The sequence below is a fragment of the Dromaius novaehollandiae genome, unplaced genomic scaffold (assembly GCF_036370855.1).
Source record: "Dromaius novaehollandiae isolate bDroNov1 unplaced genomic scaffold, bDroNov1.hap1 HAP1_SCAFFOLD_103, whole genome shotgun sequence".
In the NCBI taxonomy this organism is placed as follows: domain Eukaryota; kingdom Metazoa; phylum Chordata; class Aves; order Casuariiformes; family Dromaiidae; genus Dromaius; species Dromaius novaehollandiae.
This window is the reverse complement of record NW_026991455.1, coordinates 144,726-215,944: the sequence shown is the minus strand read 5'-3', so window position 1 is coordinate 215,944 and position 71,219 is coordinate 144,726. Positions and strand designations below refer to the sequence as shown.

At 51.9% G+C, this 71,219-nt stretch overlaps 2 long non-coding RNA genes across 2 annotated transcripts; one reads left to right on the top strand and one right to left on the bottom strand.

The window, feature by feature from the left end:
• Positions 1 to 18,643: 18,643 nt before the first annotated feature.
• LOC135326622 (uncharacterized) lies at positions 18,644 to 22,596 on the bottom strand. The gene is made up of 4 exons (XR_010386923.1): positions 22,385 to 22,596; positions 21,639 to 21,779; positions 21,320 to 21,464; positions 18,644 to 20,061 (listed from the first exon to the last, which is right to left on the bottom strand). It is a non-coding gene; the product is annotated as an uncharacterized LOC135326622 (long non-coding RNA).
• A 17,960-nt stretch (positions 22,597 to 40,556) lies between these two features.
• Positions 40,557 to 46,835, top strand: LOC135326621 (uncharacterized). Its single transcript, XR_010386922.1, has 2 exons — positions 40,557 to 40,763; positions 45,835 to 46,835. It is a non-coding gene; the product is annotated as an uncharacterized LOC135326621 (long non-coding RNA).
• The last annotated feature ends 24,384 nt before the right edge of the window (positions 46,836 to 71,219 follow it).

The window sequence follows — 71,219 nt, the reverse complement described above, 5'->3', positions numbered from 1 at the left end:
ACAGAAAGAGTCACTGACTCTTCTCTGTCAGGTCCTGCCACACGCCAAGGACAGCAAACACATTCCCATGCCTGCCCCACCAGGGTCTCTTCTACTGGCATCCCGTTTGCTCTTACTGACCGCCTACAAGAATGGATACACAACACGTTTTCCAGCCTCATCTTGCAAGGTTAAGCATTGGGCTTAACCTGAGAAATTTTATGAGCCCTAGGCTATTCCCTAGCTCTCCCCATAAGCTCATTTTTAGTGCATATCAGCAAGATTCAATAGGGAAGCAGAAAAGCATGGTACTGCCTCTTACTTATCGCAATGCCACTAGCTATTTGTTGCGGATTATGAGATTTTCATGTATTCCCCATCTCCCTCTCAGTGCAATGGGATGCTCAGAGACATCTGTTGTCAGAATTGCTTTTCATCTGGGAATCTCCACTGTAGCGTTGGCAATGGAGAGAGGTCACCAAGCTGCTCTCACCACATGTTCAGTTATGACCTGTGTCCTCAGGTGGGCCTTCCCCTTCTGTGACTACCCTCTTGCTTTTGCTGCATTGAAATAACTTCTGTACTAGTAGCCGGAGACCCTTCTGCAAAGCTCATCCCAAGCTCTCTTTAAGGCCTCTTCTTTTCCTTATCCTGTCTGATCTTGCAGACTTCCCTGCTCTCCTGACCTCTGACAAACTATCTAGGACTCCAAGGACAACTTTCCCCTTCTCTACACAGTACTCCTTGCTTTCATAGTAAACCATACAGGGGGGTTTACTGGGACCCTTAGTCTTTCACTCTTGATTGTAAGAAACAGGCTGCTCATGCTCTTCATGCAGAATTTTAGCAGCCTGCAGGCTCCTGCGGCTTTTTCCTGGGCAGTCTTCTGTAGTATTTTACTAATTGCCTCTTCCTTATGTCGCTCCCTTTCTTGAAATGATCTGTGTACATCCTGGCTCTGGTTGGCTTGCACTCTGCTATTCTCATGTTAAGCCCAGCTGCACTTCACCACCCCAGAGTGACTCTCTCCAGTACCTCCCAGACTAAATCCTGCACAAACTAAATCCAGACCAAGTCCACCACAGTGTCTTTTCTCACTGCTTCACAGACCACCTGGTGTAGGAAGCAGCCCTTTACAAGCAGGAGACACTTCAGGTCTGAAGGCATCGTCTCCTGACAGGGCCTCTGGCCTTCTAGCCAAGCATCACAAGACGTCAGTGCTGCCTCTGTGCCTCTTCCCATCTTCCCCTTTGTGTGAGGCAGCCCAGCTGGAACCTCAGCCAGCCCTTCCAGGCCTTTGGCAGGCTCTCCCCCTCCTCCTCAGCGCAGGAGGAAGGCCAGGGCACAAAAGCCTGGAGCCTGCCCTGTCTGATGGAAAAGGGCAGAGAGGCATGCCTGCCTCTGCTTCGCCCAGCACCTACCGCTGTGTCACTGTTGAGCCATGCACAAATACTCCCCTGTGTCTCTCCCCATGTAGGTGTCACTTCCCCCTTGGGGGCTTTGGACCAAGGGCAGGGCTGTTCTCTTCACTCTTTCAAAGCACTTTGTGTTCATGTCAGCCATGGTTGTCAGCCCAGAGGCTTTGTGTCCCTTGGCCAGGGCAGTTGCAAGGAGTTCAGGATCTAATGACAAGGCTGCTTTTCCTGTAACTCCAAGAGCCCCTGCCCTAAGGACCCTCTGCCAAATGCCTGCAGACCAGGTGATCATCTGAGGCTGCAGCCTCCCTCCAAACCCCCTCTCCCAGAACATCAGGTGATGTTTCATCCTCAGGAATTTAAATGCCCACAGGCATTTCCAACAACTCCAGGGCCTCACCCAGGGACATCCCCCCCGCCAGGGCTGGAGGCTCCCAGGGGCCAAGACCAGCTCCCCAGCATCAGCAGCCCCTGACTGCTCCCATCCCCTGGGGTCCAGTCGAGACTGCCCATGCCAGGCCAAGTCCTCCCTCACCTCCGCCACACACTCCCTGGGTGCGGCTCCCCAAGGCCAAGGGGAAAGTGGAACGGTTCATGGATAAATGAGCGGCCCAACCTCATCTCTTCCCCATTACCTCCATCACACCCTGCCCCGCCAGCCCCATCTCGTGGGCCTGCCTCCCCTCTCACCCACCCCGCAGGCCTCCCCCACGCCAGCACCAGACATACCTGCCCAAGCTGGCAGGCCCTGCTGCGCACCCGGCCTCTTCTCCCCAGGCCGACACGGCGAAGGCCACAGGCGACCTCCTTCCCTCCTGTGCACATGGGCATCATGAGCAGCAACACACCAACAGCCACCGACCACGGGGAGAACCGCTCTGGCACAGAAACCCCACGGCCGGAGCCCTGAGTGCATCCGTGTTCCCATGGCGATAACGGCCACTCAGAATGGAAGCAGAAGGGGGCCAGGAGGGGGCTGGGGGAGACGGCCCTGTAGCACTCGCCTCAGCACTGCCCACCACGGCTGCAGAGACCAAACCTGGGAGCAGCCAGCACTTGCTGCTTTGGACTGCGTCCCCCACTTGATGCCCAGCTGCTTTCCCAATCATGGTTTCTTCTGGGTGCAGAGGTTTGGGCCCGCCACTTGCAGCAGGACAAGAGCGCCCCAGCACTGTGCTGATGCTCAGAGAGGAGGATGTTATGCTACGATGCGACCCATCGTTCTCTGTCCCCACCAAAGCCCTCAGGCTGAGACCCCATCTGGGCATGTGCTGACACTCCCAAACCAGCCTGGATAACCGGTACTGCACACTGAACCCCAGAGGTTTAGGGGCACTGTGCAAGGGAGCTGGGCGTGTGGTGCTGCACATGCAGCACAGCCCCTCTGCGCTGCTCCCACTTTGCCTGCTGGGGAGCAGCGCTGAGTCCAAGCACAGATGTCACAAAACAAGACAGAGCCCCCAGCGCGGAGCCTGGGCCGAGCTGGCACCTCCTCTCAACCCTGGTCCTCAGGGTGTGCAGCAGCTCAGGGCTGAGCCCCAGGGTCCTGCAGGGGCTGGGGATCCCCCTGCCGTGGGCCAGGCCCAGGGTGGTGGAGCCAGCACGTGACCAGAGCTGGTCGGTGCCTCCTGGCTGGCAGACAGGGTCCCAGGGCCAGCGCAGCCATAGCCAAGGCCGAGCGAGCTCAGGAGCCCCACGCTGACTCTGGCTGGGCTGCGCAGGGAGGGACTGGGGTATGGCATGGCCCTGCACCACTGCTCCCAGCACCGGCGGCCCAGAGCTGGGCTCCCCTTGCTGCCCCGCACGGCCCCCAGGGCAGCCAGGAGCCCCGCAGCGCTCCTGCAGCAGAGCCCAGCCCCTGCGGGGCAGCGGCCGGGCCCCGGGGCCCTGCACTGCCCAGGCACATGATGCCAGGCTGCCCCGAGGCCCCACCATGCCCCGCCCTGCCGCCCACAAGATGGTGCCTGGGCCGGGGAGGGCCGCCCACCGGGTCACGTGGCACTAAGGTTGCTATGGCATCGTCCCCCCCATGCGGCCCTCCTGTTGGCTGGCAAGAGGATGAGGGTGGGGATCCCTTGGACTGACAGTTCTGCCAGCCAATCGGAGTCTAGCATTCAGAGTCTGCAGGAGGGGAGGAAGTTGTGGGGCCTCATCTGGAGGAGAGAAGAGAGAGGAGAGAAAGAGAGAGTGAGGGGGGGAGAGAGAGAGAAAAAGAGAGAGGGAAGTGAAAGAGAAGAGGGAGAAAAGAAGGGGAGACGAGCATGGAGGAGCGAGAGAGCAGCGGGAAAGCAAGAGAGCAGGGCAGAGCTGTGCTGGCAGTGACCGCTGCTCCCTCGCCTCTCCCTGTCACACTGAGGTTACCTCTGCCTTCCCCACAGCCTCCTGCCCTCCCTGCAGAAATGCTTTCTCCCCAGCTTTGGCCAGCCAAAAGCCCTCCCGGCCTCACTGAGAAGCACGGGGCCCTGACAGCAAAACTGCCCCAACCCTGTGGGGGCTGCAGGGCCAGCGCAGACACCTGCTCTCAGCAGGACCTTTAGCAAAGGGGGCCATTTGTCAAGCAATCTGGGTGGGGGGAAATGGCCAAGACTAGGCATTTCCCCCAGGGCTGGCCTACCCTGGAGCTCAGATTTAACTCTGCTCCTGCTTCTCTGAGCCTGGTGTCCTTTCCCATGGCAAGAGCACGCTCCAGCTGCTGCCTCTGCAGTGCAGCGCCTGTGTCCATTGCACAGCCCCAGAAGAAGTCCCCCACCAACCACCTTGGCCATGGGGGCCTTGCAGATGCTCCTGAGATCACTGTGCCTCCAGCAGGTTGCAAGGTATCCCCTCTGGGCCCTCCCACCCAGACACACCGGGGAAAACCCACCCTTTGGGAACAGGGGTCACAAAGCCACCTCAGGGACTAGCTTTGGTCACTCGCTGCTTTGGGGCACTTACCCAACATCTCCTGCCGTGCACGCATCCTCCCTCCCTCCCTGTATACTGGCAGGACAGTGCTCCCTGCCAGGGGCTTCTGACGCTTCATTGCAAACAGCATCACCTGTGCTGAGAAAAAAAGCCCCTCGTGGGTAAATGAGAGCAGAACTGGGACAAGACCAACATGTGTCCCTCTGGCACCCCAGGTCCCAGGTCAGGCTCCTGCCCAGAAAACTCCAGCCTAACAAACGCTGGCTGAGGACTGGCTGCCTGCTGTGAAGAAGCCAGAGATCCTAGCTGCTCCCCAAAATGACCTGCCTGGCAGCACCCAGGAGGCAACAGCTGCAGATGCAACCAATATTTAGCACTACCCCAAGAGCACTAACAAGCAGAGCCACTGTTGTGCCCCACACACAGTGTTGCCCCCCTCCCCCCCAAAAAATCCCAGGGTAGCAGCGGGTTGTCAGGGAGCCCCAGCGATGGGCACAGCAGGCCCCAGGCCCAGACATTTCTGCATATCCATGGACAAGCGCTAAAAGCTCCTTCACAGCTCCCCCCACCACAGGAGGAGAAGGCAGAAGAGCAGTCAGCACCACAACCTGGTGTAGCAGAAGCCAAAATATCCCCCCTCGTCATGGCAGGGCAGGGCCGGACCCCAGCTGGACACCACTCCCTGAGCCCTTCATGGCAGAGACCTCGCTGTAGCCGTGCTACCAACAGCGGCTCTGACCCATTGCAAACAAAGAGCTGCCATCACTGGGGATTTATGGGCCACACGGAGCATCAGGGGGATGCTTGAGCCTCTTCCCAGGGAGAGGGCAGCGAGGGGCATATATAAAAATATGTGCACACAAAAATACACACAAATCACCGCACACCCTACAAATCACCAAGAGACCTCTACTTTTCAGATGAGCCTTTGTTACCTGATTATTTCCCTATTTCAGTTATCTTTTCACTTCAAGTATCAAGTATCTTCAAGTATTTATCCATTCCTGCAAGTATCATTGTTGCAATTGGCATTTCTCCCACAGGAAAACCCACAGGCCAGGACTGGGGAGGGCTGAGATTAGCCCCAGTCCCCTTAGCAGCTGCTTCAAGGAGAGATTTCAACTCTGGCCCAGGAAGAGGTCTGGACCCATCCTTCCAGACGCTTCATCCCCAATAACCCCTCCAGGGACTTGGGGACTCCTGTTCCAAACCTCAATACATCCGCTGCTCGCCTCGGACCCCCAGCAAGGGCACAAAGCACCCAAGGGACAGGGGGGGGCTTTCTCCAAACACTGCCAGCGACTCCTGCCCCACGACAGGCTGTAACACAAGAGCCCCAAAACCTCTGCTTCCCTTAGTGCTTACTCAGCCCAGAGTTGAAAACACAATTTGAGCAGGTTTGCTTTTAGACTGCCTGGAAACCTCAACACACTTTCCTTCCCCTGCGCTCCTCCTGAGCGGGCTGCTCGCACCTCCTTTCCTCTCTGTCTGCCCTGGCTGGGGAAAAGTGCCCAGGAAGTCTGCCTGCAGTGCTTCTAGTTGGGCTCTTCTCATTGCTTGTCCAAATGTGCCACAGAGCCTAGGAAGGGGATTTTCCTGCTCCAAAGATGCACAACGTGCCTGTCCTGCATGGCAGGAGCAGGGTACAAATCCAAGTGAGGAATCAGAAGGGAGCTCCATGGGCCCTCCCAGCCCTTGCTGGCTCCCTCAGGAGACTCCTTTCCTCTGAGATACCAAGGCCTTGCCTCCAGGGATCAAGACACTGAGCTTGCTAAAAGGAGCTGAGTGCCTTCATGGCAAAATTCCTGTTATCCAAGAAGAGTTGGGGTCATTTCCATGCAGGAGGTGCTGCCTCCATCATGTCAAAAACCAGATGCTCAAACACGGAAGGAGGCACAACAGGCTCCATGGCACCCAGTCTGTCTGCTGGACCCTGCTGCTTCATTTCAGGCACCACTTTGCAAAAGGAAGGAAAATCCATGCCCCCTCCTCACCTCTTTCTCTGCCTGGCCCTGTTGCCTGCCTGGAGCCCCCAGCTATCTCCTGCCAGGTGCAACCAAGCGGCTGCTGCCACCCACCCCAGCTGCATCCTGCCCTCTCCCTCAGCAGTGCCACTGCTTCCTCCCTCTGACCACTCCCAGCCTTTGGGCACTTTCTGCTTCTGGGGTTTGGGAAAATGCAGCAGGCTCAGAGCAAAGCAGAACCACTGCAATTCAAACCCCAGGGAGGGGAGGTAGAGCAAGGCCATTCTTGCACAGCCCCAGGGCAGCCAGGGACCCCTGGGCAGAAGGATGGGATGGGGCAGCCCCAGGATGGACCAGAGCATGACCAGGAGCAATAAAAAATCTCCGCTCACCCTCTGGTCCTTTCCAGTCCTCAGCCTTGGTATCCTGTTCCCCTCCAGCTCCCTCATGCCTGCGCTCTCCCCAGGCTCGTTGAGGGCAGGCAGGGGGACTACAGACCCCACACCCATCCCAGGGAGCCCAGCTGCCTCACTGACCCCAGCCCAGCTCTGGCCACAAGGCCCCACTGCCTTCCCACCACCAGAAGAGCTCAGCTCTCCAGCTCTGCCCACGCTCTGTCCCCGGACCCTACTGCCCTCCCACTGCTCGAGAACCCCCCGTACCTGGGGGCCAGGGGGAGGCTCCCACAACCATCAATGCCCTGAGCATTGCCAGGTCCCTGCTGCATGCTGGAACCTTGGGCCGGGCCAGGCCAGGAGGGGGCTGATGTGCTGGAGCCCCCCTGGCCGGCCCTGCTCTGGCAGCACTGCTGGGACCATGCTGGAAGTACTGGGAGCAGTTCTGGACTCCCAGGACAAGACAGACATGGCCGTGCTGGAGCAAGTCCAGCAATGGGCCACACGGATCATTGGGGGACTGGAGTATCTGCCACCCAAAGCGTGGCTGAGGGAGCTGGGACAGTTTAGCATAGAGGAGGGGAGACTCAGGGGGACCTTTTCAATGGGTACAGAAAGAAATACATGATGTGGGAGGGGGAGGTTAAAGAAGATGGAGCCAGACTCTTCTCAGTGGTCCACAGGGACAGGACAAGAGGCAATGGGCACACAAGGAAAGACAGAAATTCCATTTAACCATAAGAAAAGCCCATTTAACCGTGAGGGTGACTGAGTCCTTTCCTTTCCAGGGGCTCACTGTGCTGCCCTTTGGCATGGTGTGCTAGCAATGCCTACACTCAGAATGGCTGTGGGACCTCCACCAGGATCGGCCCCTTGCTCTGCACCTTTCCCTTGAGTCATCCCGGCTCTCCTGGAGTCCTGCATGGTGACAGCGCTCAGTCCTCCCCGAGAAGACCTGCACTTCACCTTGGGAGCCAGGAACTCACCTGTCAGTGTGAGCCCTGCTCCTGCGCCTCCTCCACCAAGCTGAGGACGCATAGTGCGCTGTGCCCAGGACTCCCCAGCGGAGCTGGTCGCCTCGGGGGGACCTGCTGCCGGGCCTCTCTTGGTCAGGGGAAGGCTCCCTGTGCCTGCTGGGCCACCTCAGGGGCTCCTGCCATTCTTTGCCACACGCCGATGGCAGGGCGTGCGCTGTGGGGGCAGAGTTGGATGGGGCCCTGTCAGAGCTCTCTGAGGTTTCCCCAGGAGAAGCTTTGGCTGCAGGAGCCCACACAGAGCTGGTGCAGGAGGGCCCCGCACCTTCCTCCTCCCCAGGGGCCTGGCCGGGCTCAGACACCTCCTCCTAGCTGGGGAGTCTCTGGCCCCGCATGTGCTGCAGCCACCTGCGGCCATCATGGTTCTGCCTCGGGCACCTGCTTCGGGCCCTCTCTGGGGCCCCAGCATGGCCACTGTCGCTGCCACGGGAGCTCCTGTGCTAGAGGGCTGCAGAATGATGCCGCCTGCTCGTCGTGGAGTGGGAACAAAATCTCCCTCCTCGATGGCTGGCCGAAGAGGAGCTCTCGGAGTGCCCAGTGTGGTACTGCTGGAAGTCGTCATCCACTCGCACCGTGTGGAGGACAGAGTGAAAAGGGTGCTGGCAGAGTGGTCACTCACCTCTGGTTTCTGACCACTGCCGGATACAGGTAAAGCAGCTGTGCAAGCAGAAGGCAGTGTAGTCAGTGTTGTCAAGTGTGTCCAGGCAGAAGGGGCACAGCCCATCTGGAGAGGCGTCCGGCAGCATTGCCTACTGCAGCTGGCTCATGCTGGCACCAGGGGAAGTGCCACCATCCTCTGAGAAGTTCTCCTGATGATGCCACGTCCTATGAACAAAAGAGATGTAGAGTTCATGAGCTGTCCTCGAGACTAAAAGAGGAGAAAGCAGAAAAGCTGTGGCAGTCAGGATCAAGAGAGACAACCACCAGGAGACCATCTCAGGGGACACAAGGGGCACCTTCGTCAGCTCCTCCTCAGCAGGGAAGCGTGGGCACTGACTTCCCAACACATGTGCACAGGTGTTGCAAAGGCCAGAAGGCGGTTCCCAAATTCTGGGCAATGGCAGCCCCAGCCTGGGAGTGGGGCAGGGTGGAAGCAGAGCATCCCAAGCCCTGCCAGCCTCCCCATCTGGCAGAGCCCACCCACACTCTCGCCAGACAGCCAGCAGCATTGGCGGGGGCGGGGGGAGGGAGCATTCTCCTCCCTGACCCCCCACAGAGTGTTTGATGGAGGCACTGGCGGGGGTGGGGGAGAGCTGGCAGTCCCCAACAAGCTCCCAATGCCACACTGCCGGCCACAGTGCCTGCCTGCCTTGGATCAGCACAGCTCACCTGCACACGTCTGTCCCTGCACAGCAGGGAACACCCCATATGCCTGAAGAGCTTCCCAGCGCCCTGGCACCTCTGGGCACCCCCGGCCACGGGACACCAGCCCTGCGGGGTCCACAGCCCCCACGTCTGCCAGGCAGAGCTGCTGCTGGCCGTGGAGCAAAGCCCAAATGTGAAGCGACCCTGCTGGGCACCGGGCACCTCGCGTGCTGCCCAGCGGGGAGCCTGGGGCAAAGTGAGCAGGGCCCGACTCTGCAGCTGTCTGAAAGCAGTGATGTCATGGGAGTCCCAGGAACTCTGCAGTGACATCATCGGTGTCTCGGGGCTGCACCCAGGAGACCCCCCAGCTTCAGACACATCCTCAGTGCTTGCAAAGTCCATTGGACAGCCCTCTTCACCCCTGTGTGTTTGCCTGGGTTTTTCCTAAGTGGGCCTGTGGTGGCTTCAGACTATGTCAGAGTTTGCATTGGCTTGAATGACAGTCTAGGGCGGGATTTTGGCAGAAATCTCAGACTCGCTGAGCTTTTTTCCCTTTTCTCCTCTGTCAGCAGACTTCAAGCTGAGTGCTGCCAACCAGCAGAGTGGCCAAATTCAGCCAGAGCCATGCTTGTGAACTGGGCAATGTCTTCTGCCAAGCAGAAAAGCAACCTCTTCCCTCTGCTCCCCACCTTTCCTGGGCCATGACAACGCATGCCCTGCATGGAGGGGTTGGGTCCTTTCTGAAAAAAGCCCAACTGGACAAGAGCTTGGGGATGTATTTGACACAAGAGGCAACAAGCAAAAGCCTCCCCAGGCAATGTCAGAAGCGCCCAGGCAGAGAGGGCAGATTAGAGCGCGGATGGTGCCAGCGGCATTGCCAGGTGCAGCTGGCTTGTGCTGGTTCCAGGGAAAAAGGCGCCATCATCCGAAATTCCTCCCTCCTCTGCTGACATCACAGACTAGAAAAGAAAGAGACACTCAGCCAGTGACAGCAGCGTGGAGTGAGCCAACAGCTGGGCTGCATTGCAGGCGATCCACACCAACCTCCCATCTGCCCTGCAGGCAGCCCCGCTCCAGCCCTGGGCTCAGCGCAGATCTTGTGGGAGGGCACCGTCCCACAGCCCTGCTCCGACAAGGCGAGCGGGCAGGCCTTCGCCTGGCCCAGGCTGCCTCTCTCAGCCTCTCTTCCTATGACAGATGCTGCGGTCCCTTCATCATCTTTGTGGCCCTTCACTGCACTTGCTCTGGTAGCTCCATGTCCCTTTTGTCCTGGGGAGCCCAGGACCACACGCAGCACTCCAAGTGTAGGGGGGAGTCCGTGAAGGCTGTGTACAGAAGATGCCTGGCCTCATCTGGGGATAAACAACACTAACCAAGCATTGGACTGACAGCAGGGCAGGGCCCATCCCCGTGGGCAGTGTGGGCAAAGAGCCCGCGTGGGCAGGGGTGAGTTGCGCCATGGGCACAGGAGCGGAGCTGGGCTGCCCCAGGGGCTCCCTGTGTGTGCCGAGCCCATGAGATGCCCTTGGCTGGGGCCAGGGCAGAGCCCAGGTGCCCTCGGCCCTTGGGAGCAGAGCGCAAAGGCAAGGCCAGAGGCCAGCTGGCCGTCCTGCGGGACGTGGTCCAGGGCCCGTGTCCCCTGCCCCTGCCCTCCGTGTGCTCCTTGGCTGCCTCAGCCCCATCTGTCCTCTGCTCCCACCTGCCCCGCACAGCTTTGGGTGCTCTGGGTCTGCCCTTCCTCACAGCCCCTGCTGTGGCCGAGTGCCCCCCAGCCCCCCAGCCATCCCCGCTGCCAGGCGCTTCTGATGCGCTCGATGGCCTCACAGCTCTGTGGCGGCAGCAACCTCACTGTCCCAGCCCTGTCCCATCCCACGGGGGCAGCAGCCACAGAGGGCTGTGTGGGGAGGCCAGGGCAGCTCCAAAGGCTGCATCCGCTCCCAAGCCCTCGGCCCCAGCCCCGCCATGCTGGACGCCATGGGGCTGGCTCAGCACAGCTGGCTCTCCCTGCTCTGGGGCAGTGGCAGCCTCCTCTGCCTCTGCCCGGCTTCCTTCTGCTCCTGGCTGCCTGGGCCGCCCTGCGCAGCCAGCGCAGCATCTCTGGCCAACACCGCCAGGTAGGAAGGAGGCTCCGGGCAGCCCTTCCTGGGGAGCCTGGCCAGCCTGGCCCCATGGCGAGTGACTCCTGCCCTGCAGGAGGCCCCAGCTGGTGGGACCCACACGCACCATGGGTCGGGGCCTGGGTCCTGCGGGTTCAGCCGAGGCCACGGTCACAGTGCGGGTGATCCTGTGCCTGCAGGTCTCTCCCTGGAACTGGTGCGGGGGGAGGCACTCAGAAGCCCAGGACCCAGGCGAGGCTGCGCCACCCCAGTGCCGGCTCCTGCTGGGGATGGCGTGCCCACCTGGCTGGGCTCATGGCCCCAGCATGGAGCTGGGCTCCAGGAGCTGAGTTCACACCGCACACGTTGGGAGGGAGGCTGTTCCCAGGGGGCTTGCCATGGGACAAGCCCTGCTCTGGGATCCTGGGACGTGGGGGTGTCTTGTCCATCTCTGCCCTGCTGATTTGTGTGTCCCTGCTGGGGGCTCCCAGCCCTCCCCTACCTCCCGCCATCCTGGGGTCCCAGCAGCTGCCCCAGGCTGGAGTGCATCCATGCTGGGAGGAACCAGGTCCCAGGACACAGGGCTGTTTGGGGCAGACCCACTCGGCCCTGCTCAAGGTGCTGTGTCCTCCTGCTGTGTTGCAGGTGATGTGCAGCGGATGTCCAGCTGCAGGGGCCGGCTCCTCGCTGCCCACGGCGGGTCCTTGGGCCAGTTCCTCTGCTACGACCTCACCTGCGGGCCCTGCAGCGAGGCTGCCCGGGAGAGGCAGCGGGGGCTGTGCGCAGCGCGACAAAGCCCCTGGGCCTCTAGCAGGCCAGGGTTGCCTTCCTCAGGGGGCTCCAGCCTTGGGTGGGGTGCAGTGTGTGGAGGAGACTCCTTCCCCAGCACGGGGCCTGCTCAGTCCTGCCCCAGCCCCCCACCCCCCGACCTCAGGCCTCACAGCTGGGCCAAGGAGCTGGAAGACGCAACTCGATCACTGCCCAAGAGAGACGTCAGCTGCGAGGCTGGCTTGCCTGCCACCCCAGGGTCGCGCTCGGTGGATGGTGGTAGCAGCCAGCCTGCTGGTGCTGACCCTCACCCCATGTTGAGGCTGGAGCTGGAACAGGGTTGTGGGAGGAGGTTGCGGATGCACACCATAAGGAAGTGCGTAGAGACCCATCTGGGAAGCTTCCCCGCTGTGGTGCAGAGATCCCATGAGGTGTCCATCCACAGGCTGGTGCCCCCCCACGTCCCTTGCCCTGCTGCACTCCGGCACAGTGCCTGTCTGCTTCCACATGACGGAGGCCCTGTTCCTGCTGGAGGAGGCCCGGGAGGCCCTGGAGCTTCATGTCCGGGCAAAGAGGCTGCACCACCAATGGGACTTGTCCAGGAAGTCCCTGGGAGCGCATGCGCCCCAGGCACTGGTGTCAGCCCCCTGACAGCACTGCGCAGACACCCACATCCAGCACCTCCCTCGACATCCACCGTGCCATTCCCAGGCCACCCAGCACCACATGGAGCCACAGCCTGACCACTTCCCTCTGGAGAAGGACCAGATCAGCAGCTGCAAAAGAAAGACATACCACGAGGTCTGGCTTGGCATGCCTCCTGGCCTGGTGCAAGAGTCCCAGAGAGCAGAGCCCAGCATGTGATCACCCACATCCCGTCCACATTCTTACTAAATCCTATTTCTAGCTCTTTTTTGCATGGCCGCATTCCCTCTTCTGCACAGCATGTGTGAGCTGCTGGCAACCCTCAAGCTGATCGAGGTAGCGAGGAGGCTGGGGTGGCTGCAGGAGGGTTTTGCTCCAGTATCACCCCACAGAGCTGGGATGAGGCTCCTGTGCTGTGGCTGTTTCTCTGGGGCACACATGGCTCTGGGGGTAAAGAAAGGCCAACAGCATCTCTGGGTTGAGTGGAAATGCCTACTGAGGCTCTGGGCTCACCATGGACTGGCGGAGCGATGCTGAGCAACTCAAGAGGCTCACAGAGGGCCTGGGGTCCTGGGGAGCCAATGCAGGACCCTGGGGGCACCAGGACCCACCCATGGCATGTGTTGTGGCATGCGGAGAATAAAGGGTCTCTCTGCGGTGGGGCACAGCCATGAACCTCCTCTTCCAGCAACTTTCCCAGTGCTAGTTACGGCCCGAATTTGTGTCCTGATTGTGCCAAGCCTCAGCTTGGATTCACAGCTGATCTGTTCACATATACCGTGGCTTCTCCACAGCTCAATTTCACCTCACTGAGTCTTGGGATGGAGCATCCTCATGACCGAGTGGCTTCCCATTGCCTCACCCCACAGATGTGACATGGAGGGATACAGGGGAGGGGGACAGAGGCAGTGGGGTGGTACCCAAGGGACCACAAGGGGCCTGAGACAGGGAGCAGGAAGCTCTCACCCCATGGGGTCCTTCCTCCCCACCCGTGCTGAGCCTGACCTGTACTGGAGCCAGGAAGGACAAAATAAACATCAGCATCACCTAAACTGCCCTCCTGAGAGTGTAAAATCGGGAGTAAGGCAGAGGGGCCTTAATAATGTCATCCCAATCATGTGGTGGGCAAACCCACCACCATCCTCCTCCTACTGATGAAGAAACTGGCACCTTCAGCCAACTCTTACCTGCCCCACCCCAGCCTGGGCAGACTGGGGCTGAGAAGAGGTAGCCCCTGCACAAGACATGTAGGTATATTAATGAGACTTTGCCTTTAATAAGACTCTTTATTTGAGTTTTTCCACACTAATTTGAGATGGACTAATTATAATGCTCTAATTGGATGGTTACTCATGTGATGACAGCAACAGCAAGTCCTTGGCTTGGCCCCTAAAGGGTGCTCCCTTGGGGTACAAGCATGTTTCCTCCTGCCCATCACAAGCCTTTGAGCATGATCAGTCAGTGCAGGATGTGGGCAGCCCCTGTTTGGGATCCTGGGGTGTTTCAGGGTCCTGTCAGCATCTGCCTTAGCAACCCCAGGTGAGATCTCCCCCCTTTCCTGAGGGCTGAGAATTCCCCTCCATCCCTTCTGCCCCTCTGCATCCCCCACACCTCTCCATCCCTGCCTGCCTGCCGGTCCTTGCCTCCAGCTCTCAGTCAAGCTCTTCTTCATCTCTCTCTCTCCCCATGTGTTCATCCCTTCCCTCTCCATCACCCACCTCCATGCCTCTTCACCTTCCTCCATCCTGCTGTCTGTGCATCCTTCCTGTCTGCCCTCCATCCCTCTTTTCCTCTCTTCCACTCTCCATCGTCTGGCCCTCTATCCATCTCTTGGGCGTTCCATACTTCTGTATCTCTTTCACACCCTCTGTCCAGCTCCGCCTCCTCTATTCCTCTCTCTGTTTTTCTGTCCACACTTACATCCCTCTTTTCTACCCTTCTGCTCCCCATTTCTCTGCCCAGCCCTCTGGCCCTCTCTTTCTGACCCTCTGTCCTCCTCTCAGTCTTTCACCTTTTGCAGCCATCTCTCTGCTTCTCCATGCCTCTCTTTCCTCTTTTCTCTCTCTGTCCAACTCCCCCTCCCTCTTGTCCTCTCTCTGTTCCTCTGTCCACCTCTACATCCCTCTTTTCCTCTCTTCTGCTCCCCATTCTCTGCCCAGTCCTCCATCCCTCCTTCTGTCCCTCTGCTCAGCTCCCCATCTTTTTGTCTGGGTCTCCATCCTTCCCTTTCTTTCTCCAGCTCTCCTTCCAGCTCTCTATCCCTATCTCTCTCTCCCCATCCCTCTGTCTGGCTCTGGCAGTCCCTGGCAGCACAGAGCAGAGATCCTGGGGAGGGGCTGGGGGTGCTGGCTTACAGCTGGGCTGCTGATGTGTTGGAGCTGATCCTGGGGCACTCGCCCACCTGGGCTGGGTTGGAGGAAGAGTCTGGGCAGGATGATTGGGGCCAGATTGTTCTTCATCACCCACAAAGATATACCACGGCTCTTTCTTTCTCTTCCTCTTGTAAAGCAAAGAGCCAGATGTCTAATTTGGAGTAACATTACATGAATAACACACAATCAACCTGCGCCTGTAACCAAGCAGTACCTGAGATGTCCTACTCTAGGGCATTATTTTCAATGACATATTTACATGGTAATTTAAAACATTCAGCAGAACTACAAGTACATTTTAGAAAAGAAAGTCTCAAGTAAAAAAAAAATTTTTTTAACTTTGTTTCACAGGAAAATCTTGAACAAAAATCTGAAGAACCACTTATGACTGGTTTTGATGGTAATTTTAATGCTTGGATAATATATTTTGAATTTTAATGGTTAGAATTGTTTTGATGATGTTTATCTGTTGGTTTTGATGCTAAGTTGTGGGGTTTGATGGTAAGTTTAGTCTGAGCATTGCAGGCTTCTGTCGGTAAGCTCTGCATCTGAAAGACAGAGAGGAAGCGATGTCATTCCCTGTCATGATACTCAGCATAAAACTATCTGGCTGAGGGTTTGATTTCTAAACAGCAAAGGCTTGAACCTCCAAACAGCTTGATCTGCTCTGAGGCTACAGGAACAAACTCGCTCGAGAGGGAGGCTTCCAAAACCCTTACATGAAAACTGACTGTATTCCAGTTTTCTGCTAAGAGTGGTGTACTGTACAGAGGATTAGGATAAAACTACCTGCTTTAATAGCACATGGTAGACCTTAGCTAAGTGAAATCTGGTGGAAGTCTCACCTAGAGGTTTAGCATGATGGTACCCTTGTTTTACCAATGATTTTCCAGTCAAGCTGAAGAAAAGGAAAGACATGAGAAACACCCAATAATCATGGAAAAACTGCTGATTATGCTGTAATCCTTGCTTATTTGTAATTCTTCTCTCAATGTTTATCTTTGGACTTCTTTTCCTTCTTGACTTTATTTTTTTTCATTTTTGATCACCTGAAAGCTCTTTCTCTATCTCTCTGTGCTTTTTTTTTTCCTATTTTGGCTTCACTCCCCTCTGCACAGGTATGCTTTCTTTTTCTGTTTCTTTGTCAGTCATTTTTCTGGGAACAGCCCTCAGAGTTTGAATGAACCCACACAGGTGGAAGTACCTGGCTTTCATGAGAAGATTTTTCAGATTGCTGCTGAGGCACTGAACAACAATGTGAGGCTGCTCTGCGGCTGCTGGAGTGGTGCACATCCTCTCTAGAGAGTGGATGGTGAAGCCCTCTGCTTTTGTAAGAATCCTTACATTTGTAAGAATCCTTACAAGACCCGTTGCTGTAAGTGTGACTTGATTTGTCAAAGTCCTTATCACAATCAGACAACTCTCTGCCACCTGTCATTGCAGAAGAGGAATGGTAATCACTGTAGCATCTGCACTGTTCCCATCTCCATGGTTCACCTTGACAGGATCTTTCTCTGCTCCAAGCTCGCTCTCTTTTGGAATGAGTACAGCAATTCCTGTCTTGTTCTGTTCTTCTTCTCTTTCAGGATCTGAAAACAGGACATTTTCCAAAGCTTCTGCCATTATCAGGGATGTTTCTTTCGTTATCAGAAGAGCTATACATGCTTTCATTTCAATAAACCTGCTCATGGCAATTTTGCTGCTTTGTTTCCACCACGCAAGAGCACCCCTCCTGTGAGAACGACCATCTGTTCTGCTTCCATTTTGCTTGTCCTGCTCTCCAGAGACAGTGTTCTCTCTTCCTTCTGTAGTGCTCTTTGTGAGTTTTTCTACAGTGTTTTTTCTTATCTGTATAGTTATTTTGTAATTATCTACTTCTCAGATAACTAGATAGATAACTAGATAATTGAGGACTATTATGTACTTCTTATCTACGTAGCTATTAGAAATGTCCTTTGTATCTTGGCATGTATCATCTGTGGTATCCAGAGACACAAGATTTTTAGAAGTATGTTCAATGTCACAGAGGAAGTTTGCCCTAATATCTCTTCAGTCTCTGATGTACAAAAGGTTTTCTTTCAAAATAAGTCCAGTTTCTTCTGATCTTCTAGGTTTGCCTTTGTCCCCACTGCCTTCAAACTCACACTGCCCAAGCAATTCATCCTCAGTGTCCAAGGATCATTTCCTGACCTTGTGCTGACCTTTGGTATCGGGATGCACATTACCAGCTTTTATTATAAGACTTTCAGCAACTTCTTTGTTGGTGGAAATTGTTTCAGAATCTGACTGGATAAAAAGACTCTCAAGATCACAGCTCAAGGTGGTAGGAACTCTTCTGGATTCTTCACAGACAAGCGGTGCTTCCATCACTACAGTTTCCATAAGAGCATCAGTCTCAGAATATTTTTGCGGTCCAGAGAAAATGCACAAAACAAAAATGCCTTCACATTCAGTGAAGTGAAAAAGAGGAAAGAAGAATGCAGAAAGTATAGACAGGATGACAAAATGAAGAGAAAAAAATCTATGTAGAAGCCCAAGTTTTCAGTGAGGCATCAGCCACATGTTTTTAATATCCAATTAATACGTTGCAGTGCTGATCGCTAGTTCTGTTCATAACACTACGTGCAGTGTGGAATTCTCTCAACTGATTTAAATCTTCCCATTAAATAGTGTCAGTAGAGAGATAAACCTGTGCTAACCTCATATAAAATCTTACTTTAATCAAAGCATACTTATTTTACCTTATTTCCTTGGACAAGCTGTTAAATAGGCTGCCTGTGAGGGATTATAAAATTCTCTCTTGAGTGACTGGAGGCAAAGCTATAGGCATCTGTAATTAAATTATACAAGGTAACAGGTAGGAAGGTATTGTTGGGAGTAGAAAACCACTGTTTGCAAAATTTCTACATTAGGTGTTAAATATGGAAATTTACACTCCCCCTTCCCAAAACAGAGTTCATGAAGATCTCATGTATTATTATCTCAGCTAAGCTTTTCTAAAGTTGACAAGTTCTAATATATCACCTGTGTTCTGTAAATTCTAATTGGTTAATGACACAAAGAGCTACAGTGAAATGTGTGCTGTGTATTTTCTCAGTACTTCGCCTGGATTAGGAACATGATAATAATCCTGAATACTGAATACATCATTGGTGAGAAATTTTAGATGCAACCAACACAACTCCCTCTTCCCAGCAATCCATTTGTTTTAGAAAAGAAAATCTCAGAAGCTTTAGAAGGTTGGATGTGGCAAGTGGAATCATGAAGTTTTACTCCTTTTTTTTTTGTTTAGATTCATTACCTAAGCTAATAGCACCATGGAGTGACTCAGTTTTGGGTTACTCAGGCTGGCATCTTTCTTCTTCAGAACTCTGACAGGAAGAATGGGAAATCTTCAACACATGGACTACCTTCCAAATCACAATTCCATTTGAAGGTATTGCATTGCATTTCCTTTCTGCTGAGCTCTTTGAGTCCTTCTCATTCTTTTCTGAAGATTCTGCACCATAAGGGACCATGTTGTAAGAAGTCAAGGGAGACAACAAGAATTTCATCAGCAGCTTCTTGTTTGGAGATGTTAGTAGCAATTGACATGGTGGATGCATCTGAGCTAGACTCTGCTGCAGAAGAGTTTGCAACTGTGTGTCACAGCCCAAAAGCAGTCGTTTAGGACGACTTCCCTCTCCTTGGGACCAACAACCAAGTTCGTGATGCTCTTGGACTGAACTAAGGTGAAATGATGCCAGCCAACCAATCAGTTTTATGATTTATTAATACAAAAGACAAGGCATGTGGCTAAATATGATAACTCGATGATGGCTACCTTAACTAGATAAACAAGTCCCGTGCCACACGATTTGAACAGATCTTATAAACTTTCATCAAAAGAGAGGAAGGAGAGAGACAGAAAGAGAGAGAGAAAGAAAGAGAGATCACCACCCGTGGATCCAGCGGTGTCTCATTGGTCCTCTTCACCCTGGGTGTCTTGGAAAAGTTCAGGGCCAAATCAAGGCAAATTAAATAAATAAATTGTAATGACGCGCGTGCAGTAATTGCAGCTCGAGCCGGGTGCCTCCGAAGAGGGACCACAAACAAAGAAATCCCTGGGCAATTATAACTTTCCAGTCTAAGCTCTCCACCCCTCACGCAGTAATTCAGACCAATAGTAATATTCAGGTCTGGGGTCCCATGCTGCTCATTGGGTCTCATCACTGTCCCTAGGCAGGCTGTTTATCTTTCCTGTTGCGGTTTCTGCTGACAGAGGTGTCTTCATTCCTTGGGTCCCACCCTTGTCTCTCAAGGTCCTGACCACCGGGAGATAGTAATTCCAGCAATTAACACTGCCCCAGCAGTGACAGTAGGTGTTATCTCCCAAGGTCCTGACAAGGGGGAGATAGTCCAGACCCCCCCACACCCCCAGTTAACACTGTTTCAGCAGTGAGAGGAGGCTTTGTTTCCCAGGGTCCTGGCGCCCAAGCAGGCCTTATTTCAAAGCCTTGACCTCCTCCCTCCCGGAGTGTGGGGCACAGGAATGCGGACTGCTTGTAACTCCCTTATCTTTCCAGCCTGCACCAGCTCTGGGGCCCTTTCTGACTGAACTAGGAGTGCGGCCTAAGGCTTCAGCAAATTTAGCTGCTCATGCTAAGCAAGTTTTATGGAAGTTGTGCTAAGCAGCAATAATTTACACTCCAGGTCCAAAAGTCTCTGCCTGATCGTGGTCTGGTTTTTCGCAGGCTCGGTGTGTCCTGAGTGGTCGCAGGGAGACCATTTCGGGGTTGCAGCAGCTCCGTCCTGTTTCCACAGGGAACAGATGGCTTGTTCGGGGTTATGGTTTCCTGCAAAATCTGCAATGTGCGCAGGAAGGCTTTCACCTTATGTACCAAGAAACGTTTAAGGCAAAAATTCACTCATCTGTCCGCCACACTGTGGATGAAGGAACAGGCTTGTTTAGATCCTCATCCACCACAGCACTGCTAAAACAGTCAGGCTGAGACAGTTTGATGTGCAGGCAGTTTGTTATGAAGTGATCTTTTGTTTTTCTGAGGGATCAGCAAATAAAGGCCTGGTAATTGCCTAGTTTTGAACACAAGCTGTTGGTGGAGCCGAAGAAGGCCTTTCTAGGGTAACAGCAATGGTATTTGGATCTTCTTTTAGGGGTTCATTTCCATTTAAATGACTTGATTTCTGCATTTAAAAAGAAGAGATTGCAAGATGGATATATGCAAACACACAGCCTTTAAAATCCCCAAACAGAATACTCTCCTACTAGATATCTCTACAAACGGCCTCGACACCTAGATAGAAAAAAGCCACCCTGCTTTAATTATATATGCAAGTCCAACAAGTGTGGTTAATTTCTACATTCAGGTTTCTGCATATTGGTATCAAATGAGGACCATTCTTGAAACCCTACCCAAACAGCTCAACATGGATTAAAGCTATTCCAAAATATATATGTTTTTCTCCATTAAACATTCCCTGAAAACCCTGGAATAACTGTTCTTATGCTCAGGAAGGAGACAGTTTGGTTTCACTGTCTCAGCTAAAGTGAAACTACTAAAACTAAAACAAATAATCTCTTTTTTTAATGTTTTAAGCATTGGTAAGATCCACTTAAAATGTATCAAGAGGATATTTATCAGAGCTGTAGGAAGCTGAGCTGGAAGTATAAAATAATGGAAGCAGCACTGCTGCAAAATTTAGCATTAGCTACTATTTGGATGATTCTGGTTGCAGCATAAGGGCTGTGAAGAAAGCTGCAGTGAGGGAGAGAAAATAAAACTCAGATGCTAAAAAAAAACAAATCCACTACTAATTTGGTATCATTATCTGTTGCTTTGCCCCCAAATCACCTTAACCATACAAGGAGGAAGCCATGGTCATGTAAATCTGGCCTGCTTACTACTGGCCCCCTGCTGACCAAAGAATGGATGGGGATAAGACAGTGCTGCTGATAACTAAAAGGCACATTCTCCAAGTGTGAAATCATAATGTCTTGGTAAACAATCGCGCTCTTAGCTTAGAATTGTTCTTTCAGCCCACTCTTGAGTTAAATCCCATTCAAGATAATGGTCTTACTACTATATCTATCCCCTTCAGAGCAATAACTCGTCTTTATACTATCTATGGTATTAATTCCTCCTCCTTCCTAAATTAGCCAACGACAGAGAGCAGATATGCAGCAATTCACACAAGTGTAGCAGTTGAAAGCCAAGCGATTAAAGATAATGACATGGGGAATTTCAGATAAGACAAATGAATTATTCAAATAGTAATTTTCTCCTTGGACAGGAAGAAAAATACTTAAGAGGAGAAGAAGAAGAAGAAGAAGAAGAAGAAGAAGAAGAAGAAGAAGAAGAAGAAGAAGAAGAAGAAGAAGGAGAAGAAAGTCAGTAGCAGGAAAGGAAATGTATTCTGAACACATTTTAATACTTGTTATTACCTGATATTAAAAAGTAAATAAGCTTGCTGACTGAGAACCATTTTGATTTCACAAAAGACTACAGAGGCATCATTCATCTCATATCAAAGTCTACCAGCAGCCTGCAAATAAAAGCAGCCATGTCTTCAGAGGAACTGCACACTTTCTAAATGAAAACACAAAGAGAACTCTTCAGAACAGAGAATACACCAAAAAAGATCAAATTAAACATGAAATAAAACCTTTTTCCCTAAAAGCAGTGGTTACCAGTAAAGTTTTCATGCAAGTACCTCCTCACCAGCACAGAGCTCACCCTGTTAGAAATGAAATTGTTATTTACCTTTGTGTAGCAGAAATAACGTCCTGCATGACTACTGACACCTCTATATACCAGGACTGCATATAAGGCATAGAGGAGTGGTTCTCCAACGGATTGAGATGCGTATGTTCGAAGATCCAGATACTCAGGATATTTCACATCCTAAAGAGAGACCAAGAAGACGCAAGAATTATCCTGGAATACTTTATGAAATAGCCTGATAAAAACACATCAAAGAACACAGACTAGAAGTACTTAAATGTATTTACTGGTTCACTAAAAAGAGGTCCTCCCAATAAACAACATGCAGTAATTTCAGTTGCAGAGAACTGTTCTCTGCAAAATCAGCTTTCATAGCAGAGTATATGTTTACCATCACATGAACTTTATTGTTGCCAGAAGAGAAAAAAGAAATACTTATTGCAGTGATTTTCCTTTGATATCTTCAGTCTACAGTTATTGTCTGTAGATATTAACAACTTTTAGAAGACTATTCTGCTTTGGGAAATCTCCCATTCCAAGAAGACAAAGTTGCACTACAATTTTACATATATATATACACCTTGCTAATCTTCCCACCAGTGAAAGCTGCAAATCTTTTCAGAGATATTGTGAGATGTATTGTAAATCTCTTTGATGCAGGAACCATCTCTTTTACACCTTAAAAACAAGCACAACCAATTTTTTAAAGTATCTTTTTTTCCCCAAAAAGAGTCAAACCAGTTTTGATGCCTCACACATGCCTATGCTATTTGAGTGATACTTACTTGCACTTTTCTTTTCATAAATCCATATGCTGCATTTCACATTTGCTAATTCAGAGAAGATGGCAGGATAGAACTACAAAACAAAGCATTGAGAACATCATCTTTTGACAGACCATCTATTTTTATTATGCCAGAAAGTAAGGCTTACCACCAACTCATAATGTAGCAGGAATCTCTCCCTAGAGCGGATGACCACAATGTTACACAAGGCAGCACTTGTGCTTTCAAAGAGGTGTCAAGAATGGAAGGCATGAATAGTGATGATAAAATGTGTTTTTCTCTAGGCAATAGAGCTGGATAAGTCTGTGTATTATAAGCAAATTCTGCATAATTCACAAATATCAAGATATTGCTGAAGTCTTGACTCACAGGAATAGTTCCATGTTCTGGCCATTGCTCTTATCTGCAACAGAGGAGAAAGCTCTGGCTGACATAAGAACATCAAGAAGCATTCCAGAAAGAAAACAGCAGTAGAAATCCTGTTAATGAATTTCAGAGAAATAATTCTGAGAACTAAATAGCTCATGCAAATGATTAACACCCCCCCTCCCAAGCTAAACACACAAAGCACATTTTTCCATCAAAACTGTGTCTGTGCTACTCCCCACTCCCTTCTCCCAGGCTCACAGGAGCTGCAGGCAGCAACACATCCAAGCCCTGGCCTGGAGAGATGCAGAAGGAGCTGTTTGGCCCCAGCTCAGAGAAATCTTGGGAAAGGAGAGCCAGAGAAGGCTTGACAACTGATTTCTTCCTGGTTTCTTCTGCCCTTCCAATAAATACTTGCTTGGATATAATTTTGGCAGCAATACTTGTGAGATTTTTCACCCATCGTATTTACAACTCTCCCTCACCCTTCTCCCCCCCCCCCCCACACACACACACCCCTCCCCCTCCATCAGGGATAGTCTCATCCTCTCACTTCATTTTTTTATGCACTTACAGAAGTTAATTATAAATGGATTACCAGTTAACGTTGTAAGGTTGTTGATCAGTAGCTGCTTGTGTTGTGTCTTTCTGTTTGCCAGAGTGCATTGAAGTTGTGAAACAGTATGCCGGCTTATAAGCGCTCCTGATCTTTCAGTAAATCAGTGCATAACGAGATCTGAATTCCTTTGTTTGACTTTCCTTTTCCAGAACTACAGGCCAGGCAGCCTCACCTCAATCCTTGGGAAGATGATGGAACAGCTCATCCCGGATACCATTTCCAGGCTCATGAAGGATAAGAAGGTGATCAGTAGTAGTCAGCATGGATTCACAAAGGGGAAATCATGCTTAACCAGCCTGAGAGCCTTCTGTGATGGGATGACTCGCTGGGTAGAGGAGGGGAGAGCAGTGGATGTTGTCTCCCTTGGCTTCGGCAAGGCTTTTGACACTGTCTCTCATAAGATCCTCATAGGCAAGCTGAGGAAGTGCAAGCTAGATGAGCAGACAGGGAGGTGGACTGAAAACTGGCTGAATGGCAAAGCTCAGAGGGTTGTGCTCAGCAGTGCAAAGTCTACTTGGAGGCCAGTAACTAGCGGTGTGCCCCAGGGGTCAATGCTGGGTCCAATATTGTTCAACTTCTTCATCAGTGACCTGGATGAAGGGACAGAGTGCACCCTCAGCAAGTTTGCTGATGATACAAAACTGGGAGGAGTGGCTGATACACCAGAGGGCTGTGCTGCCATTCAGAGGGACCTGGACAGGCTGGAGAGATGGGCAGAGAGGAACCTCATGAAGTTCAACAAAGGCAAGTGCAGGGTCCTGCACCTAGGGAGGAATAACCTCATGTACCAGCACAGGCTGGGGGATGACCTTCTGGAAAGCAGCTCTGTGGAGAAGGTCCTGGGGGTCCTGGTGGACAAGAAGTTAACCATGAGCCAGCAATGTGCCCTTGTGGCCAAGAAGGCCAATGGTATCCTGGGGTGCATTAGGAAGAGCATTGCCGGCAGGTTGAGGGAGGTGATCCTCCCCCTCTACTCAGCCCTGGTGAGGCCGCATCTGGAGTACTGTGTCCAGTTCTGGGCTCCCCGATACAAGAGAGACATGGACGTACTGGAGCGAGTCCAGCAGAAGGCCACTAAGATGATGAAGGGACTGGAGCATCTCTCATATGTGGAAAGACTGAGAGAGTTGTGACTGTTCAGCCTGGAGTAGAGGAGGCTGAGGCGGGACCTTATCAATGTGTATAAATATCTGAAGGGAGGGTGTAGAGAGGATGGGGCCAGACTCTCTTCAGTGGTGCCCAGCGACAGGACAAGAGGCAATGGGCACAAACTGAAGCACGGGAAGTTCCTTCTGAGTATGAGGAAAAACTTCTTTACCGGGAGGGTAACCAAGCACTGGAACAGGTTTTCTAGAGAGGTTGTGGAGTCTCCATCCTTGGAGATATTCAAAAGCCATCTGGACATGATCCTGGGCAATATGCTCTAGGTGAGCCTGCTTGAGCATGGGGGTTGGACTAAATGATCTCCAGAGGTCCCTTCCAACCTCAACCATTCTGTGATTCTGTGAAACACAAGAAAGCAGCTGAGGAATGAAGACAGGGACAGAAAAGGCCTCTCCTCCCACACAGGTTGCAGCCCTCGCAACACTGAGGTTTCAGCCAACCGCAGCAGGCATTCTCCACAGCAGGGCAGCTAAGACAGGAGCCTGAAAGGTCTTGAAGGTGGTGAGTTTCAAAGGGAACTTAGAGGACAACAAAAGGGGAAACTGAGAAGACCACACTGAACTCAGGCAATCTTACCCTTTCTGTGTAAGTAGTATATTTCGCACAGCAGAGTAATGCTTCTAATGTAGCAGAAATAACTTCTTTCACAGAGTACCACGGCCTGAGAAAACTTTCATTTTTCCTCTCTAATTACGATTTACATATTGATAGGTATGACCATGCTAGAGGCATGCTCTGAGCAGGGAGGACATAGCTTCTTCCTCAGAAAATGTGAATAACAGTGAGAAGTTAGTATATACGCTTTATGCTGCATTCTCTGAATTGCCTTTTTGTGATTTTTGTATAGATACTCTGCTTACAAACAGCTGTTTCAGGACTTGTTTTTCCACTTTAAAACTTATCAGAAATAATGGCTGGGGTTGAAATATGCAAGAAGACTGTGTGATGCCTTCCATTGCCTAGGCACAACTAAGCTGTTAAGCTTTTGTGATTTTACTCCTCAGCTCCTGAATCTTATTGTTCCACATGCACAAAAGAATGATGTTTGCCTGGGCAGTGTGGTTAGCCTACAGGCTCAAAGGCACTGCTTAGGGTCCTGTGCTTGTCCCTGTGGCTGAGATTTGGATTCCCATTTGCCTGTTTTTCCTTGACATCTCCTCACCTCCCAAAGAATCTCCTGGGTGCTGTAGTTTAGTTGCCTGTTACAGGCAAAAGGATCGCAGAATCATTTTTATAAATTGACTTAAGCTCCTCTGTAATATACTCCCTTCATTGAGAGTCACTTCCAGGATTTCCTTTTTAGGGAACTGCATTTATTGGGGGCAAGTTTATGCATATTTGTTCTTGTATCAGCGTTACTTGTGAGCGTAACTGGTTCTCTGTCCCTAGAGCAACTTCTATTATATGTAACAATCATATTTCCTCTGTCTTAGTTTTGCTATGTCAAATTACATTCTCCTAGTGTGCTTTTGAATGATTGGCACTTCATTTTTGGAGCATCTTCATAGCTTGCCTTTGTCACTTTTTGTTTGAATCTCAGTTCCCTTTTTTCAAATGGGACCAGAATTGCTCACGCAATTTGTATGATATCTCTCAAGTGACAGTATGAACAGTTCTGTGGCTGCTGAGGAACTATTGCTTTTTTCATGATTCTACTGGTGGATTAGTAGTTGATGATTAGCTGATACGCTTCGTTTTGTATCTGGATAAGAATTTGCAGCAACCTCCACATTTACTGAGCCTTGGTTTAGAGCAGAAATTCTTGTGCTGCTGCATTTTTGTACTGAGGAGTTAGTCAGTAGGTGCTGCTGTCAGTGCCGGCCTGGAATTCAGAGCTCTCCTCTGGGCACTCAGTGGGAAATAATGTGGGAATGAGGGTAATTCGTGAAAGGCTCTAGCAACTTTGTTTGCTGTGAGGGAAGAAACTTGACGGCTTTCAGGAGAATGCTCTTTGTGATTAAGGGAATAAGTTCAGCATATGATCTTTAGAGCCACTTTCTGAATGGATCTGAGTGGGGTAAGGCTGTATTTCAGGACGGAAGAGGATGTTGCAGTAGTTGAGCTCATCATGCCTTGAGGAAGAGATGTAATTATGCAATAGCTTGTGAAGGCAGTACCTCACCCATGTTCCGCAGCCTGTGCAAGACTTGAACAAGGGGCATAAGAATGTTTAAAAAGGTTCAAGCCAAAAACTATATGCCTCGTAATTATCCTCCTGCGTGCATCATAATTAATTGAAGCTCTCTCAGGAGCGCCCTTCTTGATCTGTCCTGCTGTTTTGGTCACATCTGTGAACATGAAGTTCAGAGGAAATCAGGGGGAATAGATTCACAAATACAGTTACTTTGCAAGGCTCTGGCATACTGTGTGCCAAAGTCAAGCTGCATATAAGTACCAGGTGCTTTTCTAATCACTCTGTTATGGAAATTAGGCTTGTTGGCCACCATAACAGGGCTCGACCCTAGGTTCCCGCAAGTACAGTTCAGAGCCAATCAGAATCAAAGCAAATTAAATAATTAAATTTTAATCACGCACGTGCCGTAATAACAGCTCGAGCTGGGTGCCTCCAAAGAGGAACCCCAACAAAAAAAATCCTGGGCAATTATAGTTTTTTCAACTTAAGTTTCCCACCCCTCACGCAGTAGTTAGACCAATAGTAATTTTTAGATCTGGGGTCTCCTGCTTCTCATTGGATCTCACTGTTGTTCCTAGGTAAGCTGTTTTTCTCCTTATCTTTATTTTTTGCGGTCTCTGCTGACGGTTGTACCTTTATTTTGGTTGGGTCTTACTGTTTTCTCTCAAGGTCCTGAGGAGGAGGAGGAGGAGGTGATTCTAAATCATAACAATTAACACTGCCCCAGCAGTGAGCTAAGGCTTTGCCCCTCAAGGTCCTAATGCCCTGCACTGGTCTTATTTCAAAGCCTTGACACCCTCCCTTTTGGAGTGTGAGACGCAGGAACGCAGACTGCTTGTAACTTCCTTATCTTCCCAGCTGGAACCAGCTCTGAGGCGCTTTTCTTCCTGGACTAAGTAAAAGTTCATTATTTTATCTAAGTGCGGCCTAAGGCTTCAGCAAATTCAGCTACTCATGCTAAGCAAGTTTTAGAGAAGTTGTGCTAAGCAGCTACAGTTTCAGTTTGCTATTCCTTAACAGTCCCCCCTTTGTTTTTATTAAGCATCCCTGCTAATGCTTTAAACAGAGTTCTCGAAGCCTTTTGAGGCGTACTATCACTTTCCATAATCTTATGTATAATATAATCATAAGTAATAGGCATAACAGTTAACACAACTACTACTGGGTGCAACACATGATTATAAATCCCTGTTGCAGTTGGTGACCATCCTAGAAGAATTTGCCAGCCATGATGTTCTCTGTCCTTCTTTACCCTTTCCAAGATGTGGTGTATCTCTTCCGCATCATGATGAATGGTGATGAGAGGGTTTTTTTTTTTTTGTCCATTGTTTCGGGCGAGTTCTAGCAGTCGACGCAGGTCATCATGTTGCAGTAGTTTCTTCACCAGTGTGAGATTCATTCCAATGGGGGTAGGTAGTAGATTTTGAATTAATGTATAATTAGATTGTAACAATTGATAAGATCTAATAGGAGCTGAATAATTAAAGTCGCATCCCATAATTTTGGGTAAAGTTACAAATACAAATATTTGAGTAATTAATTACTTGTATCTACAACAATGTTATCTATGAATATAAGATTACAAAATGTTCTTACACATACACATCCTTTTTTAACATATACAAGTACAGTTCAACTCTAACAGCAAAATAAGGTGGTGTGGATTGGTATCATTGAGCGTTTGTTTATTTATTTATTTTAAAGATTTTCAAGCCTTTTTTGCATACTTAGAACATACTGGATTAGTCGTTCATCTCTGTCTAACAGGCTGGTCTTAGCTGGAATAGTAAGTGCCTGGTATCGCTAAATGTCTCCCCAAAAGAATGTCTGCTGGTGTTAGTCCTATGGGTTGCCGTGGGGCATTTCAAACATCCCATAGAGCTAAGTTTAATGCTTCTGGCCATTTTAGGCTAGCACGTGTGCATATTCTTGTTCTTTTTTTTTTAAATGTTCTATTCATTCTTTCTACTTGTCCTGAAGATTGTGGGTGATAAGGGGTACATAGGTTTTTTTTTTATTCCTAATGATTTATATAATTGAGTGATTGTGCTTGCCATAAAATGGACACCCTTGTCTGAATCAGTGGCTTCTGGGACTCTCTACCTAGGTGTGATTTCTCTCAGTAAGGCTTTTACTACTCCCCCTGCATCAGCCTTTCTTGTTGGGAAAGCTTCTACCCAGTCTGATAACTGATCTACTCTCACTAACAAGTGTTTATACCCATTGGCAGATGTCATACCCGCATAATCTATTTGTAGCCTTTGGAAAGGGAAGTAGGCCCATGGTCGTCCCCCTAACTCTGAGCTTGGTTTGCTACTTAAAGTCTTCTGGCAGGTCAGGCAGCTATTCATTATTCTTTTAGCAGCCGCATAAATTCCTGGAGCAGGCCATACTTTCTGTACCTGCTTAGCTATTGCCTCGGCTCCCCCATGAGCTGTATTGTGAAACCACCTGGCTATAGTAATTAAATATTTTTTTGGTAGAATTGGTTTTCCTCCAATTGTCCATATTCCATCATCATTTTGTTTTGCTTCCCACTGTTCCCATTGTTTTTTCTTTTCCATGGAGCAGTCCTTTTCATACATGGTTTTGGGCTCTATTAAATTTGGCCACTCACTTTGGTTCATCCTTGGAACTGCCCCCATACATTCTCTCAGAGGTTGTCGAGCTGCAGCCTTCGCAGCAGCGTCAGTTAATGTATTTCCTCTACTACTTTCTGTAGTGTCTTTAGTATGGGCTGGGCAGTGTATTACAGCAATTTCTTTGGGGCAGTTGAACTGCTTCCAGCAAATCACGTATTTCTTCTCCACTAGCTGATTTCTTTCCTGATGACAAAAAAATCCTTGTTCTTTCCATAACATCCCTGTTGCATCAAATACTCCAAATGCATATTTAGAATCAGTATAGATATTTACCTGCAGCTTCTTACCAATTCTTGCTGCTTGGGTCAATGCTATTAATTCTGCTCCTTGAGCACTTACAGACGGAGACAAAGGATTGGCCTCAAGTACCTCAAAGATGTTAGTGACAGGATAACCTGAGTGGCGCCTTCCGTCCAAATAATAGGATCATCCATCTGTAAACAGAACTAAGTCTGGGTTTTCCAAAGGTTCATCTTTAAGGTCCTCCCGGGGCTTGCTCGAGCCGACGATCACCTGCTCACAGGAATGATGTGGCTCTCCATCCTCCAGCAGAGGCAATAGCATTGCTGGATTTAAGATATTGCATCTCTTTAAAGTCACATTATCTGCATGCAGTATTATCAGTGCATAGCGGTGAGCTCTCTGTGGGGATAGTGCTGGAGTTGCGTATTGTTTCATTAACAGTTCTACTTCATGTGGCACATACACAGTCAGTGAGTGACCCAAAACTTCAGGTCGTGTTTTTTCAAGAAGAGCTGCAGTAGCTGCTATTGCTCTGATGCATCCTGGAGTGCCTTTAGCTACCACGTCTAGCTGCGTGGAGTAATAGGCCACTGGTCTGCGGTGAGGACCTAGTTTTTGGGTCAGTACCCCACTTGCTACTCCCTGTCATTCATGGACAATTAATTCAAACGGTTTGCTATAATCTGGCAACCCTAGAGCAGGGGCTGAAACCAACGCCTTTTTTACAGATGTAAAAGCTTTCTCCCTTTCTGGGCCCCAGGCCAAAGGCTCTATCTCCTCTTTTTTTGTTGCCTGCACTAAAGGCTTAGTAAGTTCTCCTAACCCAGGAATCCATGGTCGGCAAAATCCTACAGCTCCTAAAAATCCCCTAAGCTGTTTTTTTGTTACAGGACGAGGCATATCAAGAATTGTCTTTACTCGTTCCAGATAAACTAACCTGTGTCCTTCCTTTAAAATAAAACCCAAATATTTTACCTCTCGTCGACACAGCTGAAGCTTAGACAGAGATGCTTGATGCCCTTTTTCTGCAAGAGCATTACATAGAGAAATAGTGTCTTTTAAACATGTCTCATAATCTTTACCTGCTAATAACAAATCATCCACATATTGTATTAACACTGAATGTCCTGGAAGTTCGATATCTGAGGGATCATTTTTGAGTATACGCGAAAAAATAGTTGGAGACCCAGTAAATCTTTGCGGTAGTCTCATCCAAGTTAATTGTCGTCCCTTCCAAGTGAAAGCAAAGAGATCTTGGCTATCTTCAGCTATCGGTATACTAGAAAAAGGCTGCCGTTAGGTCAATCACGGTAAAATAAGTTGCCCAGTGAGGTATTTGTAATAACACGGTTGATGGGTCAGGAACTACTGGGTGTGGAGTAATTACATGTTGGTTTATAGCCCTTTAGTCTTGTACAAACTGATACTCTGGATCACCATCAGAATCTTGCCTGTTCTTTTTAACTGGCAGAATTGGGGTGTTGTACAGGGATTCACAGACTCTAAGAATACCTAGTTTCAAATAATGATCAATTTGTTTTTGGATACTCTTCTCTGCTTCCTTTGGGATAGGGTATTGTTTAACTGTGGGAGGCAATCCCCCCTTTGTTTTTATCGAGACTGGACTAGCTGATTTCTGTAGTCCCACATCCATTCCTGAAGAGCTCCATAACTTTTTAGGAACTGATTCTAAACCTGTTGGAATCTGCAGATTAGTTGACTCTGGTTCTGGTGTCTTAGCCAGAATACATGAACCCATAATTATTAATTTTATCCCTTCCGGCTGTAAACAGATCTGAGTATCCGAGGCTTGCAGGAGATCTCTCCCTAAGAGGCAAGAGGGCGAGTCTGTGGAAATTATAAAGCAGCCCCACACTCTTTTACCTCCAATAGTGGGCAATAAAGGCTTAGATAACATTCGTTCGCCTTTTCCCATTACTCCTCGCATCACTATTTTATCTGGTGACTTGCATCCTTTAGGCTCAAAATTTAAAAGGGAAAGGGTGGCTCCAGTATCCACTAGAAAGGGAACTTCTAAACCTTCTGTATTTGCCATTACATGGCCCTTCAAATCCAAACCTATATCCCATAAATTTACCCCAATTTCCACAGTATTTTCTGAGTCTCCTATCTCCTGTCATTGTGGACTGACTGGGAATCGCCTGATCTCCTTCTTAGTGTTTGATTGTCTCATGCTGGCCCCTCTATTCCTAAATACACGGGGCCTCACTGGGCATTCCTGCTTCCAGTGTCCTTGTTCCCTGCAATAATGACAAACATCATTAACTCTTGATTGTACAGCACGTTCACTTTGATTCCATCTATCTCCCCTGGTTCTGCCGTGCCCCCTCCCCTTGCCAGCCTGGCATATGCTCTTTAAAATACTTAAAAGTGTGTCTTGTTGAGCCAGTCAGCTCTTATTGTCCCTCCTGGTTTGTGTTAGGTTATGGGACTAAAGGCTAATCTCCACACACACAGAGGAGCAGAGGAACAATGACAGGCTGAGGAACCCTCCGTAACCTCATCAGAACCAACAGGGCTCCCTAACATGGCTCCTCAGCCCATGATCCTGGTGTGACACCCACCACATGAGTCAGTGGTCTCCCTGGACCACCTTGCAGATCCCCTTGGAGGGGTTACTGCTTGCAGGGCTATGGGACTCAATACGGGATGCCAGGAAGAACATCTTGCAATTGAGACTCATTATGGGCTGTTTAGAGGAAAGACCCAAGGCAGTGAAAGAGAGGGATCAAGCTAGTTTTGGGGAGGAACCAATGTGGAAAAGCAGAAGAAAAAGGGGATAAAAGGTGCAGATTGCTTGTGAAAAGGTGCTTGGCCAGTAAGCTGCTCTGGCCCTGTGCCTGATAACTGCAGCCTGTCCTGTCCTCTTCTTAACTCCCTTGTGAACTATTCTCTGGGGTGAGGGGACCCTCTCCTTTCTGTTTGTGCAAGTGCTGTTTTCTGTGTTGAGCTGTGTGACTGGTGATAAATATATGCAGTGTGTGCAGGTGTGCTTGTCTGACTACTGGTAAAAAAGGTTCAGCCTTGCTATTGCCTGGACCTGGGGACATGGAGCTGTGGCAGCCTGGCTTCTGTTGGGCTATCGGATTTGGCATCTCCTACCTGAGTGCACATACACGGCTGAGTGGAGGCAGTCTCGTGTGGGAGCTCCCACTGCTGCTGTCAGTGCTGGCCCCTCTGTACCACTGGTGTTGTTAAAAAGCACGTGTGTGGTGGCATACTTTCCCAGCTGCTCAAATCTACCTATGAATGCAAAAGAAAGATGGTTTTGTGCTGCTTCCCAGCAGAAGCGACCAGCCTGTGCCTTGCAGTGGATTTCCCTACAGGAAAGGGGAGCTGCTCAACCTCATGCACTATCCCACAGGCCACTGTAGCATAAAGAGCTCTGTCTGTTTGCCTCTCCTTTCAGCTAGGAAGCTCAGGAGCAAGCAGTGCAAGCCAGACCCTGGACTGGGGAATCAGGGTGTCTGGGTGCTGTAGGGGCCTTCCTCCAGGGACACCCCCCCCCCCCCGAAGGTAAGCACTGCCCCAGAGCTGACACTGGACAGCCCAGGGACTGGCTGAGGCACAGAGGAGAGAAATGGCATTCCCCAGACTTGGCTGCCAGCAGTGCACTGGAGCTGGGAGGGAACCCAGGTGTCTGGGCTCCCAGTCAGCCTCTCCCCTGCTCTCCCCAGTAGACCCCTGCCTTTCACCTTCCCACCCAAACCAGAGAGGAGGGAGGCAGTCTTTGTGCACCAGCCCTGCACCACCCCCATGCCCAGCCCCGCTGCCCCAGGGCTGTGGGTGCAGCAGGTGCAGGTGTGCTGGACACTGTGCTGTGTGCACGCAGCACTGTGTTTGGGCAGGTGTGTGGAAAAGGGGCATGTGCAGCGTCCACGGCGTGCACAGGTCTCTTATCCCCATTCGGAACCACAGATATTAAGGGGGATCTTTGGCCACACCATGCTGCGTACTTCTGTAATATGCCCATTTAACGGTAAATTCTCTTGCTCCAAACCAACTGCAGGAGGTATCTTGGGGATGAAGGCACTCGCACCAGCTCCATGAATTCTGAGTCCATTGAACCACATCAGTGTGTCACAAGATGTGCAACTCGGGAAGGCGAGAGAAGAAAGAGGGAAAAAGAAGAATCAGAGACTCTAAATGCAGCAACTTAGGAAATTATTGTTGGTCTCTCTCATCTACTGACATAAACAAGCACAAAGTGCAATGGACTTTAGCAGCATTATTATGTTTTGGGAAGTCCAGTAAACTGGTGCTGCTTGGAAGATATACTGCAGAGGGAAATACAAGTTATCCCCGTACTTACCCTGAGATCTGCCTTGTGATAAGCTTGTATCACTGCTGCAATACCTTTGCTGAGGCAGCCTGGAAAAATGCAAAAAGACAGAGTGCCCATACCCTCTATTAGAACAGGTTTGGCTTTCAGGAACAAGGTGCTCTGAAAGACAGGAAATAAACTCTCCTGCATCATCTAGGAAAAACATTTTCACAGACAATGGACAAGCTGCATCAATCTCCTGGCAAACATCAACAAGCCATATAGTCTATGATGGCTTCCTTTCCCCTAAATGCCTGGCCTGTTGTTTATTTTAGCTGTGCTGACAGCAGATCGGCCCCTCTCCAGCAACTCAGTTGACAGTATGAGAAAGACAGGAGTGCAGCTCCCATCACCTTGCTCAGTGTGCTCTCAAGAGGACCAGAAAGAGAAGGACCAGGGTAATGTTTCGCCCCGGTCTCCTGTGGGACCTTCAATGAACTGCCACAGGCTCTTGCTTCCTTCCACAAGGGGCACTAAACCCACCCACAGCTAGCCTTGCTCATCAGGCCTTTTTCAAGGTACGCCGAGCAACCTTGAGGGCAGCTGCAAACAAGGAACTGTCCCCACAACCCAGTCCCCACAAAAATTGCGTTTAATTTACTGAGGGAAGAAGTCATTCACTGGCAACTTTCACACAGCATCTGCTCTAAAACTGACTGCTGGCACTCTAGTTTCTGAGGTCTGACAAGGCTTTGTCACCATAACTGGAGGGGAATTCCCCCCAGAAGGTAACACAGTACCTGCTGACATTCTTCCCACCAAGATCAGGCTCTTGCTGAGAAGCACATCCACCCTTCAGAGATGCCGAAACACAACGCCTCCAAACGTCTAAGTGCGACTCCGCAGTGACTGACCGAACATGTCGCAGGTTGCCTACATGGAGCAGAGAGAGAGCACAGGTGACTTTGCTGAGTAGCATCATCCTCAACTCCAGCAGAAAATGAGAAAGCCTCTTTCCCTTACAGAGCGTAACATCCTAGGTAAATCTCACCCACTGTCCCTGGTTTACTGAAAACAGACAAAAAATCATGGGAAGGACAAACCACCTTGAAACAGAAAGGTCACAAATGTTGCGCTTTTTTCTGTTTTTCCCCCTCTGATTAGAGGCCTCCATGAACATTTTTGCTAGCTCTCCAGATAGGCAGGAGGACACAACTGCATGCTGTTCGTTGCTTGCTTCCACCCAGGGGTCTCACAGGGAACATGCTCAGACCTGCTTCCCTGCAGGAAGCTTACATAGAAAATCCACCCACGAGGAGGGCTCTGATGGCTTTCCAGACTGTCTGTATTGTCAGGAAAAAAAGACAGTCTGCACTGCAGTCAGCGTACAAAGGAACAGGAATAACGCTGGGTTCTGGATTCAAAGAGGGAGAGAAGGGAGAGCAGTTCAAAAAGAAGAAGGAATCTCCTTGCTTTGAGAGAAGCCTGTACTCCAGGACTGTCATGCAGACACCGCAGACAGACACATGATAGGAAGAGAAGGGTCTTGTACAAACGTACGAGGGCCTGATACATTCCTTTAGGGAACGGGTGCTGTAAACATGAGGGGGTATTTTTCTGGTTCCAGTGTGGACTGTGTGGAAACAACTGCGGGGCGGGGGGGGTGGGGGGGAGGAGAAGAATACCCTAGTTTCTACCTCTCATCTAATATCTGAAAAAGAGTGATGAGAGACCTCCCTTATACTGCCAGGAGGAATGAGTGATAATTACCCTAAGAAGATAAAACTGTCAGTCAAGGGAAACGCCAGGACTGGCCTTCAGGAATCAGAGGTAGCTGGAGATGCCATGTTCTGAAATGTCTTTCAAGCCCTGCCCTGCAGCATATTGGAATCACATTAAGAGAAATAACCTGATAGCCGCTCTGTGACGTACTAAGTTGATCTTACTTCGGGAAGATTATGAATGAAGGAGCAGGGGGAAGAGAAGGAAGGAAGGGAGGGAAGATTGGGTCTCTTTGGACACCACTGCATTTGCCCAGCCACAGTATTTCTCGCCACAGTATTTCTCACTTCGGAATGATTTCTGAGGAGGGAACTAGAACATGTAGTTAAGTGTGTCATTAAATACTTAGGAAGCAAAATTGTTAGTGGAATTCTGTTTTTCCTTCCTATAGATATGTTCCTCAACAAAAAAAGAAAGACAATCCAATAACATTCAGAATCAGAGCTGGAAGATGGCTGGCAACACCTTTGCTCCGCTTATATTTCTTCATCATTTACAGTATTTTGAAAGCACAATTTGCTGTATGAGTGCCTCAGCTCTAGACACATTCTTTGAATTTAAATACGTTTTCAATGGCTGGTGACATCCACTGTACCCAAACTGTACTTGGGTTGCAACAAGATCAGTTTGCACTTGTAGCTCTTTGTTAGCTGGTGATTTGAGACCCAATTCTGCCAAAGCGTGCCTGTAGATAGAATTTTAAATGTTCGTGGTTTCAGAAGTTTCTTCTCGAGCAGCATCCCCTCCTTCACTGAGCTCAGGATGCCTATGCCACAGCTGTGTGGAGTATAAAATAATGAGGACTGAAAGCTTAAGTGTGTCTGTAACAAGGTGGAAGAGATGCTTATGGCTGCAACTCAGTATGAGAGGGAAAGCAGGAAAAAGCAGGAAAAGCAAAGAAGCGTTTTCAGAAAGGGCTAAAGAACCCAACAGGGGAGAAGAAGATTTAATACTGCAGCTGGGCATTTTTTTCTTCCCCAACTCTCAAATCAACTATTGATCAGCAAATTCAAACATTAACCAAGATTTGTTTTTTTTATCCCTCTCAGTTGTGCCAAACGTCAGTGTAATACATGCTAGGCCTTTTGTTTCAGCTGGTGCATCCTGACGGCATGGCAAAGCCAAGGCATTGTAGGTCCCCTGCTTACACCTGTCCGTAACTTTGTTGTGCTGGTCAGGATTCCCTGAGAGTTGTCATTAGGTGCAATTCATTTACCCAAGAACGTAAGACACTAGCTCCTCTTTAATATTAGCTGGCAGGTTATGTTATATAGCATCCTTTCCCAGAAGCAGTGGAGAAGAAGTCACAGTTCAACAGATAATGAGTTATTTTCCAAAATTCCTGGAAAGGACAATACCAATTGTAATTTGGCTCCACAATTTATAGTACACTGTTAAACACTGTGGAGAATGGCAAGAGGCCAGAAGGAGGCAGAATTGAGTAAAATTGCATCTCAGCTGTAAAACAGGTCATTTTGAATGCATGCAGTCCAGAGGCGCCTTAATTTTACAGACCTCCATACTACGAGCTCCAATTGAAACAAAATGCTTCTGTACATTGCTGCTTCATAATTTCATCTGTTAGATGCAGTTCCAACTCTTAGTCCTTTGGGTTCTGTAAAACAATCACTTCCATTGCAAAAATGAATGGTATTGAGAAAAAGCCTACTAAAAATGGGGGGGAGTAGCTGAATTTCACCCTACACGGGATTTTTACAGCAGCCCAAGTCACATATGGCAGCAATGGCTTCTGCAGAGAGGCCCAAAGCTGCCTTCTCCACAGAACTGACAAGGAAAAAAACCTTCATCCTGTTTGGCTGATCTCAAATATACAGGCCCAGAGCATCCAGGCTGTTAACAAGACTGCTTCAGAGTACCAGTCTGAAAGATTCAGCACCACTTTGTCCTGTGGTCACAATACTGGAAAAGCCCTGCCCAAACCTCAAAATCTATTCGCTAGTAGACATGAGGGAAAAAGGCCCACAAAGTCCTTCAAAATCAAGATGCCAAGCAAGAAGTATCGTTTGAATCCAGTTCACTCTAGCTGGCTATTCTGCAGATGAATAATGAGTTCACTGCCAACTTGCTGCTTATCATGCTTTGGACACAGCAAACAGGAAAGAAGAAAAGGTTGGGGGGGGGAAGGGGGAGAAAGGAAAGAAGACAGGGAGCAGAAATGGGCATTTTGGGCTGATATTGTTAGGATACCAGACAGTTATCAACAAGAAAATAGGCTGGGCTGTCACATTAAACATGGCTTTTGACAGCTGAGAAACAGCAGGGCCTGGATGCAGAATCAATTCCTGCCACAGACTTTTCTTCTCAGGAAGTTCTTGTCCATTCCTGCTTAAAACAAGACCTGGGCACCCCTCAGCCCCTTAAAGGGGCTGTAAACTGGAGCGGAAAAGTGCCCGACTCACCTTATTGTGCCAGTCTTGCTCAAACCCCTCCTAACACTTCACTTAGATGTGTGGCACTACAGTACGTGATCATGACAATTCAGATTCCCAGAACACCTAGCTGGAGCAGGAGAGACTTCTAGTCTCTACTCTAGCATTTCTCACTGCTGAGGGCTTGCCTTTGCAACCTTGAGATTGTTTGTATTTCAAGAAATTGTATTTTAAACTGCCAAAAGTCCTTCTAAGCAAGTAACGCATAGCACGGGAGCTGTCAGGACACATCAGCTCCTTAGTCCCACTGAGCTTCCTTTCACCTGCTTGAACTACAAGAACTAACTGCAGCAACACATTATTCTTTTTTAGAAAAACCTACAGTGCAACCACCTCATGTATTTTCCCAGTGTATTTCCCAGTACCTTATAGGCAGCAGAGAGATGCTGAAGCTGGAGAATAAGGAGCTGGCTCCAGGTTTGCAGAGTGTTCTCTGGCAGTTCTCCCTCTCTCTGCGGCTGGACTCCTCAGCCCTTCTCCTCTTGGCGGAAGCTCAACTGCTTGCCCATCTCCAATAGACTTTTTTGTGCTCTTGCAGTATAAAGGAACTCACTAGAACAGCAGAAGGTGGCACATCCACAATAACAGCTCTACACCTCCCTACTTCCCAGCTGTTGGCTCTGAAGCAGGAAAACATCAGAGTTGCTCTGCTTAAAAGAGGCAAGGACAGTTCCCCCTGCCCCCACCAAATGGTTCTTCTCCCTTATCATCCAAAACAGCTGAATCCTTTAGACTGCCTCCTTCCCAGAAAAGATCTGCCCAAAATATAAGCAACTAAACCTTGTATCCAGCAACTGCTGAAGATCAAATTCAGCTATAGGCACCTGGTGCCACCAAAAGATTAAAGAACGTCATAATCATAGGATGTTGCAGGAAGAGCCTCTTGAAAGGGATCTTAAACTCATGGCTGTAACTTCTCTTCCACTTTTCTGAAGCTGTCTCATGGGTCTATGTTACCACAGTCCAAAATAAGTTGTCCACAGTCCAAAAGGGGGTCCAAAAGTTGTCCAAAGTCACCACAGTCCAAAAGCCCTCCCTATTCTGCTTGAAAGTCGTTCAGAAAAGCTCAGATGCCCTCTTTCAGCCTTATTCATATGCTGTTAAGAGCATCAGCTTGTAGAAATTCTTATGCTAATGTCAGAAACTGTCAGCAGCCATGTTATGCTGAGTACCTGCCCTCTTACCTGAGCAGTTATTAGGTTTCATCTGTATCAACAAGACATAACAGTGTAGCATGCAGCTGATGGAACACTATTTCAGAAAATTTATTTAATTTTCCTCTCCTATTTCCTGCATGCTGTTGCCAATAATTCTGAAACCACGTCCTCCACAAACATCTCTTCGAATACAAGGTGGTTGCTTACAAAGTGCTTCCCAACATATTTCAGAGCAAATGAACCTCCAGAAGACAGCCAGCCACACTCCGCAAGACAGCCTGGGACGCTCGCATGCTCAGCTGAAACCTTCTCCCGCATCCCCACGATTGTTGCTACAATGCAAGTACACATGCCAGCACAGACACAGCCGTCCTAAACGCAGCTCTCTCCTGCCTGCCACAGCCACTCACACAAAAAGCCTCCATGGCCTGGGCAGCTCTTCCACTTGGGGGAGACACCCAAGAGTTCCCGCTCCTACAGCACCTCCTTTATCCTGGCAGCACTACGACCTCTCACTGCCCTTCAAATCCAACACTCCCAAAAAGAACGACAGCTGCAACAACAGGAAAAACACAATCCCCAGGGTTCCCAAAACTAACACCTGCTGCCACCTACCTGGGAGCTGCTGCCTGAGCTCGACCAGTCCATCGGCTGGGGTGACCTGGCCGATGCCAGCCCAGCTGTCTTCACCACCTGCAAAGCAAAAGGAGGCATTTTAAGGCAAAGGCCCTTGGAAAGAACCACCAAGAGCCACTGCCTCTTCTCTGTCGGGTCCTGCCACATGCCAAGGACAGCAAACACATGCCCAGGTGTCCCAGCAACAACGTCTGTTGCATTATGCTCCATTCTGGGCACAACCAAAGGCACACAAGGTACACATTTGTGCTCCACTGTGTGCAAAACCAAAAGCACACAAGCATGGATGCACAATTGTGGAGGACTGGCTTGAGGGCAGAGGTCATGTGAAGATTGAACAACTAAAGGAAGCAGAACTAAGTGCATATCGCACACAGTTGATGTGAGCCAAGTCCCGTATGAGAGTAAAAACAGCTAGAGCCAAGGACACATTGTCCTTGGCTCCAAGGTGTTATCAATGATTAGTCCTGGGAACTTGCGGGTGATGTAATGCAGAAGTTGCTGGGTAAACCAAATTGCTGTTACCAATAAGGAGCTCAGCTTTTGCAATATGTATGAGCCTGATTAGTCCTGTGCTATATAAAGAAAGACCACGCCTAATAAAGTTGAAGTACACTGATCACTCATATTGAGCGTCTGGGTCTTCCCTCCGTCGGCTCCTCCCGTGCAAGTTTCCAACAAATGGCGCCCGAACAGGGACCCGGTGATTAAAAACTCAGGAGTCGACAGAGTGCTAGAGACAGCTGGTCCTGCTGTGCTATAGGCGACGTGACACAAAAGGGGGTCTACGTGCCAGAGTTACAGAGGAGGTGGAGAGGACACAAACAAAGGGGGTCCGTGCCCAGGACAAGACGGGGTCCTGCCAGAAAGTCTCGCCGCAGGTCTTGCAAAGGTTGCAACGGTACGTGAGTAACCATGGAGCGACAAGCGGCTTATGATTTATTAAGATGCTTTTTAGAAAAGCGAGGTATTCAAGGAATAGAATGTCATAAGGAACTCCCAGGGCTATTAGCTTACGGAGTGGCTAAGGGGTGTTTTGTTAACCCAGATACCGTGTTCGAACAAACTGAATGGAGAAAATTTGGGGATAAGTTGTTTGATGAAGTAATAAGTGATAACAAGACAGCAAAAAAGCTGATGAAGCCGTGGAGGGCAGTTACTAATGCTCTTGCAGTACATCAGGCTGAGCAGAAAGTAGCTGCCGCCGCCGCGGAGCGTTTGGGACGCCCCGATGGGTTCAAGGAACCCCCGCATGCAGAGGTGTCCCCTGTGTCCCCATACCCATCGCCCCCCTCGATCCGAACCTTTACTATTGCTCAGGGAGGGTCTGGGAACACGGGCCTGCCAAAAGGAGTAACATTGAGCATGCGGCAGATCCCCCCTCCTCCCTCAGCACCTCCAATAGAGGATGGGAGGGGGGGGGGCGGGGGATCGGAAGCAAACCCTTTTTTCACAAACACCAACCCATTTGTATCAGGTCCCGCGAGTAGTGCTAATAAGTGGGAAAAAATAGCAAGGGAAGCTATGCAGGAAGGGAATTACGAGGCAGCAGTACAACTAAGTCAGGCATTCCCCGTGGCATATTCGCCCCCCGATGCTCAGGGAAATGTCACCGTAAATATGACAAATCTAGATTGGAAGTTGTTAACGCAATTGAGATCTACTGTAAATGATTCGGGAATAAAGGGGGAACCAACCCGACAGATATTGGATTATATTTGGGGAACAAATATATTGTTGCCGGGGGATATACGCAGCATAATGAAGTTAATACTAACACAGCATCAGCAGCTGCTGTTTAACGCGCATTGGCACGCAGTATGCCAGGGAGCGGTAGCTGTTATAAGGGCTCCAGGGGACCCGTTGTATGGAGTAACGTTAGATGAGTTGATGGGGATAGGCGCGTATTTCCGTTTAGAAGCGCAGGCCCTGCTGGGACCAGATAAAGCTAAAGAATCAATGAAACTAGCAAGGCGGGCGCTTGATCAATTAAAGGAGCCAGGGGGTATCCCATCTTATATGGGAATAAAGCAGGGCCGGGAAGAGCCTTTCGGCTTGTTTATTGACAGAGTAGCCAATGCTATACAAGCAGCAGGGGTACCAGATTATCTGAAGGGGACTATCTTGAAACAATGTGCAATACAGAATAGTAACCCTTCAACGCGTAGTATTTTAGCCACGCTCCCGGGAACATGGACTATTGAGGAGGGGCTAGAAAGAATGGCGCAGGTACCTGTAGGACCGCAAGCTATGCTAGTAGAGGCGGTGAGACAATTAGGAGAGAGCATGAGAGAGCAAGCACAGGCGTTGCGGGATAATATGCAACAGAATCAAAGACAGGTATTCGCTGCCCTTGCTCCTTTGCAAAATCCCGGCGGAAATATCCCCCCTGATCGACGATTGGCACGCTGCTACCGATGCGGCGTTGCGGCACGCTGTTACCGATGCGGCATTGTTGGCCATCTTCGCAGAGAATGCCAAGCTAGTAGAGTATGGTGTCCCAACTGCAAAAGCAGTAGACATGACGGAGCGGCTTGCTGGAAGGCTGGTTCGGGAAACGCCCAAAGAAGCGGGACGAGCCGCCCTGCGACGACACAAAAGGCGGCCTTCACCACAACAACAACCCAGCAACCCCCGCAGTTAACACAACTACCGACCCCCCCGGCGCCCAGCTCCACTCCGAACAGCATGAATCCCTTTGTCTTCGACCAGCCACCAGAGGGAGTCTCGGACTGGACTTGGCAACAGCAGTAGACGCCACCTTATTGGATACAAAGCCAACAAGAATCCGGACGAATGTCTATGGACCAGTAACTATTAATCATGAGCCGATAGGTGCCTTACTGATTGGAAGATCGTCCGCTACAATGAAAGGATTACAAGTTTTGACAGGATTGATCGACAAGGACTATTTCGGGGAAATACAAATTGTGGTTTCAGCAATGTTTCCACCTATGCACATACCACAAGGATCGAGAATAGCTCAACTTATTCCGCTTCCCCACCTGACTGAAGGGGTGGCACCAGCGAAAGAGCAACCACGAGGCTATGGTGCTTTTGGTTCCACTGGAAGTGCAGCATTACTGACTGTCGGAATGCATCAAAGGCCCCGACAAACCGTGACTGTAAAGTATAAAGAAGAATCTATACGCACTAATGCCTTATTGGACACTGGAGCGGATGTATCAATAATTAGCACTAAGATTTGGCCCCAACATTGGCCAACCCGAGAGACCAGCTCTATGGTAGCTGGGGTAGGCGGGGTCACCCTCGCCCGAAAATCATCGACGCTACAATGGACTATAGGGAACAAGGTGGTGAATTGCTCCGTTTCCATTTTACCCCTACCTGAAGGAGTGCAAACATTAATAGGGCGCGATATCCTTGCCCAGATGGGTATGGTGCTTACCTCGGAACACCCTTTATAGCACCGGCCATTGCCTGGACTTTCCCAATCCCACTCAGCTGGAGGACTGATCAGCCTGTGTGGGTAGAGCAATGGCCGCTTAAACGGGAAAGTCTCATTCAAGCACATGAACTAGTAAAGGAACAGTACAAACAAGGTCATCTAAGACTATCTACCAGCCCTTGGAATACCCCAATATTTGTGATCAAGAAAAAATCCGGCAAATACAGACTTTTACATGATCTACGTGCTGTAAACAGACAGATGTATGACATGGGTGCTTTACAACCGGGGTTACCCAGCCCAGCAATGATCCCAGAAGGCTGGCACCTGCTAATCGTAGATTTAAAGGACTGTTTCTTTACCATAGCCCTCCATGAAGATGATAAACAGCGATTTGCATTTACACTCCCTGCTATCAATAGAGAGGGGCCAGACCAAAGATTTGAGTGGACAGTACTACCGCAGGGTATGCGAAACTCACCAACCCTCTGTCAACTCTATGTCGATGCGGCACTTCAACCGTTACGTCAACAGTGGCCAGAGACCATGATATATCACTACATGGACGACATATTGTTGGCACAAAAAAACCCTTTTTCTCCTGAACAAAAATTTGATCTAATCACACAATTAAAGAAAAAGGAACTTGTGGTGGCTCCGGAAAAGGTACAGGAATCCAGCCCCTGGCAGTATCTAGGTTGGCATATTTCGAATGCCACCATCAGACCACAGAAATTGACAATCAGGACTGACATAAGAACACTCAATGATGCTCAAAAACTATTAGGAGACCTCCAATGGATCCGTCCGGTTGTCGGCATTCCTAATGAACTTTTAAATCTGCTACGCCCCTTGCTGAAGGGAACAGACCCAGCGGCTGCCGTCACGCTCACAGAGGAACAGCAACGGGTACTCCAGGAAATTGCATCCCTAATTACTACGCGTGCTACGCACCGACGCCTGGAAAATCAGCCACTTGATCTTACTATATTATGTGGCCCACAATACCTAATGGGAGCCATTACACAACACAAAATAAAAACGGGGGAAAGAAGAGGGTTGGCGGAACCCATTGTACTAGAATGGGTAGCACCACCGTTACAACCAAAACGAACTATTCAAGAAAAAATTTCAACGCTGGCCGAACTCATTAGGAAAGGAAGAAACCGAATATTGCAAATTGAGGGAGCACCACCGAATACCATTTGGCTGCCATTGAAACCCAACGACCTAGAGTGGTATATGCAAAACTCAATGGAGTTACAAGCCGCTTTGTTACAGGATGGGGCGAATATAGTAGCAAAGCCGCTGCCGTCCACTACATTAGCGTGGATGGAGAACCATAACTGGATAATTAAGCCCAAGCGGTCTGCGTCACCGCTGCAAGAGGCACAAACAGTATTTACTGATGCAGGAAGACGGTCCAGGACTGCTGCAGTGACATGGAGAGATAAGGAGGGCTGGAAACATAAATTATTAGCTGCCCAGGAAGGAGATTCGCTGCAAACCTTGGAACTTTTTGCTGTTGTCTGGGCATTTGTGAAATGGAAAGATACACCACTAAACATAATATCGGATTCGTTGTATGTAGTAGGCCTCGCTGCTAGAATCGAAGACTCCAATTTACGAGACATCAAGAATAAAAGACTGGCGAGCCTACTGATTAGTTTGCAAATTGCTATTGAACAGCGACAGGAACCATATGCAGTAGTCCACATTAGGAGCCATCTCTGGGAGGAAGGTCTAGGAGAAGGCAATGCCAGGGCAGATAGACTGGTGGCTGCTCCAGCAAGGGAGGCGCCGCTATCGCCATTTTGCCGGGCCAGAGAAGCACATGCTACCTTTCACCAAAATGCAAAAGGACTCGCCCGGGTCTACCAGATAAGCAGGACCGACGCGCAGGCTATAGTAAAATCATGCCCCATATGTAGTCACCATAATGCGGGTGTAGGAATAGGGGTGGGAGTGAACCCACGAGGTCTAAAGGTGAATGAGATCTGGCAAATGGATGTTACTCACGTGCCTAGTTTTGGTCGGCTTAAATATTTGCATGTGACGATAGACACTTACAGCCATATGATATGGGTGACACCACAGTCTGGGGAAAGGGTGCGAGATGTACGCCGCCATCTCACCAGCTGTTTTGCTGTAATGGGGGTCCCAGAAGCCATAAAAACAGATAACGGCCCTGCTTATGTCAGTAAAGCCATTAAGGAGTTTATGAACTTATGGAATATCAAACATGTAACAGGCATTCCCCATTCACCCACAGGTCAGGCGGTTGTTGAACGAGCAAACAGCACTGTCAAACAATACATAGAAAAGTTTAAGGATATCCTAGACATCAAGGAAAAAATTGATAAGACCCTATTCGTACTAAACTATTTGTGTGTATTCGGGGATGACAAAGAACCACCAGCAATCAAACATCATATAGAAGAAGAAAAGGCTGGTAGTCGGACCTTTAGTGTAAAATACCGGGACATGAAAACGGGAGTATGGATAGGTCCAGCAGAGGTAATATATGTAGGGCGCGGTTATGTGTGTATATCTTCTCCCACAGGACCGGTTTGGGTTCCCAGCAGATTTACGAAACCTGTGATAGACGAAGGAGCGACTGTGGACAAAGACTATGCTCAGAATCGGACAGACAACTCTGCGCAAAATTGTCCTATTGATCATGATAATTGCTGAAGGGTCTACAATGTTGTCTCAGATTGATACTCAACAGAATATGTGGGTTACATGGGCTAACGAAACTAACCAGCGTACCTTTTGTTTGTCTCTAGCCTCAGGAAGTGATCCCTTCCGGACGTGTCTGTTTGGGGTGCCTATAGGAACTCCAAAGGAATTGGTCAAGCTGTTAGGCCCGTACTCAACTTCGCTTACTCTCTTAAGTGGGTCCTTCTCGAGCAACCTCTCAGACGGAGTGGTTGCTGCACTGCAACATCTTAATATTTCGTTGCCATGGGATCCACAAGAATTAGATTTGTTAGGGTCAGTAGCAGTAGGAAACACTAGTGATAATTGGACACAAACCTGTTTTATACTAAATAAAGGTAAACAAAATAAGACTCATTGGACGAACATAACGTCTAGAACTTTAGGGTTTAACGCCAACGGTAATTATTGTGGGTGGAATAACTCCAATAATAGTGAGCCACTTGGGGCCTATGGAGTAAATGATCACAACTCAATGTGGCCCATGAGTGCCCCTAAGGCACTGCCTCCTGGTATTTTTCTAATTTGTGGTGACAGAGCATGGCAAGGTGTGCCAGGAAATGCTTATGGGGGACCTTGTTATATAGGACGCCTAACACTCTTTGCCCCTGACTTACATGATCAGCGTTGGTCAAATCTGACTGCAGCAATCAGACATAGAAGAAGTGAGAATCGTCGAGGCAAGCGTGAATTGAAAAAACTAGGTTCAGATTGCGCTGATGATGTAGAATTATGGGGGCCTGCGGAAAGGTTTTTCGCCGCAGCTTTAGCTCCTAACGTTGCAGTTGCGCATGCCATGTCTAATCTAAATAAACTTGCTTGTTGGGCTGTTAAACAATCAAATGTTACTACACAAATTCTCTCTGAAATGTCACAGGATATGGATAGCCTGAGACATGCAGTGTTGCAAAATAGAGCAGCTATAGACTTTCTGCTTTTAGCACAGGGACACGGGTGTGAGGATTTTGAAGGAATGTGTTGTTTTAATCTTTCTGATCATGGACAGTCAATCTATGAGCAATTGAAATGGCTAAAGGACCACACCCAGAGAATCACCGTACAGTATAATTGGTTTGATGATCTGTTTAGAAAGATGTTTGGTAATGTGAGTACCTGGATTTTGAGCTTGATCAAAGAAGGGCTATGTATTCTATTCATAATTGTATTAGTTTTAATTGTAGTAAGAGTGATTTTTAGCTGCTTAACACAAAAGCTTGAACAATTAACTAAAAAGGTCTTTCTCGCACAAAATAAAAACGGGGGAATTGTGGAGGACTGGCTTGAGGGCAGAGGTCATGTGAAGATTAAACAACTAAAGGAAGCAGAACTAAGTGCATATCGCACACAGTTGATGTGAACCAAGTCCCGTATGAGAGTAAAAACAGCTAGAGCCAAGGACACATTGTCCTTGGCTCCAAGGTGTTATCAATGATTAGTCCTGGGAACTTGCGGGTGATGTAATGCAGAAGTTGCTGGGTAAACCAAATTGCTGTTACCAATAAGGAGCTCAGCTTTTGCAATATGTATGAGCCTGATTAGTCCTGTGCTATATAAAGAAAGACCACACCTAATAAAGTTGAAGTACACTGATCACTCATATTGAGCGTCTGGGTCTTCCCTCCGTCGGCTCCTCCCGTGCAAGTTTCCAACACACAACAGGCTTCCAAGCTCTCACTTCCAAGACCATCTCGCAATGGCACCTCTCTGCTCAGCGGCACACACCCTTGCCAAGCCACCCTCCCCACCTCTCCCCAAACTAACTCCTGCCACCACCTACCTGGGAGCTGCTGCCTGAGCTCGACCAGTCCATCGGCTGGGCTGACCTGGCCGATGCCAGCCCAGCTGTCTTCACCGCCTGCAAAGCAAAAGGAGGCATTTTGAGGCAAAGGCACACTGAGAGAACCACCAAGAGCCACTGCCTCTTCTCTGTTGGGTCCTGCCACATGCCAAGGACAGCAAACGCACTTCCTGGCCAACTCGGAACAAAGTCCCCTCTACTCTAGCCCAATCTGTGCCCAAGCAAAGGCACGCAAGGCACACATTCGTGTGCCCCATTTTGGGCACAACCAAAGGCACACAAGCATGGATGCACAACAGGCTTCCAAATTCACGCTTCCAAGCCCATCTTGCAGTGGTGCCTCTCTGCTCAGCGGCACACACCCTTGCCAAGCCACCCTCCCCAACTCTCCCCAAACTAACACCTGCCGCCACCTACCTGGGAGCTGCTGCCTGAGCTCGACCAGTCCATCGGCTGGGCTGACCTGGCCGATGCCAGCCCAGCTGTCTTCACCGCCTGCAAAGCAAAAGGAGGCATTTTGAGGCTAAGGCCTGCGGAAAGAACCACCAAGAGCCACTGCCTCTTCTCTGTTGGGTCCTGCCACATGCCAAGGACAGCAAACACATGCCCAGGTGTCCCAGCAACAACGTCTATTGCATTATGCTCCATTCTGGGCACAACCAAAGGCACACAAGGTACACATTTGTGCTCCACTGTGTGCACAACCAAAAGCACACAAGCATGGATGCACAACAGGCTTCCAAGCTCTCACTTCCAAGACAATCTCGCAATGGCACCTCTCTGTGCATCGGCACACACCCTTGCCAAGCCACCCTCCCCACCTCTCCCCAAACTAACTCGTGCCACCACCTACCTGGGAGCTGCTGCCTGAGCTCGACCAGTCCATGTGCTGGGGTGACCTGGCCGATGCCAGCCCAGCTGTCTTCACCGCCTGCAAAGCAAAAGGAGGCATTTTGAGGCAAAGGCCTGCGGAAAGAAACACCAAGAGCCACTGCCTCTTCTCTCCCGGGTCCTGCCACATGCCAAGGACAGCACACACATGCCCAGGTGCCCCCACAACAACGTCTCTTGCATTATACCCTATTTTGGGCACAACCAAAGGCACACAAGCATGGATGCACAACAGGCTTCCAAGCTCTCAATTCCAAGACCATCTCGCAATGGCGCCTCTCTGTGCATCGGCACACACCCTTGCCAAGCCACCCTCCCCACCTCTCCCCAAACTAACTCCTGCCGCCACCTACCTGGGAGCTGCTGCCTGAGCTCGACCAGTCCATCGGCTGGGGTGACCTGGCCGATGCCAGCCCAGCTGTCTTCACCACCTGCAAAGCAAAAGGAGGCATTTTGAGGCAAGGGCACACAGAAAGAACCACCAAGAGCCACTGCCTCTTCTCTCCCGGGTCCTGCCACATGCCAAGGACAGCAAACACATGCCCAGGCGCCCCCGCAACAACGTCTCTTGTATTATGCCCCATTTTGTGCACAACCAAAGGCACACAAGCGTGGATGCAAAACAGGCTTCCAAATTCACGCTTCCAAGACCATCTTGAAGTGGCACCTCTCTGCTCAGCGGCACACACCCTTGCCAAGCCACCCTCCCCACCTCTCCCCAAACTAACTCCTGCCGCCTACCTGGGAACTGCTGCCTGAGCTCGACCAGTCCATCGGCTGGGCTGACCAAGCTGATACCACCCAAGCTGTCTTCACCACCTGCAAAGCAAAAGGAGGCATTTTGAGGGAGAGGCACACTGAGAGAACCCCCAAGAGCCACTGCCTCTTCTCTCCCGGGTCCTGCCACATTACAAACCCAGTAAACACATGCCCAGGTCCCCAGCAACAACGTCTCTTGCATTATGCCCCATTTTGGGCACAACCAAAGGCACACAGGGTACACATTTGTGCTCCACTGTGTGAACAACCAAAAGCACACATGCATGGATGCACAAGAGGCTTCCAAGCTCATGCTTCCAAGCCCATCCTGCAATGGCGCCTCTGCTCAGCGGCACACACCCTTGCCAAGCCACCCTCCCCACCTCTCCCCAAACTAACTCCTGCCACCACCTACCTGGGAGCTGCTGCCTGAGCTCGACCAGTCCATCGGCTGGGCTGACCTGGCTGATGCCTGCCCAGCTGTCTTCACCGCCTGCAAACCAAAGGGCAGCATTTTAAGGCAAGGGCACACAGAAAGAACCACCAAGAGCCACTGCCTCTTCTCTCCCGGGTCCTGCCACATGACAAGGACAACAAACAAATTCCCAGGTCCCCCTGCAACAACGTCTCTTGCATTATGCCCCCTTTGGGGCACAACCAAATGCACGCAAGGCACACATTTGTGCCCCACTGTGTGCACCACCAAAGGCACACAAGCATGGACTCACAAGAGGCTACCAAGCTCTCCATTCCAAGCCCATCTTGCAATGGCGTCTCTCTGCTCAGCGGCACACACCCTTGCCAAGCCACCCTCCCCACCTCTCCCCTAAATAACTCCTGCCACCACCTACCTGGGAGCTGCTGCCTGAGCTCGACCAGTCCATCGGCTGGGGTGACCTGGCCGATGCCAGCCCAGCTGTCTTCACCACCTGCAAAGCAAAAGGAGGCATTTTGAGGCAAGGGCACACAGAAAGAACCACCAAGAGCCACTGCCTCTTCTCTCCTGGGTCCTGCCACATGCCAAGGACAGCAAACACATGCCCAGGCGCCCCCGCAACAACGTCTCTTGTATTATGCCCCATTTTGTGCACAACCAAAGGCACACAAGCGTGGATGCAAAACAGGCTTCCAAATTCACGCTTCCAAGACCATCTTGCAGTGGCACCTCTCTGCTCAGCGGCACACACCCTTGCCAAGCCACCCTCCCCACCTCTCCCCAAAATAACTCCTGCCGCCACCTACCTGGGAGCTGCTGCCTGAGCTCGACCAGTCCATCGGCTGGGGTGACCCGGCTGATGCCTCCCAAGCTGTTTTCACCACCTGCAAAGCAAAAGGAGGCATTTTGAGGCTAAGGCCTGCGGAAAGAACCACCAAGAGCCACTGCCTCTTCTCTGTTGGGTCCTGCCACATGCCAAGGACAGCAAACGCACTTCCTGGCCAACTCGGAACAAAGTCCCCTCTACTCTAGCCCAATCTGTGCCCAAGCAAAGGCACATAAGGCACACATTCGTGTGCCCCATTTTGTGCACAACCAAAGGCACACAAGCATGGATGCACAACAGGCTTCCAAATTCACACTTCCAAGCCCATCTTGCAGTGGTGCCTCTCTGTGCAGCGGCACACACCCTTGCCAAGCCACCCTCCCCACTTCTCCCCAAACTAACACCTGCCGCCACCTACCTGGGAGCTGCTGCCTGAGCTCGACCAGTCCATCGGCTGGGCTGACCTGGCTGATGCCAGCCCAGCTGTCTTCACCGCCTGCAAAGCAAAAGGAGGCATTTTGAGGCTAAGGCCTGCGGAAAGAACCACCAAGAGATACTGCCTCTTCTATCCCAGGTCCTGCCACATGACAAGGACAGCAAGCACATGCCCACGTCCCCAGCAACAATGTCTCTTGCATTATGCCCCATTTTGGGCACAACCAAAGGAACACAAGCACGCATGCAAAACAGGCTTCCAAGTTCACGCTTCCAAGACCATCTTGCAATGGCACCTCTCTGCTCAGCAGCACACACCCTTGCCAAGCCACACTCCCCACCTCTCCCCAAAATAACACCTGCTGCCACCTACCTGGGAGCTGCTGCCTGAGCTCGACCAGTCCATGTGCTGGGGTGACCCGGCTGATGCCAGCCCAGCTGTCTTCACCGCCTGCAAAGCAAAAGGAGGCATTTTGAGGCTAAGGCCTGCGGAAAGAACCACCAAGAGATACTGCCTCTTCTCTGTCGGGTCCTGCCACATGCCAAGGACAGCAAACACATGCCCAGGACCCCCCACAACAACATCTCTTGTATTATGCCCCATTTTGGGCACAACCAAAGGAACACAAGGCGCATATTCGTGTGCCCCATTTTGTGCACCTCCAAAGGCACACATGCATGGATGCAAAACAGGCTTCCAAATTAACGCTTCCAAAACCATCTCGCAATGGCACCTCTCTGCTCAGCAGCACACACCCTTGCCAAGTCACCCTCCCCACCTCTCCCCAAACTAACTCCTGCTGCCACCTACCTGGGAGCTGCTGCCTGAGCTCGACCAGTACATGAGCTGGGCTGACCTGGCCGATGCCAGCCCAGCTGTCTTCACCACCTGAAAAGCAAAAGGAGGCATTTTGAGGGAGAGGCACACAGAAAGAACCACCAAGAGCCACTGCCTCTTCTCTCCCGGGTCCTGCCACATGCCAAGGACAGCAAACACATTCCAAGGTCCCCCTGCATTATACCCCATTTTGTGCACCTCCAAAGGCACACAAGCATGCATGCAAAACAGGCTTCGAAGCTCACGCTTCCAAGCCCATCTCGCAGTGGCACCTACCTGGGAGCTGCTGCCTGAGCTCGACCAGTCCATCGGCTGGGGGGACCTGGCTGATGCCAGCGCAGCTGTCTTCACCACCTGAAAAGCAAAAGGAGGCATTCAGACGGAGACGCACACAGAAAGAACCACCAAGAGCCACTGCCTCTTCTCTCCTGGGTCCTGCCACATGACAAGGACAGCAAACGCACTTCCTGGCCAACTCGCAACAAAGTCCCCTCTACTTTAGCCCAATCTTTGCCCAAGCAAAGGCAAACAAAGCACACATTCGTGTGCCCCATTTGGTGCACAACCAAAGGCACACAAACATGGATGTAAAACGCTTCCAAGCCCATCTCGCAGTGGCACCTACCTGGGAGCTGCTGCCTGAGCTCGACCAGTCCATTGGCTGGGCTGACCTGGCTGCTGCCTGCCCAGCTGTCTTCACCACCTGCAAAGCAAAAGGAGGCATTTTGAGGGAGAGGCACACTGAGAGAACCACCAAGAGCCACTGCCTCTTCTCTCCTGGGTCCTGCCACATGACAAACCCATCAAACACATGTCCAGGTCCTGAGCAACAACGTCTCTTGCATTATGCCCCATTTTGGGCACAATCAAAGGCACACAAGCATGGATGCAAAACAGGCTTCCAGGCTCACGCTTCCAAGCCTGTCTTGGAATGGCGCCTCTCTGCTCAGCGGCACACACCCTTGCCAAGCCACCCTCCCCACCTCTCCCCTAAATAACTCCTGCCGCCACCTACCTGGGAGCTGCTGCCTGAGCTCGACCAGTCCATCGGCTGGGGTGACCTGGCCGATGCCAGCCCAGCTGTCTTCACCGCCTGCAAAGCAAAAGGAGGCATTTTGAGGCAAGGGCACACAGAAAGAACCACCAAGAGCCACTGCCTCTTCTCTCCTGGGTCCTGCCACATGCCAAGGACAGCAAACACATGCCCAGGCGCCCCTGCAACAACATCTCTTGTATTATGCCCCATTTTGGGCACAACCAAAGGCACACAAGCATGCATGCAAAACAGGCTTCCAAGCTCCCACTTCCAAGCCCATCTTGCAATGGCACCTCTCTGTGCAGCAGCACACACCCTTGCCAAGCCACCCTCCCCACCTCTCCCCAAACTAACTCCTGCCACCACCTACCTGGGAGCTGCTGCCTGAGCTTGACCAGTCCATCGGTTGGGGTGACCTGGCCGATGCCAGCCCAGCTGTCTTCACCGCCTGCAAAGCAAAAGGAGGCATTTTGAGGCTAAGGCCTGCGGAAAGAACCACCAAGAGCCACTGCCTCTTCTCTCCCGGGTCCTGCCACATGCCAAGGACAGCAAACACATGCCCACGTCCCCCCGCAACAACGTCTCTTGCATTATGCCCCATTTTGGGCACAGCCAAATGCACGCAAGGCACACATTGGTGCCCCATTTTGTGCACAACCAAAGGCACACAAGCATGCATGCAAAACAGGCTTCCAAGCTCCCACTTCCAAGACCATCTTGCAATGGCACCTCTCTGCTCAGCAGCACACACCCTTGCCAAGCCACCCTCCCCACCTCTCCCCAAACTAACACCTGCCGCCACCTACCTGGGAGCTGCTGCCTGAGCTCGACCAGTCCATCGGCTGGGCTGACCTGGCCGATGCCAGCCTAGCTTTTTTCACCACCTGCAATGCAAAAGGACACATTTTGAGGCTAAGGCACACAGAAAGAGTCACTGACTCTTCTCTGTCAGGTCCTGCCACACGCCAAGGACAGCAAACACATTCCCATGCCTGACCCACCAGGGTCTCTTCTACTGGCATCCCGTTTGCTCTTACTGACCGCCTTCAAGAATGGATACACAACACGTTTTCCAGCCTCATCTTGCAAGGTTAAGCATCGGGCTTAACCTGAGAAATTTTATGAGCCCTAGGCTATTCCCTAGCTCTCCCCATAAGCTCATTTTTAGTGCATATCAGCAAGATTCAATAGGGAAGCAGAAAAGCATGGTACTGCCTCTTACTTATCGCAATGCCACTAGCTATTTGTTGCGGATTATGAGATTTTCATGTATTCCCCATCTCCCTCTCAGTGCAATGGGATGCTCAGAGACATCTGTTGTCAGAATTGCTTTTCATCTGGGAATCTCCACTGTAGCGTTGGCAATGGAGAGAGGTCACCAAGCTGCTCTCACCACATGTTCAGTTATGACCTGTGTCCTCAGGTGGGCCTTCCCCTTCTGTGACTACCCTCTTGCTTTTGCTGCATTGAAATAACTTCTGTACTAGTAGCCGGAGACCCTTCTGCAAAGCTCATCCCAAGCTCTCTTTAAGGCCTCTTCTTTTCCTTATCCTGTCTGATCTTGCAGACTTCCCTGCTCTCCTGACCTCTGACAAACTATCTAGGACTCCAAGGACAACTTTCCCCTTCTCTACACAGTACTCCTTGCTTTCATAGTAAACCATACAGGGGGGTTTACTGGGACCCTTAGTCTTTCACTCTTGATTGTAAGAAACAGGCTGCTCATGCTCTTCATGCAGAATTTTAGCAGCCTGCAGGCTCCTGCGGCTTTTTCCTGGGCAGTCTTCTGTAGTATTTTACTAATTGCCTCTTCCTTATGTCGCTCCCTTTCTTGAAATGATCTGTGTACATCCTGGCTCTGGTTGGCTTGCACTCTGCTATTCTCATGTTAAGCCCAGCTGCACTTCACCACCCCAGAGTGACTCTCTCCAGTACCTCCCAGACTAAATCCTGCACAAACTAAATCCAGACCAAGTCCACCACAGTGTCTTTTCTCACTGCTTCACAGACCACCTGGTGTAGGAAGCAGCCCTTTACAAGCAGGAGACACTTCAGGTCTGAAGGCATCGTCTCCTGACAGGGCCTCTGGCCTTCTAGCCAAGCATCACAAGACGTCAGTGCTGCCTCTGTGCCTCTTCCCATCTTCCCCTTTGTGTGAGGCAGCCCAGCTGGAACCTCAGCCAGCCCTTCCAGGCCTTTGGCAGGCTCTCCCCCTCCTCCTCAGCGCAGGAGGAAGGCCAGGGCACAAAAGCCTGGAGCCTGCCCTGTCTGATGGAAAAGGGCAGAGAGGCATGCCTGCCTCTGCTTCGCCCAGCACCTACCGCTGTGTCACTGTTGAGCCATGCACAAATACTCCCCTGTGTCTCTCCCCATGTAGGTGTCACTTCCCCCTTGGGGGCTTTGGACCAAGGGCAGGGCTGTTCTCTTCACTCTTTCAAAGCACTTTGTGTTCATGTCAGCCATGGTTGTCAGCCCAGAGGCTTTGTGTCCCTTGGCCAGGGCAGTTGCAAGGAGTTCAGGATCTAATGACAAGGCTGCTTTTCCTGTAACTCCAAGAGCCCCTGCCCTAAGGACCCTCTGCCAAATGCCTGCAGACCAGGTGATCATCTGAGGCTGCAGCCTCCCTCCAAACCCCCTCTCCCAGAACATCAGGTGATGTTTCATCCTCAGGAATTTAAATGCCCACAGGCATTTCCAACAACTCCAGGGCCTCACCCAGGGACATCCCCTCCGCCAGGGCTGGAGGCTCCCAGGGGCCAAGACCAGCTCCCCAGCATCAGCAGCCCCTGACTGCTCCCATCCCCTGGGGTCCAGTCGAGACTGCCCATGCCAGGCCAAGTCCTCCCTCACCTCCGCCACACACTCCCTGGGTGCGGCTCCCCAAGGCCAAGGGGAAAGTGGAACGGTTCATGGATAAATGAGCGGCCCAACCTCATCTCTTCCCCATTACCTCCATCACATCCTGCCCCGCCAGCCCCATCTCATGGGCCTGCCTCCCCTCTCACCCACCCCGCAGGCCTCCCCCACGCCAGCACCAGACATACCTGCCCAAGCTGGCAGGCCCTGCTGCGCACCCGGCCTCTTCTCCCCAGGCCGACACGGCGAAGGCCACAGGCGACCTCCTTCCCTCCTGTGCACATGGGCATCATGAGCAGCAACACACCAACAGCCACCGACCACGGGGAGAACCGCTCTGGCACAGAAACCCCACGGCCGGAGCCCTGAGTGCATCCGTGTTCCCATGGCGATAACGGCCACTCAGAATGGAAGCAGAAGGGGGCCAGGAGGGGGCTGGGGGAGACGGCCCTGTAGCACTCGCCTCAGCACTGCCCACCACGGCTGCAGAGACCAAACCTGGGAGCAGCCAGCACTTGCTGCTTTGGACTGCGTCCCCCACTTGATGCCCAGCTGCTTTCCCAGTCATGGTTTCTTCTGGGTGCAGAGGTTTGGGCCCGCCACTTGCAGCAGGACAAGAGCGCCCCAGCACTGTGCTGATGCTCAGAGAGGAGGATGTTATGCTACGATGCGACCCATCGTTCTCTGTCCCCACCAAAGCCCTCAGGCTGAGACCCCATCTGGGCATGTGCTGACACTCCCAAACCAGCCTGGATAACCGGTACTGCACACTGAACCCCAGAGGTTTAGGGGCACTGTGCAAGGGAGCTGGGCGTGTGGTGCTGCACATGCAGCACAGCCCCTCTGCGCTGCTCCCACTTTGCCTGCTGGGGAGCAGCGCTGAGTCCAAGCCCAGATGTCACAAAACAAGACAGAGCCCCCAGCGCGGAGCCTGGGCCGAGCTGGCACCTCCTCTCAACCCTGGTCCTCAGGGTGTGCAGCAGCTCAGGGCTGAGCCCCAGGGTCCTGCAGGGGCTGGGGATCCCCCTGCCGTGGGCCAGGCCCAGGGTGGTGGAGCCAGCACGTGACCAGAGCTGGTCGGTGCCTCCTGGCTGGCAGACAGGGTCCCAGGGCCAGCGCAGCCATAGCCAAGGCCGAGCGAGCTCAGGAGCCCCACGCTGACTCTGGCTGGGCTGCGCAGGGAGGGACTGGGGTATGGCATGGCCCTGCACCACTGCTCCCAGCACCGGCGGCCCAGAGCTGGGCTCCCCTTGCTGCCCCGCACGGCCCCCAGGGCAGCCAGGAGCCACGCAGCGCTCCTGCGGCAGAGCCCAGCCCCTGCGGGGCAGCGGCCGGGCCCCGGGGCCCTGCACTGCCCAGGCACATGATGCCAGGCTGCCCCGAGGCCCCACCATGCCCCGCCCTGCCGCCCACAAGATGGTGCCTGGGCCGGGGAGGGCCGCCCACCGGGTCACGTGGCACTAAGGTTGCTATGGCATCGTCCCCCCCATGCGGCCCTCCTGTTGGCTGGCAAGAGGATGAGGGTGGGGATCCCTTGGACTGACAGTTCTGCCAGCCAATCGGAGTCTAGCATTCAGAGTCTGCAGGAGGGGAGGAAGTTGTGGGGCCTCATCTGGAGGAGAGAAGAGAGAGGAGAGAAAGAGAGAGCGAGGGGGGGAGAGAGAGAGAAAAAGAGAGAGGGAAGTGAAAGAGAAGAGGGAGAAAAGAAGGGGAGACGAGCATGGAGGAGCGAGAGAGCAGCGGGAAAGCAAGAGAGCAGGGCAGAGCTGTGCTGGCAGTGACCGCTGCTCCCTCGCCTCTCCCTGTCACACTGAGGTTACCTCTGCCTTCCCCACAGCCTCCTGCCCTCCCTGCAGAAATGCTTTCTCCCCAGCTTTGGCCAGCCAAAAGCCCTCCCGGCCTCACTGAGAAGCACGGGGCCCTGACAGCAAAACTGCCCCAACCCTGTGGGGGCTGCAGGGCCAGCGCAGACACCTGCTCTCAGCAGGACCTTTAGCAAAGGGGGCCATTTGTCAAGCAATCTGGGTGGGGGGAAATGGCCAAGACTAGGCATTTCCCCCAGGGCTGGCCTACCCTGGAGCTCAGATTTAACTCTGCTCCTGCTTCTCTGAGCCTGGTGTCCTTTCCCATGGCAAGAGCATGCTCCAGCTGCTGCCTCTGCAGTGCAGCGCCTGTGCCCATTGCACAGCCCCGGAAGAAGTCCCCCACCAACCACCTTGGCCATGGGGGCCTTGCAGATGCTCCTGAGATCACTGTGCCTCCAGCAGGTTGCAAGGTATCCCCTCTGGGCCCTCCCACCCAGACACACCGGGGAAAACCCACCCTTTGGGAACAGGGGTCACAAAGCCACCTCAGGGACTAGCTTTGGTCACTCGCTGCTTTGGGGCACTTACCCAACATCTCCTGCCGTGCACGCATCCTCCCTCCCTCCCTGTATACTGGCAGGACAGTGCTCCCTGCCAGGGGCTTCTGACACTTCATTGCAAACAGCATCACCTGTGCTGAGAAAAAAAGCCCCTCGTGGGTAAATGAGAGCAGAACTGGGACAAGACCAACATGTGTCTCTCCGGCACCCCAGGTCCCAGGTCAGGCTCCTGCCCAGAAAACTCCAGCCTAACAAACGCTGGCTGAGGACTGGCTGCCTGCTGTGAAGAAGCCAGAGATCCTAGCTGCTCCCCAAAATGACCTGCCTGGCAGCACCCAGGAGGCAACAGCTGCAGATGCAACCAATATTTAGCACTACCCCAAGAGCACTAACAAACAGAGCCACTGTTGTGCCCCACACACAGTGTTGCCCCCCTCCCCCCCAAAAAATCCCAGGGTAGCAGCGGGTTGTCAGGGAGCCCCAGCGATGGGCACAGCAGGCCCCAGGCCCAGACATTTCTGCATATCCATGGACAAGCGCTAAAAGCTCCTTCACAGCTCCCCCCACCACAGGAGGAGAAGGCAGAAGAGCAGTCAGCAACCACAACCTGGTGTAGCAGAAGCCAAAATATCCCCCCTCGTCATGGCAGGGCAGGACCGGACCCCAGCTGGACACCACTCCCTGAGCCCTTCATGGCAGAGACCTCGCTGTAGCCGTGCTACCAACAGCGGCTCTGACCCATTGCAAACAAAGAGCTGCCATCACTGGGGATTTATGGGCCACACGGAGCATCAGGGGGATGCTTGAGCCTCTTCCCAGGGAGAGGGCAGCGAGGGACATATATAAAAATATGTGCACACAAAAATACACACAAATCACCGCACACCCTACAAATCACCAAGAGACCTCTACTTTTCAGATGAGCCTTTGTTACCTGATTATTTCCCTATTTCAGTTATCTTTTCACTTCAAGTATCAAGTATCTTCAAGTATTTATCCATTCCTGCAAGTATCATTGTTGCAATTGGCATTTCTCCCACAGGAAAACCCACAGGCCAGGACTGGGGAGGGCTGAGATTAGCCCCAGTCCCCTTAGCAGCTGCTTCAAGGAGAGATTTCAACTCTGGCCCAGGAAGAGGTCTGGACCCATCCTTCCAGAAGCTTCATCCCCAATAACCCCTCCAGGGACTTGGGGACTCCTGTTCCAAACCTCAATACATCCGCTGCTCGCCTCGGGACCCCCAGCAAGGGCACAGAGCACCCAAGGGACGGGGGGGGCTTTCTCCAAACACTGCCAGCGACTCCTGCCCCACGACAGGCTGTAACACAAGAGCCCCAAAACCTCTGCTTCCCTTAGTGCTTACTCAGCCCAGAGTTGAAAACACAATTTGAGCAGGTTTGCTTTTAGACTGCCTGGAAACCTCAACACACTTTCCTTCCCCTGCGCTCCTCCTGAGCGGGCTGCTCGCACCTCCTTTCCTCTCTGTCTGCCCTGGCTGGGGAAAAGTGCCCAGGAAGTCTGCCTGCAGTGCTTCTAGTTGGGCTCTTCTCATTGCTTGTCCAAATGTGCCACAGAGCCTAGGAAGGGGATTTTCCTGCTCCAAAGATGCACAACGTGCCTGTCCTGCATGGCAGGAGCAGGGTACAAATCCAAGTGAGGAATCAGAAGGGAGCTCCATGGGCCCTCCCAGCCCTTGCTGGCTCCCTCAGGAGACTCCTTTCCTCTGAGATACCAAGGCCTTGCCTCCAGGGATCAAGACACTGAGCTTGCTAAAAGGAGCTGAGTGCCTTCATGGCAAAATTCCTGTTATCCAAGAAGAGTTGGGGTCATTTCCATGCAGGAGGTGCTGCCTCCATCATGTCAAAAACCAGATGCTCAAACGCGGAAGGAGGCACAACAGGCTCCATGGCACCCAGTCTGTCTGCTGGACCCTGCTGCTTCATTTCAGGCACCACTTTGCAAAAGGAAGGAAAATCCATGCCCCCTCCTCAACTCTTTCTCTCTCTGGCCCTGTTGCCTGCCAGGAGCCCCCAGCCAGCTCCTGCCAGGTGCAACCAAGCGGCTGCTGCCACCCACCCCAGCTGCATCCTGCCCTCTCCCTCAGCAGTGCCACTGCTTCCTCCCTCTGACCACTCCCAGCCTTTGGGCACTTTCTGCTTCTGGGGTTTGGGAAAATGCAGCAGACTCAGAGCAAAGCAGAACCACCGCAATTCAAACCCCAGGGAGGGGAGGTAGAGCAAGGCCATTCTTGCACAGCCCCAGGGCAGCCAGGGACCCCTGGGCAGAAGGATGGGATGGGGCAGCCCCAGGATGGACCAGAGCATGACCAGGAGCAATAAAAAATCTCCGCTCACCCTCTGGTCCTTTCCAGTCCTCAGCCTTGGTATCCTGTTCCCCTCCAGCTCCCTCATGCCTGCGCTCTCCCCAGGCTCGTTGAGGGCAGGCAGGGGGACTACAGACCCCACACCCATCCCAGGGAGCCCAGCTGCCTCACTGACCCCAGCCCAGCTCTGGCCACGAGGCCCCCACTGCCTTCCCACCACCAGAAGAGCTCAGCTCTCCAGCTCTGCCCACGCTCTGTCCCCGGACCCTACTGCCCTCCCACTGCTCGAGAACCCCCGGTATCTGGGGGCCAGGGGGAGGCTCCCACAACCATCAATGCCCTGAGCATTGCCAGGTCCCTGCTGCATGCTGGAACCTTGGGCCGGGCCAGGCCAGGAGGGGGCTGATGAGCTGGAGCCCCCCTGGCTGGCCCTGCTCTGGCAGCACTGCTGGGACCATGCTGGAAGTACTGGGAGCAGTTCTGGACTCCCAGGACAAGACAGACATGGTCGTGCTGGAGCAAGTCCAGCAATGGGCCACACGGATCATTGGGGGACTGGAGTATCTGCCACCCGAAGCGTGGCTGAGGGAGCTGGGACAGTTTAGCATAGAGGAGGGGAGACTCAGGGGGACCTTTTCAATGGGTATAGAAAGAAATACATGATGTGGGAGGGAGAGGTTACAGAAGATGGAGCCAGACTCTTCTCAGTGGTCCACAGGGACAGGACAAGAGGCAATGGGCACACAAGGAAAGACAGAAATTCCATTTAACCATAAGAAAAGCCCATTTAACCGTGAGGGTGACTGAGTCCTTTCCTTTCCAGGGGCTCACTGTGCTGCCCTTTGGCATGGTGTGCTAGCAATGCCTGCACTCAGAATGGCTGTGGGACCTCCACCAGAATCGGCCCCTTGTTCTGCACCTTTCCCTTGAGTCATCCCGGCTCTCCTGGAGTCCTGCATGGTGACAGCGCTCAGTCCTCCCCGAGAAGACCTACACTTCACCTTGGGAGCCAGGAACTCACCTGTCAGTGTGAGCCCTGCTCCTGCGCCTCCTCCACCAAGCTGAGGACGCATAGTGCGCTGTGCCCAGGACTCCCCAGTGGAGCTGGTCGCCTCGGGGGGACCTGCTGCCGGGCCTCTCTTGGTCAGGGGAAGGCTCCCTGTGCCTGCTGGGCCACCTCAGGGGCTCCTGCCATTCTTTGCCCCACGCCGATGGCAGGGCGTGCGCTGTGGGGGCAGGGTTGGATGGGGCCCTGTCAGAGCTCTCTGAGGTTTCCCCAGGAGAAGCTTTGGCTGCAGGAGCCCACACAGAGCTGGTGCAGGAGGGCCTCACACCTTCCTCCTCCCCAGGGGCCTGGCCGGGCTCAGACACCTCCTCCTAGCTGGGGAGTCTCTGGCCCCGCATGTGCTGCAGCCACCTGCGGCCATCATGGTTCTGCCTCGGGCACCTGCTTCGGGCCCTCTCTGGGGCCCCAGCATGGCCACTGTCGCTGCCACGGGAGCTCCTGTGCTAGAGGGCTGCAGAATGATGCCGCCTGCTCGTCGTGGAGTGGGAACAAAATCTCCCTCCTCGATGGCTGGCCGAAGAGGAGCTCTCGGAGTGCCCAGTGTGGTACTGCTGGAAGTCGTCATCCACTCGCACCGTGTGGAGGACAGAGTGAAAAGGGTGCTGGCAGAGTGGTCACTCACCTCTGGTTTCTGACCACTGCCAGATACAGGCAAAGCAGAAGCTGTGCAAGCAGAAGGCAGTGTAGTCAGTGTTGTCAAGTGTGTCCAGGCAGAAGGGGCACAGCCCATCTGGAGAGGCGTCCGGCAGCATTGCCTACTGCAGCTGGCTCATGCTGGCACCAGGGGAAGTGCCACCATCCTCTGAGAAGTTCTCCTGATGATGCCACGTCCTATGAACAAAAAGAGATGTAGAGTTCATGAGCTGTCCTCGAGACTAAAAGAGGAGAAAGCAGAAAAGCTGTGGCAGTCAGGATCAAGAGAGACAACCACCAGGAGACCATCTCAGGGGACACAAGGGGCACCTTCGTCAGCTCCTCCTCAGCAGGGAAGCGTGGGCACTGACTTCCCAACACACGTGCACAGGTGTTGCAAAGGCCAGAAGGCGGTTCCCAAATTCTGGGCAATGGCAGCCCCAGCCTGGGAGTGGGGCAGGGTGGAAGCAGAGCATCCCAAGCCCTGCCAGCCTCCCCATCTGGCAGAGCCCACCCACACTCTCGCCAGACAGCCAGCAGCATTGGCGGGGGGCGGGGGGAGGGAGCCTTCTCCTCCCTGACCCCCCACAGAGTGTTTGATGGAGGCACTGGCGGGGGTGGGGGAGAGCTGGCAGTCCCCAACAGGCTCCCAATGCCACACTGCCGGCCACAGTGCCTGCCTGCCTTGGATCAGCACAGCTCACCTGCACACGTCTGTCCCTGCACAGCAGGGAACACCCCATATGCCTGAAGAGCTTCCCAGTGCCCTGGCACCTCTGGGCACCCCCGGCCACGGGACACCAGCCCTGCGGGGTCCACAGCCCCCACGTCTGCCAGGCAGAGCTGCTGCTGGCCGTGGAGCAAAGCCCAAATGTGAAGCGACCCTGCTGGGCACGGGGCACCTCGCGTGCTGCCCAGCGGGGAGCCTGGGGCAAAGTGAGCAGGGCCCGACTCTGCAGCTGTCTGAAAGCAGTGATGTCATGGGAGTCCCAGGAACTCTGCAGTGACATCATCGGTGTCTCGGGGCTGCACCCAGGAGACCCCCCAGCTTCAGACACATCCTCAGTGCTTGCAAAGTCCATTGGACAGCCCTCTTCACCCCTGTGTGTTTGCCTGGGTTTTTCCTAAGTGGGCCTGTGGTGGCTTCAGACTATGTCAGAGTTTGCATTGGCTTGAATGGCAGTCTAGGGCGGGATTTTGGCAGAAATCTCAGACTCGCTGAGCTTTTTTCCCTTTTCTCCTCTGTCAGCAGACTTCAAGCTGAGTGCTGCCAACCAGCAGAGTGGCCAAATTCAGCCAGAGCCATGCTTGTGAACTGGGCAATGTCTTCTGCCAAGCAGAAAAGCAACCTCTTCCCTCTGCTCCCCACCTTCCCTGGGCCATGACAACGCATGCCCTGCATGGAGGGGTTGGGTCCTTTCTGAAAAAAGCCGAACTGGACAAGAGCCTGGGGATGTATTTGACACAAGGGGCAACAAGCAAAAGCCTCCCCAGGCAATGTCAGAAGCGCCCAGGCAGAGAGGGCAGATTAGAGCGCGGATGGTGCCAGCGGCATTGCCGGGTGCAGCTGGCTTCTGCTGGCTCCAGGGAAAAAGGCGCCATCATCCGAAATTCCTCCCTCCTCTGCTGACATCACAGACTAGAAAAGAAAGAGACACTCAGCTGGTGACAGCAGCGTGGAGTGAGCCAACAGCTGGGCTGCATTGCAGGCTGTCCCGATCCAATATTGGGGGGGTTTCGTTACGATCCCAAGGACGAGATTAAGACGCTAAAACCAGTCAAATATCGTACAACCTTTTAACTTTATTTTCCACAAAGTGGGGAGAAAAGGTGGGGAAAGGCGAAGGGGAGACGAAGGGAAGAAGGGAACAAGGGTAAGGGGAAAGATAAAGTTGGAAAAGGAGAGGAGAAGCTAGCTACCACCACTCCGAGTCCGATGATGTTCTGCCAACTCCGTTCGAATTACAGCTCGAGCCGGGTGCCTCCGAAGAGGGACCCCGAACAAAGAAATCCCTGGGCAATTATACTTTCCAGTCTAAGCTCTCCGCCCTTCACGCAGTAGTTTGGACCAATAGTAATATTTAGGTCTGGGGTCTCCTGCTCCTTATTGGGTCCCTAGGTAGGTTGTTTACCGTTGTGGTTTTTGCTGACAGATGCATTTTCATTCTTCGGGTCTTGCCCTTATCTCTCAAAGCCCTGACAATTTATTACTTCCCCAGCAGTGACGGTAGGTGTTATTTCCCAAGGTCCAGACAAAGGGAATATGATCTGGACCCCAAGATAGCCCAGACCCCCCCCAATCAGCATTGTTTCCGCAGCAAGAGGAGGCCCTGCTCCCCAGGGTCCCGGTGCCCAAGCAGGCCTCACTTCAATGCCTTGACATCCTCCCTCCCGGAGCGTGAAGCATGGGAATGCAAACTGCTGGTAACCCCCTTGTCTTTCCTGCCTGCACCAGCTCTGGGGCCCTTTCTCACTGAACTAGGGAGTGCGGCCTAAGGCTTCAGCAAATTTAGCTACTCATGCTAAGCAAGCTTTATAGAAGTTGTGCTAAGCAGCATTAATTTATAGTCCAGGTCCCAAAGTCTCTGCCCGATCGTGGTCTGGTTCGGCGCAGGCTTGGTGTGTCCTGAATGGTTGCAGGGAGACCATTTCGGGGGTCACAGCAGCTCAGTCCTGTTCCCGCCGGGAACAGATGGCTTGTTTGGGGTTATGGTTTGCTTGCACCTTATGTACCAAGAAATATTTAAGGCAAAAGTTCACTCATCTGTCCGCCACACAGGCGATCCACACCAACCTCCCATCTGTCCTGCAGGCAGCCCCGCTCCGGCCCTGGGCTCAGCGCAGATCTCGTGGGAGGGCACCGTCCCACAGCCCTGCTCCGACAAGGCGAGCGGGCAGGCCTTCCCCTGGCCCAGGCTGCCTCTCTCAGCCTCTCTTCCTATGACAGATGCTCCGGTCCCTTCATCATCTTTGTGGCCCTTCACTGCACTTGCTCTGGTAGCTCCATGTCCCTTTTGTCCTGGGGAGCCCAGGACCACACGCAGCACTCCAAGTGTAGAGGGGAGTCCGTGAAGGCTGTGTACAGAAGATGCCTGGCCTCATCTGGGGATAAATAGCACTAATCAAGCATTGGACTGACAGCAGGGCAGGGCCCATCCCCGTGGGCAGTGTGGGCAAAGAGCCCGCGTGGGCAGGGGTGAGTTGCGCCATGGGCACAGGAGCGGAGCTGGGCTGCCCCACGGGGTCCCTGTGTGTGCCGAGCCCATGAGATGTCCTTGGCTGGGGCCAGGGCAGAGCCCAGGTGCCCTCGGCCCTTGGGAGCAGAGCGCAAAGGCAAGGCCAGAGGCCAGCTGGCCGTCCTGCGGGACGTGGTCCAGGGCTCGTGTCCCCTGCCCCTGCCCTCCGTGTGCTCCTTGGCTGCCTCAGCCCCATCTGTCCTCTGCTCCCACCTGCCCCGCACAGCTTTGGGTGCTCTGGGTCTGCCCTTCCTCACAGCCCCTGCTGTGGCCGAGTGCCCCCCAGCCCCCCAGCCATCCCCGCTGCCAGGCGCTTCTGATGCGCTCGATGGCCTCACAGCTCTGTGGCGGCAGCAACCTCACTGTCCCAGCCCTGTCCCATCCCACGGGGGCAGCAGCCACAGAGGGCTGTGTGGGGAGGCCAGGGCAGCTCCAAAGGCTGCATCCGCTCCCAAGCCCTCGGCCCCAGCCCCGCCATGCTGGACGCCATGGGGCTGGCTCAGCACAGCTGGCTCTCCCTGCTCTGGGGCAGTGGCAGCCTCCTCTGCCTCTGCCCCGGCTTCCTTCTGCTCCTGGCTGCCTGGGCCGCCCTGCGCAGCCAGCGCAGCATCTCTGGCCAACGCCGCCAGGTAGGAAGGAGGCTCCGGGCAACCCTTCCTGGGGAGCCTGGCCAGCCTGGCCCCATGGCGAGTGACTCCTGCCCTGCAGGAGGCCCCGGCTGGTGGGACCCACACGCACCATGGGTCGGGGCCTGGGTCCTGCGGGTTCAGCCGAGGCCACGGTCACAGTGCGGGTGATCCTGTGCCTGCAGGTCTCTCCCTGGAACTGGTGCGGGGGGAGGCACTCAGAAGCCCAGGACCCAGGCGAGGCTGCACCACCCCAGTGCCGGCTCCTGCTGGGGATGGCATGCCCACCTGGCTGGGCTCATGGCCCCAGCATGGAGCTGGGCTCCAGGAGCTGAGTTCACACCGCACACGTTGGGAGGGAGGCTGTTCCCAGGGGGCTTGCCATGGGACAAGCCCTGCTCTGGGATCCTGGGACGTGGGGGTGTCTTGTCCATCTCTGCCCTGCTGATTTGTGTGTCCCTGCTGGGGGCTCCCAGCCCTCCCCTACCTCCCGCCATCCTGGGGGTCCCAGCAGCTGCCCCAGGCTGGAGTGCATCCATGCTGGGAGGAACCAGGTCCCAGGACACAGGGCTGTTTGGGGCAGACCCACTCGGCCCTGCTCAAGGTGCTGTGTCCTCCTGCTGTGTTGCAGGTGATGTGCAGCGGATGTCCAGCTGCAGGGGCTGGCTCCTCGCTGCCCACGGCAGGTTCCTGGGCCAGTTCCTCTGCTACGACCTCACCTGCGGGCCCTGCAGCGAGGCTGCCCGGGAGAGGCAGCGGGGGCTGTGCACAGTGTGACAAAGCCCCTGGGCCTCTAGCAGGCCAGGGTTGCCTTCCTCAGTGGGCTCCAGCCTTGGGTGGGGTGCAGTGTGTGGAGGAGACTCCTTCCCCAGCATGGGGCCTGCTCAGTCCTGCCCCAGCCCCTGACCTCGGGCTTCACAGCTGGGCCAAGGAGCTGGAAGACGCAACTCGATCACTGCCCAAGAGAGACGTCAGCTGTGAGGCTGGATTGCCTGCCACCCCAGGGTCGTGCTCGGTGGATGGTAGTAGCAGCCAGCCTGCTGGTGCTGACCCTCACCCCATGTTGAGGCTGGAGCTGGAACAGGGTTGTGGGAGGAGGTTGCGGATGCACACCATAAGGAAGTGCGTAGAGACCCATCTGGGAAGCTTCCCCGCTGTGGTGCAGAGATCCCACGAGGTGTCCATCTGCGGGCTGGTGCCCGCCACGTCCCTTGCCCTGCTGCACTCCGGCATAGTGCCTGTCTGCTTCCACACGACGGAGGCCCTGTTCCTGCCAGAGGAGGCCCGGGAGGCCCTGGAGCTTCATGTCCGGGCAAAGAGGCTGCACCACCAATGGGACTTGTCCAGGAAGTCCCTGGGAGCGCATGTGCCCCAGGCACTGGTGTCAGCCCTCTGACAGCACTGCGCAGACACCCACATCCAGCACCTCCCTCGACATCCACCGTGCCATTCCCAGGCCACCCAGCACCACATGGAGCCACAGCCTGACCGCTTCCCTCTGGAGAAGGACCAGATCAGCAGCTGCAAAAGAAAGACATACCACAAGGTCTGGCTTGGCATGCCTCCTGGCCTGGTGCAAGAGTCCCCGAGAGCAGAGCCCAGCATGTGATCACCCACATCCCGTCCACATTCTTACTAAATCCTATTTCTAGCTCTTTTTTGCGTGGCCGCATTCCCTCTTCTGCACAGCATGTGTGAGCTGCTGGCAACCCTCAAGCTGATCGAGGTAGCGAGGAGGCTGGGGTGGCTGCAGGAGGGTTTTGCTCCAGTATCACCCCACAGAGCTGGGATCAGGCTCCTGTGCTGTGGCTGTTTCTCTGGGGCACACATGGCTCTGGGGGTAAAGAAAGGCCAACAGCATCTCTGGGTTGAGTGGAAATGCCTACTGAGGCTCTGGGCTCACCATGGACTGGCGGAGCGATGCTGAGCAACTCAAGAGGCTCACAGAGGGCCTGGGGTCCTGGGGGGCCAATGCAGGACCCTGGGGGCACCAGGACTCACCCACGGCATGTGTTGTGGCATGCGGAGAACAAAGGGTCTCTCTGCAGTGGGGCACAGCCATGAACCTCCTCTCCCAGCAACTTTCCCAGTGCTAGTTACGGCCTGAATTTGTGTCCTGATTGTGCCAAGCCTCAGCTTGGATTCACAGCTGATCTGTTCACATATACCGCGGCTTCTCCACAGCTCAATTTCACCTCACTGAGTCTTGGGATGGAGCATCCTCATGACCGAGTGGCTTCCCATTGCCTCACCCCACAGATGTGACATGGAGGGATACAGGGGAGGGGGACAGAGGCAGTGGGGTGGTACCCAAGGGACCACAAGGGGCCTGAGACAGGGAGCAGGAAGCTCTCACCCCATGGGGTCCTTCCTCCCCACCCGTGCTGAGCCTGACCTGTACTGGAGCCAGGAAGGACAAAATAAACATCAGCATCACCTAAACTGCCCTCCTGAGAGTGTAAAATCGGGAGTAAGGCAGAGGGGCCTTAATAATGTCATCCCAATCATGTGGTGGGCAAACCCACCACCATCCTCCTCCTACTGATGAAGAAACTGGCACCTTCAGCCAACTCTTACCTGCCCCACCCCAGCCTGGGCAGACTGGGGCTGAGAAGAGGTAGCCCCTGCACAAGACATGTAGGTATATTAATGAGACTTTGCCTTTAATAAGACTCTTTATTTGAGTTTTTCCACACTAATTTGAGATGGACTAATTATAATGCTCTAATTGGATGGTTACTCATGTGATGACAGCAACAGCAAGTCCTTGGCTTGGCCCCTAAAGGGTGCTCCCTTGGGGTACAAGCATGTTTCCTCCTGCCCATCACAAGCCTTTGAGCATGATCAGTCAGTGCAGGATGTGGGCAGCCCCTGTTTGGGATCCTGGGGTGTTTCAGGGTCCTGTCAGCATCTGCCTTAGCAACCCCAGGTGAGATCTCCCCCCTTTCCTGAGGGCTGAGAATTCCCCTCCATCCCTTCTGCCCCTCTGCATCCCCCACACCTCTCCATCCCTGCCTGCCTGCCGGTCCCTGCCTCCAGCTCTCAGTCAAGCTCTTCTTCATCTCTCTCTCTCCCCATGTGTTCATCCCTTCCCTCTCCATCACCCACCTCCATGCCTCTTCACCTTCCTCCATCCTGCTGTCTGTGCATCCTTCCTGTCTGCCCTCCATCCCTCTTTTCCTCTCTTCCACTCTCCATCGTCTGGCCCTCTATCCATCTCTTGGGCGTTCCATACTTCTGTATCTCTTTCACACCCTCTGTCCAGCTCCGCCTCCTCTATTCCTCTCTCTGTTTTTCTGTCCACACTTACATCCCTCTTTTCTACCCTTCTGCTCCCCATTTCTCTGCCCAGCCCTCTGGCCCTCTCTTTCTGACCCTCTGTCCTCCTCTCAGTCTTTCACCTTTTGCAGCCATCTCTCTGCTTCTCCATGCCTCTCTTTCCTCTTTTCTCTCTCTGTCCAACTCCCCCTCCCTCTTGTCCTCTCTCTGTTCCTCTGTCCACCTCTACATCCCTCTTTTCCTCTCTTCTGCTCCCCATTCTCTGCCCAGTCCTCCATCCCTCCTTCTGTCCCTCTGCTCAGCTCCCCATCTTTTTGTCTGGGTCTCCATCCTTCCCTTTCTTTCTCCAGCTCTCCTTCCAGCTCTCTATCCCTATCTCTCTCTCCCCATCCCTCTGTCTGGCTCTGGCAGTCCCTGGCAGCACAGAGCAGAGATCCTGGGGAGGGGCTGGGGGTGCTGGCTTACAGCTGGGCTGCTGATGTGTTGGAGCTGATCCTGGGGCACTCGCCCACCTGGGCTGGGTTGGAGGAAGAGTCTGGGCAGGATGATTGGGGCCAGATTGTTCTTCATCACCCACAAAGATATACCACGGCTCTTTCTTTCTCTTCCTCTTGTAAAGCAAAGAGCCAGATGTCTAATTTGGAGTAACATTACATGAATAACACACAATCAACCTGCGCCTGTAACCAAGCAGTACCTGAGATGTCCTACTCTAGGGCATTATTTTCAATGACATATTTACATGGTAATTTAAAACATTCAGCAGAACTACAAGTACATTTTAGAAAAGAAAGTCTCAAGTAAAAAAAAAAATTTTAACTTTGTTTCACAGGAAAATCTTGAACAAAAATCTGAAGAACCACTTATGACTGGTTTTGATGGTAATTTTAATGCTTGGATAATATATTTTGAATTTTAATGGTTAGAATTGTTTTGATGATGTTTATCTGTTGGTTTTGATGCTAAGTTGTGGGGTTTGATGGTAAGTTTAGTCTGAGCATTGCAGGCTTCTGTCGGTAAGCTCTGCATCTGAAAGACAGAGAGGAAGCGATGTCATTCCCTGTCATGATACTCAGCATAAAACTATCTGGCTGAGGGTTTGATTTCTAAACAGCAAAGGCTTGAACCTCCAAACAGCTTGATCTGCTCTGAGGCTACAGGAACAAACTCGCTCAAGAGGGAGGCTTCCAAAACCCTTACGTGAAAACTGACTGTATTCCAGTTTTCTGCTAAGAGTGGTGTACTGTACAGAGGATTAGGATAAAACTACCTGCTTTAATAGCACATGGTAGACCTTAGCTAAGTGAAATCTGGTGGAAGTCTCACCTAGAGGTTTAGCATGATGGTACCCTTGTTTTACCAATGATTTTCCAGTCAAGCTGAAGAAAAGGAAAGACATGAGAAACACCCAATAATCATGGAAAAACTGCTGATTATGCTGTAATCCTTGCTTATTTGTAATTCTTCTCTCAATGTTTATCTTTGGACTTCTTTTCCTTCTTGACTTTATTTTTTTTCATTTTTGATCACCTGAAAGCTCTTTCTCTATCTCTCTGTGCTTTTTTTTTTCCTATTTTGGCTTCACTCCCCTCTGCACAGGTATGCTTTCTTTTTCTGTTTCTTTGTCAGTCATTTTTCTGGGAACAGCCCTCAGAGTTTGAATGAACCCACACAGGTGGAAGTACCTGGCTTTCATGAGAAGATTTTTCAGATTGCTGCTGAGGCACTGAACAACAATGTGAGGCTGCTCTGTGGCTGCTGGAGTGGTGCACATCCTCTCTAGAGAGTGGATGGTGAAGCCCTCTGCTTTTGTAAGAATCCTT